Source organism: Nematostella vectensis, chromosome 3 (genome assembly GCF_932526225.1).
Source record: "Nematostella vectensis chromosome 3, jaNemVect1.1, whole genome shotgun sequence".
NCBI classification, from domain to species: domain Eukaryota; kingdom Metazoa; phylum Cnidaria; class Anthozoa; order Actiniaria; family Edwardsiidae; genus Nematostella; species Nematostella vectensis.
Genome location: NC_064036.1, coordinates 19,814,054 through 19,886,142, shown reverse-complemented (window position 1 = coordinate 19,886,142; position 72,089 = coordinate 19,814,054). Strand labels below are relative to the sequence as shown.

Here is a 72,089-nt window from a genome sequence, read left to right as displayed (position 1 = left end):
CAAACCGCCATGTCATCAGATTAGTGTCAAATTCTATTATTGCTTATCAAAGGACAATTCTGACAGCATGCATTACCAATTCCATACCCCGCACATTTTTTCCACGAGAAACCCATTATTAATTGTGTTTGTTAGAAACAAAGCTGGAAAAGTGGCAAAGGGCGGAGGAGAACACATGGGAAAGTTTTTTTGCACCAGGATCCGGAACTTTGCCTTTTTATTCACAGTATTTGTTGTCCCAGGGGTCGTGATTTTGACAATCAATCCCCCACGCCTTTCGCATTCCGACGACTATATTCTTCGGTTCAATTCAACTTGTTGTTAAAGAAAAAAAAAGTGCAATGCAAAAAGTACAAGGAAAGGAAACAAGCACAAGTCAGTAGGTGTAATGAAAGACATGGAAACGATCGCAATTCAGTAGGTGTAACGAAAGATACGCCACCATGACTATGCAATATTCAGCACAGGTCAGGAAATTCACGTAATAACATGGCGATTAACACTAAACTTTATCTTATGACTACATAAACTTTCTATGCGCAAGTCTTTTTAATTCCGGTAATAAAAATACAAAACATTTTGATAAATGTACATTGAAACAAAAATTAACATCGACAACAATAATTAAATTTTTGTAGCGACCAGACAACGACCAGGTGCTGCTAAAGTTGTTCTTAAATGGATATTTTCCTATTATCTTTAATCTTTAATAATAGTGATTGCTTATAGTAATACGATACTAATATTGCAATGGACGAGAAGCGGTGTCTTAATCTTATTTTCATGCGTTTTGCATATCTTTAACCCATTGACTCCTGGCTATTTTTGAGCTGAATTTACAAAAACCAGACTGAAAACAGATACCTCCCCCCCCCCTATTCTGAGTTTTATACAGCCTGTCAATGTCAAACACAGCTGCACCTAGTCAGCGGTATCCTAGCTTTCCAACAGTGCTTTGCGGTCCCCACTTTTGATCCCTCGTCGTTGTGCTAAAGCGAGCACAACTTGATGGTTGCTTGTATTTTTCATCAAAAATCAAGCTATGAGCATTTTAGGAGAGTGTCTCAGGACATCATGAAGTTTATTGGGGCATAATTGAGTGCTTTGCTATGGATATTTGCAAGCAAAGGTGGATTCATGATTATGTTTTTTGTTTGCTTTGCCTGGATGAAAAAATAATTTTCTAATGAATCACCACAGCTCTTAAAAAATGCTGTCTTTTCTGAAACCAAATTGATTCCAAAATTGTTTACACTGCTATTCTGGGTCTGTATGACCTGGAATTGATTTGTTTGGCTTCGGGGTGAAAAGACTCATAAAAAACCATCTGACTTTGGGGAGAGGAGTGTTGACTGGCCCTCCCCTCGTGAATTTTTCCCTGGATCTTCCAGAATGCTTTGCAATCCGTAAAGGCATCTTCGTGGTTTTACAAGCCTTCAAGGAGTGGACATTGTGTTTTAAGGCCATGGAAATGAACCTTGAGGATCAGAATAAATGTATCTATTTGTGTCTTGAGCTGTGTTTGCTGATCTCTCTCCCTTGTGTTGTATTTTGAGCGTTTTATTGATAGGGGTGATTCTGCTTTTCTTTCCTTGTTCGATTTGAAATTTGTCAAAGAACCTGTGCTATTATTTGGCTTAAGAGTAGTTGCCAACACCTTGGTTGGATGCATATCTTCAAGAACATTTATGCTATAGACTGATGCCTTAGTTTCTTTATAGCGGACCTAGCGCGGTCGTAGGAGCTCCATAGGTATAGAAATGGTATACAGTAACTATGCGACTTGGTTTTGTGGTCATTGCGCGGGTACCCTCTGGTGTCACTCGCCAGCCAGTCGGTCAGCCGCGCAACTCCCAGGCCCCACTCGGCCCCGAAATGGCGGCTAAATGAAAGGGAAAAGGGAAAAAGTTCTTGTCGATTTTGCGATGATTATTTCTTTTTGCCTCGAATTTTGTGACTTAAGGATAAAGTCAACTAGAGGAGATCTACTAACATTCATTCACGCCAAGATTTATGTAAGGTTATGTCTGGTTTTAGCTAGTAAATTTAAGTAACAGTTCACATCTGAGTTCACATTAAAAAGCGAACACAACCACAAGAAAGCGACAATGCAAGGTGAGCTTCGGACGACGATTTGTATTGTCTATTGAGGATATGACAGTAATTGGGCTTTTTGTTGTCCTTTTTTTTTGCTTTAAGAATGCGAGTACTTAACTTACTAATCAAATTATTTGAGCATAACACCTTTTGTTTTGACATTCTTCGTTCTATCTTTATTCTTGATTGTGTTAAAATATTTCATAAAGGCTAACCAATATCGTGTTAAATTTGTCATATACTGCTAAAGAAGACAGTTCTTGTTTTTATATCCTGTGCTCTTAGTCCTAAGAAGATACATACCCTTAGAAGATACAGCAACGTTTTCAACTTACAAGATAAATTTTTCTTACCGAGGATAAAAAAAATTCAACCCCTATTGCCAATATGTATTGTTGTTATTGCCTGCATCTTGCATCTCATTTGTTTATTTTTTTCAAATAGTTGTGGAAATTAGTCAGATTATAAATGTCTTGATGAAAAGATTGTTTTGAAAGAAATAATTGTTTTCACTAAGCATTTGTTCCCATTTAGCAACTGGTAGATTCGACTATTTGAGGGCAAGCTGTACTGCCTTCCAGATAATACCATTGTATCGCTCGGCTAGACTATCAGAACACGCGGCAGAAATCGAGCAGATGGAGGCGGTTGTTCTTTTTTCAGCCCTTCTTGAAGGTCAAACTTCAGCATATTTGTCTTCCTTGCCTAGTTATTGCAAGAGCATTCTTGACAGGGGCAGTATTTGCGCTTATGCAACGGGCCGCCACAAAAGCTGCAACTCTTGGACGGCCTATACGCAGCAGCTGTGACGAGAACTTCATGTTTAGGATTTTGAGCTTCGATCTGTTTCGAGACCGCACAGACCGCTTGAAAAGGTATGCAGTATGAATCAGAGCTTTTCTGTACTAGATCTAAAGCATTTGTCTGATCAAAAAGCACGGGTGGCCTAGTGTGTTAGCGCGTCGGCCTCTCACCGCTGTGGCCCAGGTTCGAATCCTGGCTCAAACTGGGGATTTTTCCGGGTTCCTGCCTTGAATCGAATTTGTCACAAGTGAGTTGAAGTTATTCTCCCGTGTTTCCAGTCTTCTCGGATAAGGACACTAAACCGGAGGTCCCGTCTCTTCAAGCTGTACTACACTAAACCTGAACCGAAGGGACGTAAAAGAACCACTGGGGACGCAATAAACCCTCTGGCAGTGACCACCCCCAGTGACAGTGCTTACTAACCGAGGTTACACTTGAGTTGGAGCCGTGCTCTGTTGTGTCAACCTTACCGCTATTTCATATGTGAAATAGTGGTAGAAGCCTTATAAATCATAAAAGAGGTCAAGAAGTCTTGAGGTCAAGCTCTGTTCTCCAGCATTCTCTTTCAAATGAATGGGGAGTTTAAGCCATTAAACGAGTCACGTATAAATTCTTCTCGGTATTTCTCAGCGGATACAGCCTTGACGTTGCAATCCTTGCTAAGTCTTCTTAACTCTTGAAGGAATTCGGTCAGTGTCTCGCCTGCCATACCCTGGTTCCAGAGCCTCGCACGTCTCTATTTAGTGGCCTTCGAGGTTCTCAAGCTTGTTGGCCACTAAATATTGCTCCATCGACTATTGCTCGTTGTCGTTTGCCTTTTTTTTAACCACGGAGAGCTTGCGGCGCAATTCTAAGATTCTCCTCCTGGTTCTTACTGGTTATTACGCCGGAGGATCGATTACACGACGAAACCGTTTGACACAACAACATCGCGATGAAAGTAAGAAAGAAAGAAAGAAAAAAGAAAGAAAGAAAGCCTTTGATAGAAAGTCTTTACAGAAAGACTAAAATAAAGAAAGGACCCATGTCTAATGACGGAGAAATGAACGAAAATAAAGCAGCAAAAGTATAGTCTTCCTTTTCCGTAACTCTATATATTTTGAAGAGTTACTATTTTTATTTAGGTGTCCTAAAAATGAATCTGCTCTGCTATGACGTTTGTTTGGTAAAAACAATTAAAGTTAACTTTGTCAATCTTTTTTTCTGAGAGGAAAATATATATTTTTTTAGTTTATTTCACTTCAACAGCTAGTTTGCACTATCCTAAGACGTCAATACAAATTAAAACTAAACATAAATATTGAATAAATGATAATAAATAATAAAACAAATAAATTTATAAATCAAAGCAAGATACTGTTCCTCTGCTAATACTGTTGTGTCCTTGCCAAACAGCACTAGATAAAAGCACTAATAATGATGATGATGGTGACAAAACCTTTGAGAATAGAGAGTAAGCTGTTGTTTACACAGCTAGAAATGGGATTTTGAAGCTTAAATACTATTCACTTAACAAATTAGCTATCGAAATCGCTTACAGTGATCAAGAATGCCCCAATAATCAGTCTTTTTGTGGTGGGTTTGTATTGGTTTGTGTACTTTGTGTAACCAATAATTATTTGTCGAATGTTTATCCTAAGTCTTGTAGGCAGCACATTAAATACTTTTTGTATTAATTTCTTATATCAGGAAGATTCATTCCAGAGCCTCGTCTGTAACTATAGAGACGCTCGAGACTCTGGAACCAGGGAAATGTAAAGAGCGCTAAAAAGGTAGATATGGCAGACGCGTTTGGCACTAGGCACCGATGAAGAGGCTCTTTAACGCTGTTTAAAGTCTATCACGTCTATCACCAATATATTGCATTCCAATATCAAAGTCATAGATATCCTATGGAAAAAGAAACCAATCTTCTTCATTAAGGGAAGTCGCATCTGAATCGTATTGTGGCAGAACGGCGGTTGCTGAACCTAGCAAATGCTGGGGCGTGAAGTAGGGACAGTTATTTTTAAAATGCGCTTGAATGCGCTTTGTTCTTGTTTTGGCATTTTGTGCGCTGATAAAGCCATGTCGCTCGAACCTTATCTGTGCACTTTAGTTTCCATTCCTTCGAATGACCAAGCTCCCAGATGTTGCGCATTGCATTGCTGCCCTTCTCGAAGACCTGTTGGATATCTTGTTTTAGTGGCCTTTTTGTTGCTCTATTAGCCGGGCAAACTCCTTCTTTATTGCATCTGTGTGTCTTCTCGGCCACACGAAGTTGTTTCCCCCCAGCACTTGACGATGTGGAGAAACGACATCTGTTGCCACACCTTCATCTGGTGTAATGTAACCTATATCTACATCAATTCCTTTAGCTAGCAGCTCGTCATGTCGTACCACTGTGTAGCGGTGGAGCGTGAATGGCGCATCAGCAGGGCGAGGTCATCCTTTTCTTCCTCTGTAGCACCACTCCTGCCGAAATGGCTAACCCACATCTTACTGCTGTGCTATGTATAGGCTTGCTCACTTGGACCCCTGTTGACCTCTGAAAAGATCTCAAAAGGCTTTGCATATTGTTAGAGTTGATCTTCGCATTAGTGTTAGACAGAAAGGACCAGGCTGGTCTGCGGCATTGGGAAGATGTGCTCTCACACATCCAACATATGCGAGCATCTCCACCATCTTGTTATCAAGAAACACTTCAATAGGCCCCGCCTTCTCAGTCTTGTGCTTATAGACACGGACTTTGTATAAGCTATTCCTTGTTACCTTACGCTTTTCAAATTCCGCCACGGTCATATGAGCAATTAGGGCTGACCTTAAAGAAAATTCCACAACAAGGTTAAAGGCAAGGAAGTTCCTCACAAGGTTATTATCCTGGGCGCTGAGGCACATTCAGAATCATAGGGAATCGACAGGGTTGTAGGTGTTATCACTTCCGTCTTCCTCGTCACTAGAATATTTATGTGAAGTACAAATAATGCTCCTTTTCTTCTGTGGCGTCGATGGGATAATGGCTTCATCTGAATAGCATTCTGTGGCAGCCGCAGATAAAATATTTGGCGCTGGAGTCAAGGAAGTAGATGCAGCTGATGACGTCGAGGATGTAGATACAGGTGATGTCGTTAAGGATGTAGATGCAGCTGATGACGTCGAGGATGTAAATGCAGCTGATGTCGTCAAGGATGTAGATGCAGCTGATGACGTCGAGGAGGAGGACGGGAGATCTGGCCCGTGAAATATCGTGCAAGCATCATTCGGTATCGTGAAGGCTCTCGCCTCATATCGAGGTGATGAGCAACTTTGAAATGATAATCAAATCTAGTAAGAATTCTGTTGCAGCCTCTAAATGGGCAAACTTTATACAAGTTTTGCTGATTCGTCTTCTTGTTTTTTATTTTGTAGGTCTTCACTTGAGCAGTATTGAATTTGTGTTTCTGCCTGAAATGACGCGAAAGGTTTTCTTTTACAGTTGTTTTGCAAATATTGCAAAATTGGCCATTGACAAATTTCGTTATCTTTATTTCTGCTGTGGCGTAAGAACACTCCCCTTTCGGTGCGGGCGAGGAGGGAAGGGGTACCTGAAATGAAGAGGAAGCAAAAGATCAATTATACTTTAAATTGTAAATATTGCAAAGAGAGAATGAATACGTTATTCACGATTTTTCATTGAAAATATCTTCTCTCTTTATTATTCATTCGGCACCTTAAAAATAAAACAATATCTGCCTTTGAAGAGATTTCCAATGTCCTAAAGAAGAAAAACGGAAACCAATATACAAGGAGTCACGTGTATTTGGAATATTTTTGATTTCTCAATGATGATTGAGGAGCCTGCCAGGAGAAAGCCAGATGTATAACACATGTGATAGTAAGGAAATTTGTGAAATCAGCTTTAAAGAAGGGCAATCACGCCGCCATTTTATACTCCCGCTTAATTCCAATTCACACAAAGCATACATTTCCATCGGCTAATTCACCGCGGTGATTGGCGGTGATTATCCGCGCTTGGATACTAAAATTTATTAGATACACAACAGATACTAATCAGAAACTAATCAGATACTAAACAGAAACTAATAGCAAAGGGGTTAATTGCTTATAACAAAAAAAATTCAAAATCGCCTGTTTTCTGCCTATAATTAGATAGTACGGCTGGAAATACTTCAAAATAATTTTCACAGCGATTTTTGCGCTATTTAGCGGATTTAGGCTAAATTTCTATTTCAGTCATCACTAGCGTGAAATATGAGTGAATAAAAGGCGATCCTACACATACACATAGTTCAATAACTGAATAAAAATACGGGGGAACGAATTTGGATTTGTTCGTATAAATAGCAGCTAGGTAGGAATATTTCTTTTTTATTGAACAGATGATATCAGAAACTGGTCGAAAATCACCAGTAATAAAATTCACGAGGGGAGGGCCAGTCAACACTCCTCTCCCCAAAGTCAGATGGTCTTTTCACCCCGAAGTCAAACAAATCAATTCCAGGTCATACAGACCCAGAATAGCAGTGTAAACAATTTTGGAATCAATTTGGTTTCAGAAAAGACAGCATTTAGGAGAGCTGTGGTGATTCATTAGAAAATTATTTTCTCATCCGGGCAAAGCCAAACAAGAAAAAATCATCATGAATCCACCTTTGCTTGCAAATATCCTTAAGCAAAGCACTCAATTATGCCCCAAAAGACTTCATGATGTCCTGAGACACTCTCCTAATATGCTCATAGCTGTATTTTTGATGAAAAATACAAGCAACCATCAACTTGTGCTGGCTTCAGCACAACAACGAGGGATTAAAAGTGGGGAGCGCAAAGCACTGTTGGAAAGCTTGGATACCGCTGAGGTGCAGCTGTGTTTGACTTTGACGGGCTGTATAAAACTCAGGATAGGGGGGGAGGTATCTGTTTTCAGTCTGTTTTTTGTTAATTCAGCTCCAAAAAAGCCAGGAGTCAATGGGTTAAAGAAGCCTGGAATTATACGTAAAAAATATTTATTAGTATCAAAAAAATCTCATATTCGAGTAGTCTCCATTCGACGGTAGCACTTGAATAAAGTGAAAACATTAACAAAACCAAGGCTACAGGAGGTTGGACGTTGTTACGCTTATCACACAAAAGGAGCGTCTGTTAGGCCGTATTATATTTTGTCATCATTGGATGGTATTGCATTTAGCGTTTTCACATCTCGTGTTTAACCGCTGAAAGTTACTTTTTACATTTTTTTTACATTTTGCGTTAGTTATTACAATTTGCGGTTTCTTGCGTTATATATATATATATATATATATTTCAACATTTTTTGATATTCTAACAAATAACCAGGAAAGTAACCATTAAGTAATGGCTGGTAGTAGTGTGGTATCTAGATTGATGAGATGTCTGATATTACCGGTCTGGCCTTCATACAATAAGTGGTCAAGACTCCTTAAAATATATTTAAACTCTTAGCATCATGCTAAAAATATTGATTTTTAAAATGTATATATATCATTCATCATTGCTGGGAGGTCATTTTTCTAAAAAAGAACTTGTTTCCAATTTTAGGCTTAATAGGTTCTTATGTAACAGGGTCTAAACTAGTACTTTTTGGCTAACAGGTTCTTAAATTCTAGTTTCTTATAAGCGGTAATCATCTTAAACTTGGTGCTTGTGAAAGTGTTTTTTTTTTTTCAAGTATTATTTGCTTTAATATGCTACATAGTTTTTGTGTATCTGATATATTTGGCTTTGTCTCTTCTACCCAACCCCCCATTATGTTTATGGCCGAGTACCTCTTAGGATTTCTGAATAGAAACTTTGTTTCATTCAATTTAATTTGGAGCCACAGGTTTGTGAGTGTCTTTCCCTTTGAAGTGTTACCCTAAAACATATATTACTTCACCACCATTAGTGTTTTTTTATAAACCTGGGAAGTGCACTTATTTAGCAGTAATACACTCTAATGCCTTCTCTTGTGTTGGCTTGACTACTACACTTTAACTATTGATAGTTCTTGCTCAAGTATATGAAATTTTTGAAATTCACCATATTACTCCTAAACTAGGGAGGAAAGCTTGATGGGAACTAAGTGTATGCATTATGCTTGAAATGTAATTTATATTAAGGGAGCAGTCATTAATTACTGGGGGGGGGGGGGGGGGGCGGAAAATATGTACAGGGGGCTACTTTTTTGTGGGGGGCGTCAAATTTAAATCTGGTTTTAATATAATACTGAGCAAAAGAGTCATTGTTTTGAAATGAAAATTTTATTCAGTTCACAAGGTTTCCTACTATTGTATATCTAGTTCCATATTGTTCAGGTACCAATCTTGTCTTTATATAAATACATTTTGAGAAACCCTCTCATGGTTGACAGACAAATATGCCCGTTCAAATGAGTTGAACAAAACGAATACTTTAAAATGTCTTTGTTAAAATTGTTGACGACGTAGTTGTTTTCTAGGGACACCAGTATCTATTGTTTATCTCTGTGCCACTTTAAAATAGCGAAAGTGAAGATCCATACTTAAATAGGACAAAATTGCCATGCTAGCTGATCTATATGTTAGTAAAGGTTTTATTCAGCTACACTTAGTATGTAAATCAAGTCTCTGTGGTTTAAAAGAGATATAATTATTGAATATAAAAAAATGTGGAGGTGGTGGTGGTGGTGGGGTCACGTTTTTTGGGGCTTGGATTTGAGAGGGGATTTTTTGAGCCCAGGATTTTGCGAAATTGCCGCCCCCCCAGTAATAAATGACCGCTCCCTAACAAATACAAAAAACAAATATCTTCAAATTCATATAAAAAAGAATAACAATGCCTACTTTTTAAGACACAGTATCACTACATTTCCCTATGTATTTTGGTGACCCTCCTTCTTTACCCCATATGTTTGCAAGGAACCCATGAATTTCACAAGCACCCCTAAAGTTGCTGGAAATTTTAAAATACTTGTTTTTAATTTGTTATAGTTTGACTTAAAAAAATGAGAGGTTGTAGTGACTACCCAATTGTTTTTTTTTTTCTCATGCCTACTCTGACCACTTAGCTGTCCAGAAACCATGGTAAGAATCATTACAAAAGGGCCATAAGTGTATAAAAGCATGTCCATTGTCTGGATTGTAATGAGACTTGCCGCTATTATATAGAGTGATTTATATAGCCAGTGCCTTGTTATATCAAGGCAAAAAGCTGGATCAAATCACGTGTTTTCGAATTTAAAGGGCAAACTATCGTTCAAAATAGTTGCAAGAAACCGCCATGGCCGTGTTTATGACCTGGTAAAGCCTTTATTTTCCTTCCTTTTTAGGGGAGTTATTGATTTGTGCAATTTTGGTTCCTCTAAGACAAAGATTTTTTGGGATTTGTGACTCTTAGTGAAAACATTGGGAAACTCGTCTCAAGGAAACTTCTCAGCAAAAAAATGAAATTACGAATTATGAACTCAATACTCAGCTCTAGGGAGGGCACGCTTGACCTGGTTTGACAGTAAAAGAAAGATTTCTGCTAGATTGCTCTTACCTTTGAATCCAGTGATGAAGTATAAAGTCTTTGAGCCAGCACCAAACTGCTTTCAAATACACTACCTTGACTTCTAGTCATGTAAGCTATAAGCAAAACCATGTGGCTGAGCAAATGCTCAAATCTTATTGGCAACTGATGGTCTCACATTCTATTGGTTACTGGAGTCAGGCTGAGTCCAAAGGGCGTCCTCACTTTTAGAGTGGTTTCTTGGCTAGATTTTAGATGCAAAATATAGCAAATTGCATCTTAAGGGCTTATTGTATTATCTTTAGAGTCCGTTGCTAGGGAAATTTGTTTGTTTTATAAAAGCTTCTGTTTTTGTCAAATCTCTTGGAACTTTCAACAAAGTGTTTTAGACATAAATGACACAAGTGATGACGTCATGTGACCCCTCTCATTGTCACGTGACCCAAAACAGACAAACGTGTCGGAGAAGCTACTGTTCAAATCTAACAAATTTTGTTTTTCAGAAATAATTTAACATTACTATTTTCTAAAAGTTCACGCATCGGATTTGCGAAATTTTGATACCGCGAGCAATAGCGAATTTTTATGTTCTTCGAAAACCACATATTTGATATTTACTTTTTCATTTCTTCAAAAATCAAAAATCACATGCGCTAAGTTGTTAGGAATTTTTCAATCAATGGTTTGATTGAAAAAAAAAATCACAATTGTTGTGAAATGTTCAAAATTAACGTGTTTTTTCGCCATCTATTTTTTTTCTCGAAAAACATAGAAATTGCATTTTTTTTTTCTACAAAATGTCGAGACTCGACCGGGGATTGAACCCGAAACGCTTGCTTACGAGTCAAACGCGCTAACCACTGGGCCACGGAATCAAGTTTGCAGGCGCGCGGCGATTTTAGTCTATTTAACCGAATGTAGCGCTTTTCCCTTTCGTAGCAACGAGATAGTACCATAGGCCCTTAAGTCGAATTTAACAGTATTATATCCCCTTTTTGAAAAGAAAGAGTAATCTGGGGTAAATGTGACTAGGACGGAAGAAAAAAAAATCTATTAAGATTGATGAGTACGAATGAACATGACCCTCTTTCGAGAAATCCTGGATCTGGTCCCGCTAAAATAATAATAATAATAATAATAATAATAATAATAATAATAATAATAATAATAATAATAATAATATAATAATATAATAATTTTTATAATAATAAATTAAAAGAGTCCAGCCAGTCCTTTATCGATCTCTAGATCTCGATCGTTAATGCTTCTCACCTGCCTTCTTACTGCCCTCTAAGGCATACAAGGGCTCCTCTAAGAAGTGCGAAGCAGACCTTAGTGCGAATCTGCCAGCCTGCAATGGTATCGACTACACTCCTCACCCATGCCACCCGTGGTGCTGAAGACAAGGGGGGTGAACGTCCCTTGCTCTACTTCCATAACTCTTGACGCATATTTCCGCTTTTTCTCATTTTCATGTTGCCTATACAGCTGGTTCAGAGTCAGTCTCTTATAAGAGTCCGCATGAGGGTTACACACCCTTACATCAAAATATGCAGCCCTCTGCCTTTCCCAGAATCCCTAGCATGTATATCGAGGCGTGCGTCTGGGGCTTGATCCGCACCTCTGTTTAGTTCTTCGCCGGTTGTAATTCAGGCTCTATTTCGACATCATAGCACACCATGTTGAGTAGCTCCGCTTCTAGGTCTCGTAGTTCATTATGGCGTTGTATAATGAAACCGCCACGCGGACATATCATTGCATGGTCAACGGTGAAACGGGAACCGCACACGCACATTGACTGGTTGTCAGGTATGGGCCAGTCATACCGCATTCTAATGGCGTCTCGGAACTCCCGCTTGTTTAGATCGAAGTCCAAATCTTTGAGCGGGATGACAGTCAACCAATTTGACGAGCCTTTTTCACTTGCTCGCTCTGCTAGCGTTGCATTTTTTCAGGAAGGGAGTTCTTTAAGCTTGCGAGCTTCTCAAGCAGGCCCTCGTCCTTAACTCTGCGCATGCGCCGCTGCAACTCATTAATCTCTGCGTCATCTGCAGGCTCGTCAGACTGTGCCACTATCTGGTTTACAAGTGGGCCCGTTATATTCACGGAAGCTTCATATTCCCTTCTCGCGCTCTGTACGGGATTTGTAAATCCCAATCCACCCATCCTTGCCGGCATTTCCAGGAGTTCTCGTTCTATAGGGAAGCAATTATGCTCTGTGATCGAAGGTATTAAAACTTCAGGAATCGCGTCTTCTAGGGGTTTCAGCAACATATCAATGTCCGGTAGTGTTCTTAGAAAGTACGTCCATCGGTGCTTCAAGCCGTGCGCGAAAGCTGCATAGCAAGCCTGCGGTTGAGATTTCGCAAATTCCGCTAGTTTTGCTAATTCACTCACCCAATCCACCACCTTTGCATTTACATATTCTTCGAGGTGAGATCTTGATCCCAGTGCAGCTCCTAGGTGTTTGTGACCTTGGGTAGTAATGTTGATAGCTGTCCCAGCAAAAACTTCTCTCGCCATCTCGTCTTTCCCGGGCTTCACAACAAGCCAGCATTTTTTAGCATTTGGGAAATATCCAAGAGCAGGACCATTTTCTTCTAGCTCTTCCCACCACCTCTTTAAGTCATCTAGCGATCCAGAGCCCGTAGCATCATCCGCATACCACCACTGTTTTGCTGAGCTTGCGCTGCTTGACCGTGAAATCAAAGGCTAGAGACTGATTGCATATAAAGTCATCGCCAGAGGATCTCCTTGTGTTGTTCCCTCAGATGACTCCAACTCCTTCCCTCCGATGACAAATAACCGCGCTGGCGCTCTGTAAGTATTGATTGCGAACGTAGCAATGGCAGGGCATAAGACTCTGATGTTATGCAGGGCTGCCGCTCTGTTAAGGGAGTTGAAGGCATTAGAAGCGTCAATGAGCAATGCGGCATCTGTTTCGTCTGCTTCAAATATCTTACGCATAGCATGTATAGCTGCCTCACTTCCTGACTTGTGACCTGCGCACACCTGAAGATATCCACTTGCACTGATTACATCTTGCTTGGTAACCTTGGTAACGCACTTGCCGATGATTCTCCGAATCGCTTCTCCAACGCCGATAGGCCGAACCTCGCCCCTGCCCTTATCCAGGGGGATCAAACGATTTGCTAGAATACGGCCAATAGAAACAGGATCAACATATTCAGTACAAATTCTCCTTGTGAGTGTGGCGAGGGCTTCACATAGATTTTAACTTGATTTCTTAAAGGATTTACTTGCGAGGATCCTTTTAAATCCATTAGCGTCAACACCAGAGGGTTTTTTTGCGCCATGTCGCGATCTCATTGTACGCATCATCGATTAGTGACGCCCTGATTGTTATAATTTCTCCATCACTATTTCGACCCCAATCAACCATCAGCGGTGTGCTAATTGCCGTATATTCTGGTAAACACCCTGGAACACGGGTAGACACTTCGGCTGGGTCGTCCATTGTAGTACAGCGTTCTCTAGCAGTTCTCTCGTTTGAGAGTTGGCTCATCTCTGGCATGCTATCTTCAGTGGCGGTATCTATAATCACGTGGTGCGACGTGCCGTGCAGGAGTCGGTTGTACATTAGCATTTTGGCTTTCTTGGTCTTCGTTGTTTTGATTATTTTCAGCAAAATTTATCATTCTAGTTGGCGTTTGAGAGCTCCCTGAATTGCTTGTCAGCAAAGACTCATCTAAAGTAGTATTTGGGGGATGTTCTTGTTGTTTTTCGAGCCGCGAAGCCTGATTCCTCAGGTTTTGAGCTTTAATAATAATGATAATAATAATAATAATAATAATAATAATAATAATAATAATAATAATAATAATAATAATAATATAAAATAATAATAATAATAATAATTTCAATATCTACATTATAATAATAACAATATAAAAATGATCCTAAAACTTTGAACTATTTACACGTCTATAAGGCATATTAAAATAAATAAATAGTAATCTAAGAATATTCTTCTTATAAAAATAATTGTCAACGTTCCTATTTCATTGCTCTCTCTGCTGTCCCGACATGTACATCAGAATTCCTTAAATCCCAGGACACTTTGCTAACGGATGTTGACCCTCGCAGACAGATCAACGCCGATCTCAGCAGTGCAAATGATACCCTTGCGCGGATCCAGGTGATTGTTCTAGAGTAGTCCTCTCCTTTCTTGATTGCTATTAGTTCGGCTAGGCGACTGTGGAACATCAGACATTCCTTCCCCATCCCTCCTGTGGTCGTAAATACCAGGGATGTGAATGATCCCTGCTCGATATTAAGAACTCTACTTGTGTATTGCCGCTTCTTCTCGTTCTCATGCATACGGTGATCTGTTGTGGTTCCAGGTCCCTGTAGCTTTCAGCATTTGGGTGGCAAACCCTGACATCGAAAAAGGCTGATTGCTGTGGCTCAAAAAATCCACGTGCGTGTATATCCAGTCTGGCGTCTCTCGCTGTGTTAGTAAAGCGAAAATCCGACGTAAGGTAAGCCTCACACACAAACACATAACATGTGCAACCACACGTTGGTGTATAGGAGCAAGCTGTTTAGATCGATCACAACAGTTTGAAATACACCTCAGACGCGGTAATATCTCCTGTTTCCCCTTTAGCCTTTTCCTATTCCGCCCTAGTCCTCGTGTCTCCTACCCTCGGCACCCATCAGATTTTACCTCCCTAACTGCGTCTGACTAGCCATCGATCTTGCTCTCTGACGATAAATCGTGGCTAGAATTAGTGTGGTGGCACATTTATTCCTAAGAGCTCTTATGAAATTTCTCACATTATTGTTTTATTTCTGTGTGTTTGTGTATCTCCATTTATCAGCTCGCCAGGTACACGCCTTTCACTTCTCTCCATTCTTCGTATTCCTGCCGTTTCTGCTGCCTGTGCCTCCGCGTATTATTTTCGCTCAATATAGGCCATCGCATAAACTCATCGCTTATCAGCCACTATCTTAGAGCGCGCATCGTTAACAATCTCTCTTTACACGACACAACATAGCACCCCGTACTCAAGGAGCCAACTGTGCTATACTTATATAACCACTATCTATATCCTATTTGCCATCCATTTCTTTTTTTTTATACCGTATCTGCACGCCTTCATATTTTATTTCTATCACCGGCCTTGTAATTCTATTTAATTGTCTACAAGCTCACATTACACCCCACAAGATTGAACAATATGTTATCAAAAGAAGTTATCAACATGTAATTATCACCTTCCTCCGATGGTCAAACACACAGTTCTCCCCTAACATCTCACTGCTAGCCTATTTCTACCTCTCTCACATAGCCACTACTCCGACCCTTACAGCCCCCGATGCAATACACCATATAAAATAGCCACACGTACACACTTTAACCCACAAACCAACGTCCATTACCACAAATTGTATTACCCTTCACAGCCACAGTTAAGCCCCGACGCCTCGGTACCAATACCAGATTAAAACCAAAACTCTTGTTAACTGCTCCCCTGATATATCTTGGAGCACTGGTTCAGTAACGACATCTTTACAAACCATGCTCACAAGCTCCGCCTCCAGACCCCTCAGTTCATTATGTCTCAGAATGACAAATCCGCCCCTCGCACAGATCATAGCGTGGTCAACATTAAACACTTCTCCGCACACACAGTTGGATGGAATATCTTCGATTGGCCACTCATAGCGCAGCTTGATTCCATCCTCGAATTGCCTTTTGTTGAGATTAAAGCCTAACTCTTTGAGAGGCAGCATTGTTAGCCACACTGTTAGAACATCTCGATCTGTAACAATTGCCGGAAGACGATTCGGGCTCGCGCGCCCAAGCAGAAAGCGATTAGGGGTCAAAGCTTCTTCATCACGGCAATCCCCACCTAGGTGAGTCAGGGGACGACTGTTCATCAGCGATCCTGCCATGAACGTCAAGAGCGTCTCATCGGTTACCAGCTGCTCTCCAGCGATGACCTTCAGCGCGCGCTTAGCAGACTGCACCAAGCGCTCCCATGCACCTCCGAAGTGAGGGGAGGCTGGCGGGTTTAAATGCCACTGTACTCCATCTTGTGACATTTCATGCAATCCTTCTACCAGAGCATCTCGAAGCTCCTTTTCAGCTCCAACCAAATTGGTTCCGTTGTCAGAGTACATATGAGCCGGTTTTCCTCGTCTAGCCATCATTCTTCGCATGTCCATGATGTAAGCATCAGCTTACTGAAACCCTTCCGTTTCAGTGTTCCATTTCAAGCCTAGCGTGCGTTCCACTGTTAGCTCGTCAAGGTCCAAGTTCAGGGACGGGCTTGCTTTCTCGTCAGTGGGTATCTGCGTCAAAACCTCTCGAGATGAACTTGTCCACTTAGTCAACTTGAAACCTCCACGTGCGAGTAATGCAGTAATTTCCTTCTGCATCCGTACGGCTTTGGCTTCGCTAAGAAGATACTTAGAAAATCATCCATGTAGAAGTTAGTGTGGACCGCTTCGAGGGTGTCCTTGGAAAATGCCGGGTCCTCACGGTGTTCATCCGCAGTCTTGCGTAGTACGTAGTTAGCGGTACAGGGGGAAGATGCCGCCCCGAATATCATCGACACCATCTGGTAGACATCTGGACGCCTTCCATCTTCCAGATCGCGCCAGAGGAACCTGAGCGATGGCTGGTCAGTGGGAATGACACGACACTGCATAAACATAGCCTCAATATCAGCCGCGATGGCTACAGGATGCTCTCGAAATCGAATCAGAACGCCAACTAAACTGTTCAGAAGATCCGGTCCGATGAGTAGATTGTCGTTTAGCGAGACTCCCTTACTCTTTGCAGCAGCGTCCATCACCATTCGTACCTTTCCGGATGGGTCTGGAGGATCCACTCTTGGTTCTGCTACTTTAGCCTCTTCATCCGTCAGTTTACGTGCTTACCCCTTCTGTACGTAGTCTTCAATGACCTGACAGTACTTAGCGGCGACTGATTTATCACGCTTAAGTATTCGCTCGGTCGATTTCAAGCGTTTCTCCGTCATCTCGCGACTGCTTGGAAGGATCACGCTCTCGTCCTTCCACAACAGGCCGACCTCGTACCTGTCGCCACATCGCTTAACTGTCTTCTGGGGGATCTCAACGGCTTTCTTGTCCTCTCGTGATCTTGAGGTTTCATGCTCGAACTTGGTTCCAAATGAGTCGGTTCGCCACCAATTTTGAACGTTGAAGCAATTCGTCTTGGTTCTGGATGTTCACATGCATAACGTGAAGATGCTCGGGTGGGACGAAACCCCTTACGGTACCGGTAAGGGTCCAGCCAAAGGACGTCAACACCGCGACGGGGAGTTCGGGCGCACCTCTTCGCACTTCACGCTGCAATATTGCATCTATCATATTCGCTCCTAATAACATGGTTACGTCTCGCGAATCGACTTCTGGTATGTCCAGTCCGCTGAGGTGAGGCCACGACTGAATGGCTTCCCGGGCTACTCTTTGAGGAGGGAGGTTCAGCCTCTTGAATGGTATAGGCTTCGGTCACGACTGTCGTTTGCTCCCTGTTCTTATCGTGAACCATGAAAGATACTTTCTTACAATGCTGGGTCTGTGTTGAGTTAACGGTGCCGATGTTCAGTTCAGATGCTTCGCCGTCTAGTCCTAGCTTATCCGCCTGACTCTCGAGAATCAGGGAGGTCTGACTTCCGGCGCCAAGCAGCGAATAAGTAACTTCATGTTCTCCATCGGCGCGAGCTACACTGACAGGAACTATCTGCAAGAGCACTTGGTCGTGACAGCAGTTTGCTGACGAGGCTTGAACGAACACGCAATCCGCACCGTGAATCGAGGGGTGGTGTCGCTTGGCACATCCGTCTATGCCACAATTGCCTGTTTTGTCACACTTGCGCGCTATATGCTAGGTCGAGGTAAGACAACGAAAGCACAGGCACGTCCATGCCTTTAGACTTCGAACAACACACAGTAGCGTACGACTGGGAGCAACAAAAACACACATTAGACGCGGCGTGCGGTGTTTTGGCGCCCTTTTCATTTTCCGCGCTCTTCTCTGCTTTCCCTGTGTTTCCGCTAGTCTCGCTCTTTGCACTAGTTGCTAGGGTTGACACGGAAACCGTATTTGACTTAAGGTAATTCCCTTGAATTGCACTGCGCACCCCTTCTGCGCATAGTGGCGCGCGCTGTTTGATCGAATTTTCCGGTATTAAGTGCGCGCGCGCCACAGTTGTACAAGAAAACACAGCAAAAGGCGCGCGTTTTTTAATTAAAATCGCTTTGACAGAAAATGGTCGGTTACCCCCATTTTTTATTTGCTCAAATAGTTAAATATATACGGAAAAATGATATACTGAAAAACAAAAAAAGTTGTGGTGTAGACGTTTTGTTATTTCTCTTAAAAGCCGTAAAAATACTTCAAAATGGCGCTTTTTACCGTATGAATAGTGGCGAAAACAATGTCCTTTAGTGCGATCTCTTAAAATGTGTTTTGTTTTGAACATCAACTACTACGGGTTATTGTTTAGGAGATCGGATTTTGGCAGCTCGACAAACAGAATTTAATTTTCTAAAGACTATAGGCACTCGTTTTGAAAACTAAGAGTTGGGATTTTTCCTTGCGCGATCAGTAAAAACGCGTCAACTCTACGCCCCTCTGTTGTGAAAACGAGGTCGGTACCCCCATTATTTATTACATTTTTTGAAAGCCCTTAACTTCATTATTGTTTATGCCAAGTTTAAAAAAAATTATGGGTTATAGAACTATTTCAACCTTAAGCTCGTTGTTATGTCCTGCGAATTGTCTTCTTTTCCTCGGGCTCCCGGACGTCCCGGGGGATCGCGCTGGTGGACCCAGGGAGGTGTCTGCTAGGTTTCTGGCACTCGAGCACGCAGCCAGACATCTAGATCTGTCATCGTCAGCTTCACTTTAGACTCGGCCTTCTTTTCGCCCCACTTGTACCTCAGCATTTGCGGCAGCTTAGCGACTGCGCGTCGTACACTATACGTTGCCTTCAGGTCATGGCTAAACTGCAAACTCGTAATGGTCTCCACCGCGACGTGAAGTGTATTGCTGAATGATTTCAGCGCGCTCAAATCATTTTCGCCGACTTCAGAGTGGTTAAACACAGTGCTCAGGTATTTTCCTGCCACCAGTTCTTTGTTTCCGAACTTCTCCTCGAGCTCCAATAGTGCAGACTTGTACAGATGTCCGTGGTTCAGCATTACTCCTACAGCGTCTTTCGCGTCGCCCGTCAGGCTCCGCTGCAGAAACGTCATACGCTCAGTGTCTGTGATGGGCTGGTTGTGCACAAGAGACTTGAACATTGATATGAATCCTGGCCATTCCAGGGGGTGTCCAGAGAAAGAAGGGACCTCGAGCTTGGAAAGGGTGCTATTGAATGGTGCGGTCGACGCGCTAGGTTGAGGAGTCGTAGACGTACAGAAAGAACGCACCCAGGACTCATCAGGATGCTCTAGGTTTTGAGAAGCGACAAAGGTTGCATACACCTGTGGTGCAGACCGATGAATAGAACGGCACGGTTGCGCGTCTGCGCTTTCGAAATCCCGCAGGTGGTTCCGGATCGATTCTGGATCGCCTAACTGACTGGCTAGCTCCGCCTCTGCCCGCATTTCCTGTACTTCGCTTTCTAGGCGCTTTAACTTTTCGAGAAGGTGTGCCTGGGAGTACCGGACTTTGAGCTTGTGTTTGATGATGCTACAGAGCTAGTTTCGGAGCTAGCCTCATCAACTCTGCTAGCGAGCTTGCTTTCAATATCCTCGATCGCCCTATTCGCACTTATGGTCGCTAAGTTAATCGCGTCGATAGCTGCGGGCAACTCCCGTTCTTCTAACATGTCCTGACAGTTGGTACTTAAGTCCTCCAGTAACGTGAGTGATCTCTCTATTTTCTCAGCTAACTCCCTTAACTTTCGTTTGCTGCTACTATGTGGAGTTTTAAGCATTGTTTTTGACACATTTATGTATCGTGTCAGAACGGCCTTGCGGCGGGCAACTGCGCTCTTTAATTTCATTTTTTCTATGGGGTCGCTGTGGTTCGCGCCGCTGTTTTCTGGCGGGAGAATCGCTGGCGCGCCTTCGGATGTGGACATGTTTACTTCAATCGACAGTTCAACAAAACCTTGCTCTGCTACCAAAATGTTGCCGCGAAATCAAACAACGACGGTATGACTCGATGCCTCGGTATTTATTTACATGACGCTACAAATAATAATAATAGAAATCAAATTTATAACAAATCATACGATATAAGTTCAAAATGGTATCCATAAGATCCGGTATGTAATTTCTTCACTCGGCGTAGATAGACATATATAGACAATCCGATATAGTTTATGCTTGAACAGTAATCTAAAAACGTATAAACAGCATCATAAAACGCCGATAAATAACAGTACTTACCGAGCCGCCCCAATCACTTCGCTGGTCTTCGTCGAAGTGAGACTCATGGCGGCTCGACAGTCACGTGACCCCCTCCGCACAGGGAGTCCGCGAGTCTGTCCGTAATAATAACAATAATAATAACAGTTGTTTGGATGCATTTTGCTTACGCCTCAATGCGTTTGCAATGTAAAAGTGAAATATATGTATATAAAAAATAAGTATATATGTATACAATAAAAGAACATCAAATTTTACATTGTATAGAAAAGTAACAGAAAGAAAAAAATATATAAATCTCTAAAATGTTTTTATTCCTAAAATGTCTTTATTTCTTTTATTCGAAGAGAAACGTTTTCTGTTCTTAAAAATGGACACGCTAGAAACATTTCTTATAGCGGATGGAAGGTTATTCTATAATTAAGGGGCGGCTATAGAGAAAGATCTGTCCCCAAAAGTTACGGTGCGGGAGCGGGGAACAGTAAGCAGTCCCTGATTGGCTGATCTCTGGGATCGGCTAGGAACGTAAGGTTTAAAAAGATCACATAAATATTAGCTTTGCGTTTTGAAAGTAAGCAGAAGAATTTTGAAAATTACTCTCTTATCAACCAGAAGCCTATGAAGTTCCCAGCTCAGAATATTTACTTTTCTGGAAACACTTATTTGTTTTGACATTCGAGGCATCAAAACATTGAAACAACCAATCACAGATGAAATTGTAAGATGACGTCATAACACTTGCTTGATCTAAGTAAAGAAACATGGCGGCCATAGAGAGACGAGAATGAGAGCATAAAACAGTATCTTTCTGCTTTTTGGTAGGGTCTTGAAAAACTTGTAGAAAAGCTCGGGCGCAAAAATGTGGTAAAACTCGAGTGGCTATGTTTTGTGAGAAAGTCCAATCCGCTATAGTCAATAGATGACGGCCAGGGTGATGGTCATCACGATTGAATTACAGCTTGGAAGCCTAATTATACTGGAATTCGAAGGCACAACTAACTATGGACAAGCAGGCATGAATTCTTGACCCTGGAGTTGACTACTCAGTACTGCAAATGGTTTTCGTTGCGTCCTCCGAAGCTCATAATGCATGCATAAATACATGCCTTACGGTGTGTTGTGTTTAGTCTCAATATGTTATATATGCAGCCCGTCCGAGTTTGTCGGTCGATCATGAACATTCAGTATTTAAATTGCCTTGTGCAGGCGCTGGTAAAAGCTCAATAGGGTCTAGAATTTTTTAATTTATTAAAACTATTACAATAACTTTGTGCTATTGTATTGGATTGAACCATTGGACCACAGAACCAAATTTGGATCAGCCACTGCAGAAAATGACTTGACACATACAGTGTTTAATTTTTGTTTTAATGTCTTAATAGTGGTATAAACTTAAATCATCTCATCTCCTACACACAAAAAGCATGTGGTACACACAATATCAAATACTCCAACAGTGTTCTAATGATTTGAATTCTTTCTGGTAGAAAATTTTCAGTCAGAGTAAATGGGAGAAAAGTGAACACAATTTGTCCAATCATACAATTTTTCAATCAAGCACCATACATAAAAGTGATGTGAAATAATCATAGATCCCCTCTCATTTCAAAAGCCTATTGCAACTTTTGAATGCACACTATGCTGTGTCTTATATTATGTTTTAGTGCGAATTAAAAAACCCAGAAGTATAATACTGTGTTAGCTCTGGAGATTTAATATATAGAAACTTTTTAACCAACCTTCATCCATGTTTTTGGTTTATACTAGAAGTAGAAAACCTCCCCTCGCTAGAAAACATGTTATTACTAGAAAAGCTATTTTCAACAAGGGGTCCATGGACCAGGGTCAGGGCCGTAGCAGAGGCTGGGGTGCAAATCTCCATTAATGTTGAAAGCCATATAATCTCAGATCATTTGTCCACCAAGCAGCGTTCTTCAAGCATTTTCTTTTAAATACGAAGGGGGTCCCCCTATTTTCTTGACAGTGCTACAGAACTGAGGGGTCAGTTTGTAACCATACTGTCAAAAAGTGTAATAGTCAATAACACATAGCTTGAACAAATAAAGCAAATATTTAAAAGAAAGAATAGTATAAGTTTTTTAATCACTAAAAGTGGAATACAAAGGAGAAAATTCAATTATCTCTCTGTCCATCCTTATATATTTACTTATCTTCATCTTCTTTGCCATGGTCAATATCTGAAATAAATTGTAACAAATATATTTAGAAAAGAGGAAGGGGTTTCTTTTCAATTTGATTTATATAGTACAGTAGCTTTTTATTTATGATGGCCTTATTGCAGAGGAGCCAACTGAAACTACAGCCTCACACACTAATTTTATTTTATTTTTACTCAATTAAGCTATTTAATAATATACTTTGGCAGCGCTGTATAAGCTTTCTGGTTTTAAAATCAGCCAGAAAAAGCAAAAAAAAAATAATAGCAATAAATACGGCTAGGCTAGCTATCAAACGAAAGCAGTCCACTTGACAGTGTAGGGAGGGCCCTTCCTATACTTATGTCGGTGATGTGCAGAGCTCAACACGAAAATGTTTAAAGAAACCAAACGTCCCAGCAACTGGCGTCGCGTCCCATATAGAGACACACCGATTTCGAAAGCTACATAACCCCTTATTCTCAGAATAATTTTTTCTAAGCCCAAAAAAAATTATTGTAGAGAGATCAAGTTTCTACATGTATTTGGGTTCGAAATCGGTCAAACATGGCGCTGCAGAGCTCCAATTCCCTTCGAATAAATACTTACCATCTTCCATATTTTTAATCCATCGCTTCGAGGCCTTGCACGAGATATCTTGGAAAGACGATCTAACACACTGGCTGCTCTAAAATTGCAAAAATCGACCGGAAAAAGCTTTTAAAGCGAAAAATATATCTTCCCGGCGGTAAAAGGCCGCCATATTTGTGTTTCCAGAAAAGGAAATATTCTGAGCTGGTTCCCGTAGGATTGGGGTTATATTATCTCTGCGCTTAGTCAGAGTCACAAGTCTTGACGCCGCGTTTTGCACTCTTTTGTAATTTGCTAATTTCAGTCATAGGAAGACCATATAGCAAGCTGTTGCAGTAGTCGATCTTGGAAAAGATGAAAGCATGAACTAGTCGTTCTGTGTTGAATTTGTTTAGGTACTTTCTAACTCTTCCAATATTTGCTAGAGATAACCAAGCTAGTCGACAGACGCTGTTTATGTGACTAGACATGGGTAGATTACTGTCAAAAATAACACCCAAGTTACGAGCTTCCTGGTTGGCAGTAACAAATTTGTTACTAATTGTAATGCCCTCTAGGGGAGGTTTCACGCCACATCATTCACATTTCGGCTCTGTACAACAGCTTCAAGCGACTGAAGCTAGCTAATGTAGTGATCTGGTCCTGTGGAGTGAATGTCTCAGATTATTAAGGCAGCATTCCCGAAACGTCCAGAAAATACAATCCAGTGCTTCAAGTATTTTTTTTATATGTAGAAGCTAGCAACTGATGTTACACGCGATTAACGTAACGGCGTGTTCTAGCAATGACAATTACAAAAAAAAAACTTTATGCGCACATAAGAATACCCTGTCTGAAATCACGTCTAGATTAACTGCGCGCTCCAAGTACGACGGGTTTGGCTACAAAAACTTATATACTCAAAGTGGCAAGGGCGGATTAAAGTCAAACAGGGGGCTACAACTTCGGTGGAAGCCCGAGTTCAGGCCGTGTCCAGAAGAAGTCCCATGGTTTCTTGAGCTTTTTCCACAGTAGAAAACTTATTTGTTATATGTTATACTTATACTTATTTGTTATTTGTTATAACTTATTTGTTATGTTAAAATTCTTTATTACTAATATTTCTGTTACTCTTGTTCTGTTAAATATTAATAAACAAACAACAACAAACAGAAAGAAACACGGGGTTCCATTTAATTGTGTAATGCGGGACAAACACCGGGGTTACAAGATGGTGATGATTTATTATCACCAGAAAAGAGTACTAAGGTACTTTTGGACACGATTCTATGTAGGTATATATGGTATAAATGTTTGTATGTGTTATGTACCGTCCTGTTCACAGACCTCTATGCTCTTAACAAGCCGCCACTAGTCATAAATAATCTTTAAACTGCCCAGTTATAGTTGTCAAAGAATTCTGTTATATATTGATGATGTTGTAAAACGGATATTAAATAGTTACAAAGATCCTAAAAGTTAGGATTTTCAGCTAATAATGTGTTAGCTTTTGAAACCCTAAATGCTTAAATTGAGGTTAGGTATCAGGTTGGGAAAATAGATTTAAAGACCTAGTCTTTACTAACTTTATTGGTAAAAGCGTCAAGTCGATTTATCAACATTAGCATGTAATCCAGGAAAATCTTCTGAAAAACTAAAGGCGATACTGATCTAATTTAAACGGTATCTGGTAGTGTGGTTAATTCTTTATTCTTGTACATAAAATCGTCCATAAAGAACAAGTCTAGTTTAGGTATACACTTCCCCTAGGGTCTTATACAACATCATCAATATTTTCATATGAGAGTGTTCGAGTTCAATTTATTTTGGTACTATAGTTTTATTAGGCCATGGCTACCTTGACAAAATTTGAGACCCCCCCGGTTTTCAGGGGGGAGTTATGGCTTGTTGATAAATCGACCATCATGGAGGTTTTTCGGCCATTGTCAAGGGGGGCCATTATCAAATTTCGAAAAAAATACACATAACACCTATACACACATCACATCATCCAACACTATTCAATCGGTTTCTGCCGTTAAAAAAAAAAGAAAAAAATCAAATGGTCGATTTATCAACATAAAATAGTGATGATGATGATGCTCGGTCCCTAAGGAAATTCTTGCATAAGGTAACAGAAATGCTTATAGTCAGTACAGTTCCTAATAGGGGCTGGTAACGAGTTATACAGTTTTGCTGATGAGAGCTGGAAGGTGTTCACTAGGAGTGGAGTAACTAATCTAGTGGCCGTAGAAGATCGTAAGTTTCGGGTGGGTCTAGCTATTTCAAGTTTCAAGTAAGAAGCCAGTTAAAAGAGTACATAGCTCTTAAAGTGTTTCTAAATAGTGAGTAATCTCTTAATTCATGTAAACGCAGCCATTCAAGATTTAGTAGGTCTGATTTACTGTTAACATAATGTCCCAACACAAAACTGGCGGCCGCAAACTGGGTGCGCTGTAAACGATTTAAGAGGTATTCAGGTAAAGGATTAAAAACAGTGTCACAATAGCAGAGTTTTGATATCACAAGAGATAACTTAGAAAACTAAGTGTTTTCTTAGTTTAAAGTCGGTGAAGTTATTTATCTTTTTCGGCACCCGGAGCGTTGCGTAGCAGCTCTTACTTGTTTCTTTAACGTGTTGGTCCCACTTGAGATGTTCGCTGATGTTTACACCTAAAATTTTGTATACACTGACATAGTCTAGGCTCTTGTCAGAGGTCGACACTACGGGTCGGCCGCTATCTAGACTGTGCACACGTGCCATTCGGCTTGTGGAGAGCAGCATGGCTTTGGTTTTGCTCGCGTTGAGAAGAAGGTGTGATGCTGAGGACCAGGAGCTCATTTTGTTGAGTGATGAGTTCAGCTCTTTTGCAGATCTGTGCAGCTCGGAAGGACGAGAACTGGAGTCAATTGTCGTATCGTCAGCATACTGGAAGCATTTCTTCCATAAACCTGACATTCTTTAATATCGCGTTTAAAAATTGGAAAGTCACCATATTGAACCAACGAGAGTGATGGAAAACGCAATAAATGTCACACATCTAAGAACTCCCGCGCTTCAAATCATGCCATGATATCACAGGAAACAAGCTTTGAAATGACGTTATTCATGTGTTTTAAAGTCAAATTCCGCATACCCGGTAGGATCTTAATAGCAGAGCTCCCGCGCGGCGCGAAGCGCTGCTTGAGCGGAGCCCCATACCCAAGAAAAAGTGGTATATAAAAAAAATATGGTAACAAAATTTAGTAGCCCATCGACTCGATTTTTCGTGACGTGATGTCCGTCCTTCCGTCCCTTAAAAGCATCGTATGACAACTAAACTTGGCAGGTGTCACGTATGTGTCAAGGGAGGTGCAAAACTGTGGTCACGTGATTTGTGACGTCATCGATGACGTCACTAAAAGCAAAAAAAACATTTATATCTCTTGAAAGAAACATTGTTTAGCAACCAAACTTGGCAGGTGTCATGTTTGTGTTAAACACGAAGGCGCGGTATAAAAGGCCGCTTCCCAAGGAAGCATCGGCTTATTTGTCAATCAACCGCCGTGGAGTGAGGATCAAATTCAAGATGGCGGTAAAAGTCAAGTACAAAATGCAGAGGGGAGAGGTTTCAAAGCGCCCCCTGATGTATAAAAATGCCAATTCTACCTTCTAGTCCGATAAAATGTGTAAAAAAGGAAACTCAGTAGAAGTAAAGCTACGAAACCATCGTGATTTACGCAAAAAAAAAAAAAACAAGCAAACGCATGACCAGAAAACAACGATTTCAAACCTCGAAAAAAGGTAAGTTCTTTATGCCTAAAATGTACTTTCCATATCTTTGAAACTCAGAAAACAGGATTTAAATTAGTCATCATAAGCTAATAGGTACTTAAAGTAGCGGGGAAACTCTGTTTTGCTAGAAAATGCATTTTGATTTTGTCCACATAACTGCCGATAGAAGTAATGCAGGCCTTCTATAGAAAATATGTTGTTTGTAGATCAAATCTTGCTTTCCTCTTGTTTGTTTTTATTTTTACATCGCCTCGAGCTCGGACAAGATTGTTTTGTGGTATGTGAAGTTTTAATTCTATTTACAAGATACTATTAGATGGAATGTATAAATGTAGTAAATGGTAGTTTTTTATTATTGGGATCTTTCTATCAATACACATAAATCATCAGAGAAAGCAGTCCATCATTTGTATTCTAGTAATGTAGTTAACATTAACAAACAGTTTAGTAAATCTTTCTGAATTAATTGGTGGCCAAACTTGAATGTTGAATCTATTTTTTATAATTTCTAATTAATTATATGATTTCATCCTAGATATACCCAAGAAGCAAGTCATGGTGACATTTGAACAATCAACAAGATAATGGCTTATGGCCAACTCACTTAAATGACTCCAACTCACTTAGATGGATATCAGGCATTTCTTTAGTAGCCCTTCAGTTGTTTGGTGTACATATATGTGTAAGAATATAAGCTTAGACATTGTACAAAGGGTTTTCTGCTGTTTCTGTGAGCCAGTTATGCACTATAAAAACAAATATCCAAACATGTTTTCTTTTATTGTATACCACTCCCTTGTTTTGTACAAACAAATAGTAAGTGTTGCATTTTATTGGGACATAACTAAGCCCTACTTTTAACCCTGCATCTGATAAATTAGCACGAGGGCACAAAGGTCTAATGACCAAGTGCTTTCCTAGAAATCAGGTTGACTGCACTATACTCCCTATTCAAACAGGTGTACCTAGGACTCTGTTGAGTATATTTTTAAATGACAGACAGGGTGAGGGTAAGTTGACAAATTTCCTTAGCCTTTCTTTATTTTCTGGATTAAGAAGTCTGATACTAACAGCAGGATGGCACCAGAGAAAGGACCCAAGGTAATGACCACCATAGATAAAGTAATATCAGAGTTTATCTTGCACATTCCCTGGATGCCGTTGAAATATCTTATGAAACTGGGGTCAGTTGCCGAAGTCTGATCATAGTAAACATGTATTGATCAACTATTAAATTTTGTAAAAAGATAATAAAGATAAATCTTGACAAATTGACTTTCTGTCAAAGTAGAAGTCAACTGGGGTTCAACATCCCCTGACCTGCCCACTACACCAAATTTTCTTCCTGCTCAGGTAAATGACAAAACACTTTGTGGATTTTTGGTTAATTCTTGAACAGATGTACAACAGCAGATAGGCACACAAAAAAGTAGAAATAATGGTTTCACTAGTATAACTTTTACTGAAGTGTCCTCTTACACTACAGCTGTAAAGTGACTTATAAATAATAAAATATATATGATGTATCTTGACTTTATACCTGATGTTTGCTGCTTATGTTTAGTTCTAATGTCCTACTTTGTTGTGTGCTATTTCAGTACAGAACTTACAAAAACACAGATGATTTTCTGCACTGTCTTTTCTTCCTGTCTTCCTTTCCTCTTTTCCCCATTTAAGGTGCTTCTTTCCAGAGTACAATGCTCTTCATTATTTCACCGAATGTCTAATTGAAATACGAATGCTACGGGCCAAGAAAAGTGCGACGAAATGAGGCAAAATCGATAAACGAAACATGTTTTCTAAACACCCTAAGAATGGCAAAAATTAGCTCTGCTTGCATCCCGTTGCACGCATAATCCCTTAGGATAGACTGCTAAGCCATGAGTATAGTCATTGCGGGCCCAAGCTCACCAAATGCTTTCCCGAAGGGTCGGGAAGGTAAGCATACCAAAGTGGCGTCAAAGGGAAAGGCGGGAGATTTGAAATCGCGCGTATATGTACGAATTCTAAGACAAATATGCATTTCTCGCTGCCAAGAAAAGCTTGAAGTACAAATCAAACATCTTTTCTTTCATTTGGGAAATAATTTATTCGTTTAATATCAAATCATTAGATTTGGGGGCATTCTTTCTTGACTAGGCTTGTAACGGTTATCGCTGCCATATTGGAATTTCTCTCCATTTGGAAAATGGGGGCGGGGCTTAGGCCCTTTTATACCGCGCCTTCGTGTTTAAGGGGGGTGCAAAAATATGGTCACGTGATTTGTGACGTCATTGATGACGTCACTTCAAGCAAAACTATTCCGATGTCATATCTATATTCATATCTTCTAAACGAAACATATGACAACCAAACTTGGTATGTGTCATGTATGTGTCAGGGGGGTGCGCCAATATAGTCAATGACGTCACTAGAAGCAAAAATATGCTTACGTCATCAAATTAAAAATAAAAATTTATATTTCACGAAGTAAACATCGTATTGCAACCAAACTCGGTAGGTGTCATGTAGGTGTCAAGGGGGATGCAACAATATGGTCAAGTGTTGTGTTACGTCATCGATGACGTCCTTTAAAGCAAAAAACGTGATTAAAAGCAAAAGCATTCATATATCTTGAAAGAAACATTGTTTCACAACCAAACTTGGCAGGTGTCATTTTGTGTCAAGGGGGGTGCAAAAATATGGTCATGTGATTTCTGACGTCTTCGATAAGGTTACTAAAAGCAAAACTATTCCGATTTTATTGAGAACAAAAATATTCATATCTCATGAACGAGGCATCAATCTTAGTATGTGTCATAAAGGTGTCAAGGGGTGCACCAATATAGTCACGTGACGTCATCGATGACGTTACTAGAAGCAAAAATTTGCTGACGTCATCGTATAACAACCAAACTCGGTAGGTGTCATGTATATTTCAAGTGGGGATGCAATGAGATGGTCACGTTACGTCATCAATGACGTCACTAAAAGTAAAACTACCCTGACGCCGAGCAAATACTGAATATCGCGACCCACACGCCTACTTCCATTACTCCTTCCAAGTTTATTCTTACATCAAGTATTCTCGTCTTTTTTTGGTTACTCTAAGTATTGTCATCATGGTCATGGTCAATGCTTCTTTGACTTCTTTCACAAAATTACAGAAACGTACTTATTGAATTGCCTTATCTTGCCAACTGGCATTATTCCCACCTATAATCTCTTCCAATTAATGATGTTTTTCTCTACCTCGGGTCCGCCATTTCTTTGACATTATACACTTTATTCTCTGATTTTAAATAGTCATCACAAATCGAGAGGCTCGTTTCGCATAGCGCCTGTCTCCTCGTTTATCGTAATTCCTAGGGATAATCTGAACTAAGATCTAATACCATTACTATGTAACATCTTGGTGAAAATCTAACAATTATTACATCTTCATCGAGGTTTGTTACATCTTTATCTAGGGCCTCGGTTGCTGTGAAGTTTAATACATCTTCATCTGGGGCCTCGGTTGTTGTGATGTTTTAAGAGAGAAGTTTGAGCTACTGTTTGACTTTTTGAGGTGCTGACTTGCACTGGGTTTAGGGACAGCTTGAGTTTCCGTGGATTTTGTTTTGAATTGAATTTTGAATGTGCCTGAAGGTTTTAAGGGTGTTTTCTAGGGGCACTTGTCAAAGCACTTGCCAAATTAAAAAAAAAAACCTTTGGAATAGGCGAGCCGATAAAAAAAAACACCACCGACTTAAAAATATGACATGTAATATAAAAGCGATTAGGCGAAATTTAACGAAATCGAAACCAGTACTGAATCACATTGTTATGACAGACAAAGACAGCAAATGTTGTCAGGTGACGTGTCAATCTGCGTTTTTTTGTCCAAGACGTTGGTGAATCTATGATACCCGTCTAATGACTTTTGCAGAGTCATAAAAGCCAACAGATAATTTGGCGGCAAAAAGCGTGCCGTGACTCGTACTTGTTGTTTCCCCACCAGCAAGGATGTAAATTGGATAATTGGTCTATTACCAAAAGATAAAAGACGCGTAAACACAGATCTTACATCAGAATCCAAGCACTCTTATCTTGAGTCAGTACACGAAGGCGTTTCTTTCCAGGTAAGGTAAATACTTTATTCCTTCTATGGTTTGTTGTTATCATTTTATTCTGTTGATTCAGCTATTTTCACACGGACATTTTATTCACCTCCCTCAAGTTTTGAAAACATCCACGAAAGTTGCTTGCCTTTTCAACAAGCCCTGCCGATTGATTCGATTGATACACAATTTTTATTACGACTGAGCAAAATTTAAACCTTAGCAATCATGCACTATTTTTACGAACGACATTGAAAGTTATTATTAAGATGGCATTTTTATGGTGGTCACCTCATATTTGTATATAAGCCCGTTTCGTGGTTGCCCATACATTATGGTGTTTTTTCTATACATCAAAAATATATCTCGCTTTACACTTTTGTACCAAGCACTTTTCTATGAACACCTCTAATCACGCATTTTTTATATATTTTTTTCGTTTTGCTTAATTGCCCTTAGGTTTTTTAGCCCCATGCATTTATGTCACAACGTTAGACCCGTCTAAATGTTGTTATAGAAACGAGGACTGGATTTGCATTAAATGACTTTTTTAAAGCTACAGATATAAAGATAATGCTGATGATCGATTGCTTTAAGAATAAAAAAAAATATTTTGATATTCTATCACTGAAGTCGTGCGTTGTGTTGATGATTGTAAAGAACGCTCTTATAAATGCTTTAGCATATGACGAATAATGCTGTTTACGATGAAGCCATTACCGCCTTTTTCTAATTAATTTTGTTTAAAAAAAGTTGATTGTTAAAATTGCCGGTCTTTCTATATCCCCGGGCGACAATCTATGAATTGATAAAGCACTCTTTTGTAATAAACTCGGGATGTCACTTATTGGCCGTGCTATACCTGCATATTTTGCGGTGTTCAAATCCGCTTCTTCGAAAAGTAGGATGCCCGTTTGCTGTTTTTTTAGTATTTGAATAAACGGTCAGATCCCTGCCTTTACTAGTTGCAACCTTCCTTGACTTTTATGTTACAAGAATATGTGCCGCTGGCAAAGGTAAAATTCGCGCGCTCACTTAGGTGATCATTCTATTCAAGGAAATTTGCGCACTCACAAGTTGCCTAGCGTCTTGTCTTGCTGATATGCTCCACTGCTTTGCCTACTCCTCGCCTTTACCATACCCATAGCGTATCTCCTACTTCATGAAGTTTTTATATACAGTACACCATGTGTTAATATTAGCATGATGTATACCCACAGTAGAGTATGCTGTGGGGTCAGACTCTTGCTCATATATTCATGCAGGTGCTGGTATGACTCTGGAGGATTACTTTTTGTGCCCATGCATGTGTTAAATGATCAAGGGAATAATGATCGCATTCCTGGGCTCCTTTTTGGCTGATTATCTGATTTTCTTCTTGAGTCAAACTCTTTAAAAGATAAATATATATCTTTTATTCGCAAGTTGTGTGCAAGTGATTGTGCAATTTTAATTAAAAGTCGTTGAGATACGTTAATGTCTGGAATGATTTCACTTAACTAAACTGTCAAGCAGCTCTCTTTTATATTTCGTCAACGATTATAATAGGTCTCTCCCCTTTCCCTTTGAAGTAAAACAAGATGGTAGATACCTGTCTCTTTTGTAAAGAATAAAAAAAATAATGAGTGTCAAAATTGTGTCCGGTCCGTCTAATCAACCAACCTTTATGGCAAAATACAAGATCTGCTAGAACAATGAGCTTCCAGTGACGTCAGGTCACGTGATAATAAGACACCTGGCTCGAGTCTCTACGTGAAGCGTGCAAATAGTGGGATGAGCAATGGCTCGTCTATTAGCAGGAAATTACTTAAAAGATGTCGTCAATCATTTGACGGAGGCACGTCCATGATATTTATAAGCACAAGTTTGATTTTGATGAGTGAGAAAAAGGCGATAAATCACTACTTGTATTTCTCTTCTTCTAAGTGGGGCAAAATGAATAAGAAACCCTTATCATAAAGACGCCACCTATATATCACTCGGCAGTTCATTGACGCATGTGTTTAAAGTGGTGAGCATAATTAACATATTGGAATTTTACCCTCTGATAATTCAGTTGATTGCTTGATATCAATTTCATTTCCTTTAAGTTAAAGTGACATTGATTTTTGTTCGCTAAAAGCATAAAGAAATGACAATGTTTCAGTGCAATATATATCCCATAAATTGGATCGTATTCGCGGTGCTTCTAAACAAAGTATAGAGAGTGAGTTGGTAGCCTGCGTTGCGCTGCTAAGGGGGAGTGGGAAGGGGCCTGATTTTCTCTCTCGCACACGGACCCCTTTCCCCTCCTCCTTGGCGCCGCTACGTATGCTACCTTGGTGAACGATAAAGTTGCAATGATCACAAGGGGATTCCAATCCTCCGTATCCGGTACTGTCGCCGCGTATTCCCCCCACGCGTCGTAACGACGTCATCTAAAAGATCGCATCGTCGCACAGCCAAATTGAATAGTTTTTGACGGCTAATACATTCGACAGTATTCATGAAAGACATCATTTTGTACCAGTAGACCATTTTAAGACATGGCAATGCTGTTTGCACTGTTGACACGGTACCCAAACCATTTATTTATCATGGAATATCGTACGATTTATACATATGGTTTTACATTTGGCAGAAATATATTGAGATCCATGGTTCCTTGCCATCGTGAAACTGCCATTCAAGTTATTCTAAAGTAAAAAAAAACTCCAAAAAAATATTAAGGGAGCTCTCAAAGCTAATTTCGGTAAGTGGGGTGCTCGAGTAATCTTATATCGATTGGGGTTCCGGTCTATACCATCATTTGGTGAAAGTAGAACTCTTATAAACCAAAAGCATATCCGTAGTTTTTCCCCTGTCTTTTTCAGTGTCCCTAGGGGTACATAGGATCTAGAGTCCCTAGGGGTTCATAGGATCTAGAGTCCCTCCCTAGGGGTACATAGGATCTAGAGTCCCTATGGGCTCATAGGATCTAGAGTCCCTAGGGGTTCATAGGATCTAGAGCCCCTAGGGCTACATAGGATCTAGGGTCCCTAGGGGTACATAGGATCTAGAGTCCCTAGGGGTACATAGGATCTAGGGTCCCTAGGGGTTCATAGGATCTAGAGCCCCTAGGGGTACATAGGATCTAGAGTCCCTAGGGGTACATAGGATCTAGAGTCCCTAGGGGTACATAGGATCTAGAGTCCCTAGGGGCTCATAGGATCTAGAGTCCCTAGGGGTACATAGGATCTAGAGTCCCTAGGGGTACATAGGATCTAGAGTCCCTAGGGGTACATAGGATCTAGAGTCCCTAGGGGTACATAGGATCTAGAGTCCCTAGGGGTACATAGGATCTAGAGTCCCTAGGGGCTCATAGGATCTAGAGTCCCTAGGGGTACATAGGATCAAGAGTCCCTAGGGGTACATAGGATCTAGAGTCCCTAGGGGTACATAGGATCTAGAGTCCCTAGGGGTACATAGGATCTAGAGTCCCTAGGGGTACATAGGATCTAGAGTCCCTAGGGGTACATAGGATCTAGAGTCCCTAGGGGTACATAGGATCTAGAGCCCCTAGGGGTACATAGGATCTAGAGTCCCTAGGGGTACATAGGATCTAGAGTCCCTAGGGGCTCATAGGATCTAGAGTCCCTAGGGGTACATAGGATCTAGAGTCCCTAGGGGTACATAGGATCTAGAGTCCCTAGGGGTACATAGGATCTAGAGTCCCTAGGGGTACATAGGATCTAGGGTCCCTAGGGGTGCATAGGATCTAGAGTCCCTAGGGGTACATATTATCTAGAGTCCCTAGGGGTACATAGGATCTAGAGCCCCTAGGGGTACATAGGATCTAGAGTCCCTAGGGGCTCGTAGGATCTAGAGTCCCTAGGGGCTCATAGGATCTAGAGTCCCTAGGGGCTCATAGGATCTAGAGTCCCTATGGGTACAAAGGATCTAGAGTCCCTAGGGGTACATAGGATCTAGAGTCCCTAGGGGCTCATAGGATCTAGAGCCCCTAGGGCTACATAGGATCTAGGGTCCCTAGGGGTACATAGGATCTAGAGTCCCTAGGGGCTCATAGGATCTAGAGTCCCTAGGGGTACATAGGATCTAGAGTCCCTAGGGGTACATAGGATCTAGAGTCCCTAGGGGTACATAGGATCTAGAGCCCCTAGGGGTACATAGGATCTAGAGTCCCTAGGGGCTCGTAGGATCTAGAGTCCCTAGGGGCTCATAGGATCTAGAGTCCCTAGGGGCTCATAGGATCTAGAGTCCCTAGGGGTACAAAGGATCTAGAGTCCCTAGGGGTACATAGGATCTAGAGTCCCTAGGGGCTCATAGGATCTAGAGCCCCTAGGGCTACATAGGATCTAGGGTCCCTAGGGGTACATAGGATCTAGAGTCCCTAGGGGCTCATAGGATCTAGAGTCCCTAGGGGTACATAGGATCTAGAGTCCCTAGGGGTACATAGGATCTAGAGTCCCTAGGGGCTCATAGGATCTAGAGTCCCTAGGGGTACATAGGATCTAGAGTCCCTAGGGGTACATAGGATCTAGAGTCCCTAGGGGTACATAGAATCTAGAGTCCCTAGGGGCTCATAGGATCTAGAGACCCTAGGGGCTCATAGGATCTAGAGTCCCTAGGGGCTCATAGGATCTAGAGTCCCTAGGGGCTCATAGGATCTAGAGTCCCTAGGGGTACATAGGATCTAGAGTCCCTAGGGGTACATAGGATCTAGAGTTCCTAGGGGTACATAGGATGCAATGCGCCAATATTCTCCTAAGGGGAAAAACAACTGCAGCAACACAGCTGACTCGAAATCATGTATTACAACATCTTATACGGTAAGTTAAACAAAAAAGAAGCATTTTTTAAAAATAACTAAGTTAACAAGAGCCACATCCAACATGGAAGGGTCTCTTAGTAAACCAGTTTCTAGATCTCATAGAACAAGAATAAGGGCTTACATTATACGATGTTTTTTTACCAGTTTTGGTCATAGTTCACGGACGAGTCATCCGATGATCTTGCAAGCGTAATTGCTTCCCCTTTCCAACACATGCAGATGACTACGCAAGCGTAGAGGCAAAATGTTTTGATGAAGTGACATATTTAGGAGAGTCCGAGTGCTTAGGAGTTTGCGTTAAGGTTGACTTGAGTAGAGATAGCTGGATATATCAACTTCCGTGTCTACCTGAAGTCTAGACAACAAAAATAGGATTCGCATATCGATGAAAGTAACTCAGAAATATGAGTACCGAAATATTGGTCACTCAAGCATTGTGATTGAGTTTTAGTAATACCAAAGGTATTACTTTTGTACTTGTCAGTGGCTACTTTAATCAACAACATAACAGAACGGGGAAAAGTAAAATTTCAAATACACTTATCCCTCAGCATTGTGCCGAGTCATCATCTCTATTTGATATTAGCTTTTCTGTTTTTTCTTAAGTGTCTTTTCTTGTGTGTTCTATGTATAAAGAACACGTGTCTTAAAAAAAATTTATTCAAACGATTTCAATTTACTCTTGAGCATTTTTAAATGCTAAAAAATGTTAAAACATATCATATGTGTTTTGATGGGAGGTAAGCATTTAACGTATCATATGTGTATTGATGGGAGGTGAAGTATTGGGTCTGAGTGCGTCTTAGCAGTGTTCTTTTCTTGTAAATGGGTTGATCTTTCAGATGTGAGATGTGCCTAACACTCAGGCGCCACTGAGGCCACGATAAGACAGTTCTAAAGGTCCCATTAGCCAAAGTCTAGACTAAGAAACTCTACAGAGTCCTCCTTGTTTGTTATTACTAGGAATCTGGTGACAATTTTCGCTTGATTTCATTTCATGCAAGTATTGATAGTGTCGCAAAGGGGAAGGGGATGTACTTGCCATTCCGAGAGGGGTGGGGTACTTGCCATGAGGAGGGGGGTGGGGTACTTGCCATGAGGAGGGGGTGGGGTACTTGCCATGAGGAGGGGGATGGGGTAATTGTCATGAGGAGGGGGTTGGGGTACTTGCCATGAGGAGGCGGGTGAGGTACTTGCCATGAGGAGGGGGGTGGGGTACTTGCCATCAGGAGGGGTTGGGGTACTTGTCATTAGGAGGGGGATGGGGTACTTGCCATCAGGAGGGGGATGGGGTACTTGCCATCAGGAGGGGGGTGGGGTACTTGCCATGAGGAGGGGGGTGGGGTACTTGCCATGAGGAGGGGGTGGGGTACTTGTCATGAGGAGGGGGATGGGGTACTTGTCATGAGGAGGGGATGGGGTACTTGCCATCAGGAGGGGGGTGGGGTACTTGCCATCAGGAGGGGGGTGGGGTACTTGTCATGAGGAGGGGGATGGGGTACTTGCCATCAGGAGGTGGGTGGGGTACTTGCCATGAGGAGGGGGGTGTGGTACTTGTCATGAGGAGGGGATGGGGTACTTGCCATCAGGAGGGGGGTGGGGTACTTGCCATGAGGAGGGGATGGGGTACTTGCCATGAGGAGGGGGATGGGGTACTTGCCATGAGGAGGGGGTGGGGTACTTGCCATCAGGAGGGGGTTGGGGTACTTGTCATGAGGAGGGGGGTGGGGTACTTGCCATGAGGAGGGGGATGGGGTACTTGTCATGAGGAGGGGGATGGGGTACTTGTCATGAAGAGAGGGGTGTGGTACTTGCCATGACAAGGGGGTGGGGTACTTGCCATGAGGAGGGGGGTGGGGTACTTGCCATGAGGAGGGGGGTTGGGTACTTGTCACGAGGAGGGGGTGGGGTACTTGCCATCAGGAGGGGGTGGGGTACTTGCCATCAGGAGGGGGTTGGGGTACCTGCCATGAGGAGGGGGGTGGGGTACTTGCCATGAGGAAAGCGTTGGGTACTTGCCATCAGGAGGGGGTGGGGTACTTGCCATGAGGAGGGGGTTGGGGTACTTGCCATGAGGAGGGGGATGGGGTACTTGTCATGAGGAGGGGATGGAGTACTTGCCATCAGGAGGGGTATGGGGTACTTGTCATGAGGAGGGGGTTGGGGTACTTGCCATGAGAAGGGGGGTGGGGTACTTGCCATCAGGAGGGGGGTGGGGTACTTGCCATCAGGAGGGGGATGGGTTACTTGTCATGAGGAGGGGGTGGGGTACTTGCCATGAGGAGGGGGTGGGGTACTTGTCATCAGGAGGGGGATGGGGTACTTGCCATCAGGAGGGGGATGGGGTACTTGCCATGAGGAGGGGGGTGGGGTACTTGCCATGAGGAGGGGGTGGGGTACTTGCCATCAGGAGGGGGGTAGGGTACTTGTCATGAGGAGGGGATGGGGTACTTGCCATGAGGAGGGGGATGGGGTACTTGCCATCAGGAGGGGTTTGGGGTACTTGTCATCAGGAGGGGGATGGGGTACTTGTCATCAGGAGGGGGATGGGGTACTTGCCATCAGGAGGGGGGTGGGGTACTTGTCATGAGGAGGGGGTGGGGTACTTGCCATCAGGAGGGGGTGGGGTACTTGCCATCAGGAGGGGGGTGGGGTACTTGTCATCAGGAGGGGGATGGGGTACTTGCCATGAGGAGGGGGGTGGGGTACTTGCCATGAGGAGGGGGTGGGGTACTTGCCATCAGGAGGTGGGTGGGGTACTTGCCATGAGGAGGGGGGTGGGGTACTTGCCATGAGGAGGGGATGGGGTACTTGCCATCAGGAGGGGGGTGGGGTACTTGCCATGAGGAGGGGATGGGGTACTTGCCATGAGGAGGGGGATGGGGTACTTGCCATGAGGAGGGGGTGGGGTACTTGCCATCAGGAGGGGGTTGGGGTACTTGTCATGAGGAGGGGGGTGGGGTACTTGCCATGAGGAGGGGGATGGGGTACTTGTCATGAGGAGGGGGATGGGGTACTTGTCATGAAGAGAGGGGTGTGGTACTTGCCATGACAAGGGGGTGGGGTACTTGCCATGAGGAGGGGGGTGGGGTACTTGCCATGAGGAGGGGGGTTGGGTACTTGTCACGAGGAGGGGGTGGGGTACTTGCCATCAGGAGGGGGTGGGGTACTTGCCATCAGGAGGGGGTTGGGGTACCTGCCATGAGGAGGGGGGTGGGGTACTTGCCATGAGGAAAGCGTTGGGTACTTGCCATCAGGAGGGGGTGGGGTACTTGCCATGAGGAGGGGGTTGGGGTACTTGCCATGAGGAGGGGGATGGGGTACTTGTCATGAGGAGGGGATGGAGTACTTGCCATCAGGAGGGGTATGGGGTACTTGTCATGAGGAGGGGGTTGGGGTACTTGCCATGAGAAGGGGGGTGGGGTACTTGCCATCAGGAGGGGGGTGGGGTACTTGCCATCAGGAGGGGGATGGGTTACTTGTCATGAGGAGGGGGTGGGGTACTTGCCATGAGGAGGGGGTGGGGTACTTGTCATCAGGAGGGGGATGGGGTACTTGCCATCAGGAGGGGGATGGGGTACTTGTCATGAGGAGGGGGTGGGGTACTTGCCATGAGGAGGGGGTGGGGTACTTGCCATCAGGAGGGGGGTGGGGTACTTGTCATCAGGAAGGGGATGGGGTACTTCATGAGGAGGGGGGTGGGGTACTTGCCATGAGGAGGGGGTGGGGTACTTGCCATCAGGAGGGGGGTAGGGTACTTGTCATGAGGAGGGGATGGGGTACTTGCCATGAGGAGGGGGATGGGGTACTTGCCATCAGGAGGGGTTTGGGGTACTTGTCATCAGGAGGGGGATGGGGTACTTGTCATCAGGAGGGGGATGGGGTACTTGCCATCAGGAGGGGGGTGGGGTACTTGTCATGAGGAGGGGGTGGGGTACTTGCCATCAGGAGGGGGTGGGGTACTTGCCATCAGGAGGGGGGTGGGGTACTTGTCATCAGGAGGGGGATGGGGTACTTGCCATGAGGAGGGGGGTGGGGTACTTGCCATGAGGAGGGGGTGGGGTACTTGCCATCAAGAGGGGGGTGGGGTACTTGTCATGAGGAGGGGATGGGGTACTTGCCATGAGGAGGGGGATGGGGTACTTGCCATCAGGAGGGGGTTGGGGTACTTGCCATCAGGAGGGGGATGGGGTACTTGCCATCAGGAGGGGGATGGGGTACTTGCCATGAGGAGGGGGGTGGGGTACTTGCCATGAGGAGGGGGTGGGGTACTTGTCATCAGGAGGGGGATGGGGTACTTGCCATCAGGAGGGGGATGGGGTACTTGCCATCAGGAGAGGGGTGGGGTACTTGTCATCAGGAGGGGGATGGGGTACTTGCCATGAGGAGGGGGGTGGGGTACTTGCCATGAGGAGGGGGGTGTGGTACTTGCCATCAGGAGGGGGGTGGGGTACTTGTCATGAGGAGGGGATGGGGTACTTGCCATGAGGAGGGGGATGGGGTACTTGCCATCAGGAGGGGGTTGGGGTACTTGCCATCAGGAGGGGGATGGGGTACTTGCCATCAGGAGGGGGTTGGGGTACTTGTCATGAGGAGGGGGTGGGGTACTTGCCATGAGGAGGGGGGTGTGGTACTTGTCATCAGGAGGGGGGTGTGGTACTTGCATTACGAGGGGATGAGGGTATTTTTTATTTCTTTGATAATAGTCAGCAAACAAGGCGCGGATTTCCTACGATTCGCCCCGTAACACATGTTTTTGCGTGCACAAAATAATTGCCTTTCTGTTTTTACGATTAAAAAATATTCTCGTTTTGTATTCAAGCTTTTGCGCTTGTTTTATTTTATATCAATTGCGGTTCTTATATATCATCAGTAATATTGAAGAAAATTAGTTACATAAAAAAAACTGTTTTTTCATAATGCAATAATTTTTAGATGCTATGCTATGCATGCTATCGACTCGTGGACTTCTTTGGAAAGGATTCCCCTTAGAAGCTGTCTGTTTTCGGCCATTCTTTGTCATCTCTGATATATTCTGAGTATTTAATGGGTACTGTTTTAACAGAGCTTATTTGGTCATTGCTGAACGATGTGTCTCAATGTCGTAGAGCCTGTGTTTCAAATGTCTTGTCTAATACATTACGACCGTTGGGTTGTTGCTATGGAAAAAACTGATTTACATAACTTGTCAAGGCTTTGTTGCATGTTTTTCGCGATTTTTATTTGCGGAATTTGCTTTTATGCTTGTTTTCTGACTGTTATATAAGAAACAGACCATAGAAGAAAATTTAGACGATTTTTGGCGCAAATAGGGAAACCAAAAAAGAACCAGGTTAATAGTTTATGTTGTCAGTATTATATTAAAAATCGTATTCTCTTGTAGTTTTTTAAGTGCTTTTTGTAATGTAAATACAGTATTAACCACTTCCAGCTCTGCTCAATAAATGAGCGGCTAACTAATTTGGCAAACATCCCCAAATGACCATAGTGATTACATCCGTAGCCTTTTTCACAAATGTTTTCTCACCATTTCTTGCATTTTTTGTGATCAGAATAAATTGAAACAATACTGCAGCCCACCTGGCTTGACGCGACGTGCCGAAACATCGCCGTAAGGTAAAATCTTATGTCGTTACCACAACTCAAATGCATTAATGTAACCGTATGTTTTATTCAATATTATATAGTGGCCAATATTATATTTTTTTGAAGATTATTGAATAAAATCAGCACGAAACATTTCCCTCCACATTAATTTTTACTGGCTTTAGAAGTGGTTTATTGAAAAAAAGCGTGGAGATCTGATTATCTTGTTTTGCTAGTATCGAAAATGCAGTGTCGATCTTCCCTCAGATGTACACTTTTACTCGTAATAAAGTAATGACCCTCTTCAGCTCATCCTGAAGATAGCTCCATTTACACATTGGTTTCACATTATCTCTAATTTAGTCACAACATATTGTTCGCCTAAAACGATTCACTCCAGAACTGCACGAAGCGAAACAACCACACGGCCCTCATGGTATTCACCAAATAACAATAGAAAGCATACATTTATTGCTAGAAAACAGTATTGGAGCTATTTTATTCGCATTTTGCAACTTAGGAACTAAAGGTCTTTGGATCATATTGCAAGGCGTTGTAAGTAAGAATTGAATCTAAGATAACAACGATTGATATTCCGCAAACTTGGATAATTGGAGCTCCCCGCTACGTTAGCTCTGATAACTCAAATTTTCACTAGCTCGGACTAGTTTTTGTTACCCTAAAGAGTTATTTTTGGCGGAAAATGTCAAAATGAACATTTTATACTTAAAGCTTTCTTATTCCTTCGTTTCATAGACGCGATAGAGAAAATTGATATGCGATTATCGTTTCATATATATTTTTTTAATAATAAGAAAAAGTAAAAATGCCCTGAGTAGCGAAGTTAGGTCAACAGAGATATCATTATGGTATATGGATATCGTTATGGTTTAAAATTCGATTTTATTGTTATCCAAGAAACCGGTAAGGATATAGTCATTACAAAACAGTTCAACGAGGGTGGTAAACATCGTGCGAGTAAATTCGCGCATCCAGCAAACCCAAATTTTGTCATTTTTCCTGCGTTTGTAACATTGTTCCTAATTGCTTGGGAAGCATTGTTTTTTTAGACTATCCGGCTTCTTAAGCAGTATTACTTGTTTAATTATAATCAGATTAAAAATTGTTTGGTCTTTTAAAAGGATTAAGACAGATTGCTTGAATGAGACAATAGTTTTCTGTAATTTGTCACAAGGTTCTCTGCCAATTCACAGCCCCCATGTTCTACATTTTGGTAGCTAAAACATTTTTTCTTATTTATATTTATAGTAAAATAAGAGCGATAAAAAATCCAGACTAGAGGAGGCGTCTACCGCTCGCGTTTGACACATTACAGAGAGGCTCGTGTGGCCCTTCGAGCCGGATGCTTGTGTGTATGCACGAAAGCGTAAAAACAATCTGATGATATAAATCCTCTTCTTAACACTTCCCGTCGAAATTCGTCACATGTAACAAAAATAGAGGGGAATATATAAACAAAGCTCAAATGCGTTTGATCAGATATACCATGCGCTGCAACTGCATTGTGTGATATTTGTGGAACGATTCCTTTCTTTTGAAACAAAACGCCTTGTTGATACTCCCATTGCGAACAACTCGACAAAAATAAGGTAATTTGCCTGATTTACAAACAGTTATTGTCGAATAAGTTTTATGACAAAAACTAGGATGAGTTATTTAGGAAAACGATAGAATTAAGCTTGGATATAAAACTAAAAAGTACCGATGCTTAGTACAGTGCCTTTTGACAAAAATATGATTTAAAATATTATGATGATTTCAAGAAACGTTGCTCTTATGGTCTTCCAAATTCACTCAAACCAAAATGTAATTGCTTTCCGCCCTTCAACGACCAAAGCTCAAAGCAACCACTATTGTATACTATATTGATAACAAAATTTAGTATTTAGCCCGAGAAATACAGGTGTCATTTAACAACGATACATCGTGGCCTTTGAAACATGTAGGTTGGGGCACGCTTACTTGTACAACATAAAGACTGAGTGAAATATCACACGCGGAATCTCAGGCTGAAGGCTCCGTGTTAATTATTTATTTATTCATTAATTTATTTATTTATTTATTTATTTATTTATTTATTTATTTATTTATTTATTTATTTATTTATTTATTTATTTATTTATTTATTTATTTATTTATTTATTTATTTATTTATTTATTTATTTATTTATTTATTTATTTATTTATTTATTTATTTATTTATTTATTTATTTATTTAGTAGACAACTCGGTGTAGACCTATCGTTTGTAGACTCTAGCCAATTCTAATGCTAGTCGTGCAATCGAATTTAATCGAGTCATGGTATGAAATTGTGCATGATTATGTTTTCATTGTGTTCAACTTTCTTAATATTTAAAGCACGTTTCGCGACATCAAAATTTCGCAAATTTGAGAAGGCAATATTCTGTATCCATCTAAACCTAACCTAACATACCCACCTACGCGCTTGTCAAGCTAAGCGTTCTAGAACAGTCGTCATCAAGCTCATTGGGTTGTAATTCATGGACGCGCCTGTCAAGCTAAGCGTTCTAGAACAGTCGTTATCAAGCTCGTTGGGTTGTAAGTCATGGACGCGCCTGTCAAGCTAAGCGTTCTAGAACAGTCGTTATCAAGCTCATTGGGTTGTGAGTCATGGACGCGCCTGTCAAGCTAAGCGTTCTAGAACAGTCATTATCAAGCTCATTGGGTTGTAAGTCATGAAAACTGCTTGTAACTTATTTCTCAGGTAGCGATGAACAACAGCAATGCGACCGAGCCGTCCCGCGACGTGGCCGTGTTTGAGTTGTGGTACTGGGTATTACGGGCCATTATCACTCTACTGACGATTGTTGGGAATGCTGTGGTGATCCTGTTAATTCTGTGCTGCCCTCGCTTGCGTATCACACCAAACGTGTTTATATGTACGCTCGCTATCGCCGACATACTCGTGGGTAAATACCTATTAATGATAGTGTTGATATTTACAATATTAATAATTATGAATCATCATTATTCATAGAATCATTACCATCAGAAATACATTCATTTCACTTGGTTCCAGGTATTGTCATCACGCCTTCAGAGTTCGCTTGCGCATTTGTTTACCCCGGAGCCTGCGAAGGGCCGAAGCAACATCTCACGTATGACATTCTCATTCACCTCTCCGTGACGAACTTGTGTGCACTCACCTTCGACCGATACACAGCGATAGTCAACCCCCTTCGGTATCAGTCCCACCTTATACGCAAGGGGCACAGCAGGTAATGCCTTAGCCAACCCCCTTCGGTATCAGTCTCACCTTATACGCAAGGGGCACAGCAGGTTATGCCTTAGCCAACCCCCTTCGGTATCAGTCTCACCTTATACGCAAGGGGCACAGCAGGTTATGCCTTAGCCAACCCCCTTCGGTATCAGTCTCACCTTATACGCAAGGGGCACGGCAGGTAATGCGATAGTCAACCCCCTTCGGTATCAGTCTCACCTTATACGCAAGGGGCACGGCAGGTAATATACATGGATAGTCAACCCCCTTCGGTATCAGTCTCACCTTATACGCAAGGGGCACGGGAGGTAATATACAGCGATAGTCAACCCCCTTCGGTATCAGTCTCAACCTACCGTACCAATCACACCATGTACGCAAGTGACACGGTAGGCGATAGTTAACCCCCTATTGTTTGCACTCTCTTCATCTAAATATCTGTCCTTATTAATTAGACGTTAATTAGTTATTGACTTGGCAATATGCCTCATATACGTATTGTATTTGTCTGATACAATTATTTCTTGTTCTCTAGACGTGTAGCTGTTATACTTTTCATAGCGTGGATCTCAGCTGCCATCTTCCCAGTCCTCGGCTTTCTCTTCCGCCACAGGGTATCCGTCGCAAGTATCTTCCGTATCTTGGATATGGCGTTTCTGCTCGTACTTCCCCCAATCCTACTCCTCTTGTCCTATTTGCGCATGGTGTACATCGCGCGTAGACATGAGCGTAAGATCAAGCTACAGGAATTCCAGCTCAGCTTTAACTACAGCAACGAGAACTTATCCAAAGCCAGAGACAACAAGGTGGAGAGTCGTGAGCGAGCGACTGTTAAAATGATCGGTAAGTGATTGACACAGACTGTTAGAATGATCGGTAGGTAATTGGCAAAGACTGTTAGATTGATTGGTAAGTGATTGATAAAGACTGTTAGAATGATCGGTAGCCTAGGTGATTGACAAAGACTGTTACTATGATCTGTAAGTGATTGACAAAGACTGTTAGATTGATCGGTAGATGATTGGCAAAGACTGTTAGATTGATCGGTAAGTGATTGACAAAGACTGTTAGAATGATCGGTAGCCTAGGTGATTGGCAAAGACTGTTAGATTGATCGGTAGGTGATTGACAAAGACTGTTAGATTAATCGGTATGTGAGTGACAAAGACGGTTAAAATGATCGGTAAGGCAATACATACAACGGACAGTATGTACACATAGGCCAATATAAGGCAATACATAGGACAGATAGTATCCGTGGGGACTGTGTTTGATATGGATTTTCCTAGTGGCAAAATTGAAGTTTTAGTCTGCAAAGAAAACCCATAGTCTAAATCGCCCCAGCCTCTTTTGAACCGAAATAATCCACAGCAATCACTGTCTGTGTATGTTGTAGGTGCGGTTATCGTTGTGTTCTTGGTGTGTTACGGGCTGGCGGTATTTCGCTCCTTGTATGGGTATATCATGCGGAGGAGCATACCCATGGAAGTGCAGTACCTCTCACGTCTGCTGCTACTCGCCAACTCGGCCTTCAACTTCGTAGTCTACGCGTTTCTGAAAAAAGACTTCAAAGATGCACTAAGGCGCATGTGCAGACGAGCGTCACGTGACGTCAGGAAATCGTACCGAGCGCTGAAATACCGCCAGAAGCGCAAGAAGAACAAAAAAAGTGTAACAACGCAAACAGAGGACCCCGTGTAGCTTGATTGATCACATTTAGGAGAAAATAGGCTAATTAACTGGAATACATATCAAATATGAGTTTTGAGGTGATATTTATACAAAAAAGGCAGACAGGTTAATTAACTAACAACAAATATGTTATTCCAGGTGAAACACTTCACGTGAATAAAAGCAAAAACTAGTCGCACCCAGGCCTTGAATAACAGGCCGGCCGATTTAGTGATGTATATCCCCTCCCCCTAAGTAGCCTATTCTTTTTGAAAGGTTAGAATATGCGACTAAACACTTTTCCGACTAGACTGATAACGTAATGTGATTTTTGTATATAATAGGATTCAATAAAATGATTCTTTTTATTTTATTTGTTGAACAATATACTCGTTGGAATCATCATTAAAAGTTCCAGTGAATATATATATATTTTTTCCTAGTGGATCAGCAAATTGAGAAAAGACATTAAGGGTGGTCTCTTATTAGAATCCCTTTTTTTTGTAAAGCAAATATTTAAATAGTAACAGAATGAAGTTTTCATTCCTGTAATTTGGCCGGTTTCGTCTATCCCCAGTTAAATGGTCACTAGACATAATATAATGGTGGTAAAATGGTCTCTAGACACAATGGTGGTAAAATGGTCTCTAGACATAATGGTGGTAAAATGGTCTCTAGACATAATGGTGGTAAAATGGTCTCTATGCATAATGGTGGTAAAATGGTCTTTTCACACAATGGTGGTAAAATGGTCTCTAGACATAATGGTGGTAAAATGGTCTCTAGACATAATGGTGGTAAAAAGGTATCTAGACATAATGGTAAAATGGTCTCTATGCATAATGGTGGTAAAATGGTCTTTTCACACAATAGTGGTAAAATGGTCTCTAAACATAATGGTGGTAAAATGGTCTCTAGACATAATGGTGGTAAAATGGTCTCTAGACATAATGGTGGTAAAATGGTCTCTAGACATAATGGTGGTAAAATGGTCTCTAGACATAATGGTGGTAAAATGGTCTCTAGACACAATGATGGTAAAATGGTCACGAGACATAATGGTGGTAAAATGGTTACTAGACATAATGGTGGTAAAATGGTCTCTAGACACAATGGTGGTAAAATGGTCTCTAGACATAATGGTGGTAAAATGGTCTCTAGACATAATGGTGGTAAAATGGTCTCTATACACAATGGTGGTAAAATGGTCTCTATGCATAATGGTGGTAAAATGGTATTTTCACACAATGGTGGTAAAATGGTCTCTAGACATAATGGTGGTAAATGGTCTCTAGACATAACGGTGGTAAATAGTCTCTAGACATAATGGTGGTAAATGGTCTCTAGACATAATGGTGGTAAAATGGTCTTTTCCCACAATGGTGGTAAATGGTCTCTAGACATAATGGTGGTAAAATGGTCTCTACACATAATGGTGGTAAAATGGTCTCTAGACATAATGGTGGTAAATTGGTCTTTTCACACAATGGTGGTAAAATGGTCTCTAGACATAATGGTGGTAAAATGGTCTCTAGACACAATGGTGGTAAATGGTCTCTAGACATAATGGTGGTAAAATGGTCTCTAGACACAATGGTGGTAAAATGGTCTCTAGACATAATGGTGGTAAAATGGTCTCTAGACATAATGGTGGTAAAATGGTCTCTATACACAATGGTGGTAAAATGGTCTCTATGCATAATGGTGGTAAAATGGTCTTTTCACACAATGGTGGTAAAATGGTCTCTAGACATAATGGTGGTAAATGGTCTCTAGACATAATGGTGGTAAATAGTCTCTAGACATAATGGTGGTAAATGGTCTCTAGACATAATGGTGGTAAAATGGTCTTTTCCCACAATGGTGGTAAATGGTCTCTAGACACAATGGTGGTAAAATGGTCTCTAGACATAATGGTGGTAAAATGGTCTCTAGACATAATGGTGGTAAAATGGTCTCTATACACAATGGTGGTAAAATGATCTCTATGCATAATGGTGGTAAATGGGTCTTTTCACACAATGGTGGTAAAATGGTCTCTAGACATAATGGTGTTAAATGGTCTCTAGACATAATGGTGGTAAATGGTCTCTAGACATAATGGTGGTAAAATGGTCTTTTCACACAATGGTGGTAAAATGGTCTCTAGACATAATGGTGGTAAAATGGTCTTTTCACACAATGGTGGTAAAATGGTCTCTAGACATAATGGTGGTAAAATGGTCTCTAGACATAATGGTGGTAAAATGGTCTCTAGACACAATGGTGGTAAATGGTCTCTAGACATAATGGTGGTAAATAGTCTCTAGACATAATGGTGGTAAAATGGTCTTTAGGCATAATGGTGGTAAAATGGTCTCTAGACATAATGGTGGTAAAATGGTCTCTAGACACAATGGTGGTAAAATGGTCTCTAGACATAATGGTGGTAAAATGGTCTCTAGACATAATGGTGGTAAAATGGTCTCTATGCATAATGGTGGTAAAATGGTCTCTAGACATAATGGTGGTAAAATGGTCTCTAGACATAATGGTGGTAAAATGGTCACTAGACATAATGGTGGTAAAATGGTCTCTAGACATAATGGTGGTAAAATGGTCTCTAGACACAATGGTGGTAAAATGGTCTCTAGACACAATGGTGGTAAAATGGTCTCTAGACATAATGGTGGTAAAATGGTCTCTAGACATAATGGTGGTAAAATTGTCTTTTCACACAATGGTGGTAAAATGGTCTCTATACACAATGGTGGTAAAATGGTCTCTATGCATAATGGTGGTAAAATAGTCTTTTCACACAATGGTGGTAAAATGGTCTCTAGACATAATGGTGGTAAATGGTCTCTAGACATAATAGTGGTAAATAGTCTCTAGACATAATGGTGGTAAATGGTCTCTAGACATAATGGTGGTAAAATGGCCTTTTCACACAATGGTGGTAAATGGTCTCTAGACATAATGGTGGTAAAATGGTCTCTAGACATAATGGTGGTAAAATGGTCTCTAGACATAATGGTGGTAAAATGGTCTCTAGACACAATGGTGGTAAAATGGTCACTAGACATAATGGTGGTAAAATGGTCACTAGACATAATGGCGGTAAAATGGTCTCTAGACACAATGGTGGTAAAATGGTCTCTAGACATAATGGTGGTAAAATGGTCTCTAGACATAATGGTGGTAAAATGGTCTCTATACACAATGGTGGTAAAATGGTCTCTATGCATAATGGTGGTAAAATGGTCTTTTCACACAATGGTGGTAAAATGGTCTCTAGACATAATGGTGGTAAATGGTCTCTAGACATAATGGTGGTAAATAGTCTCTAGACATAATGGTGGTAAATGGTCTCTAGACATAATGGTGGTAAAATGGTCTTTTCACACAATGGTGGTAAATGGTCTCTAGACATTATGGTGGTAAAATGGTCTCTAGACATAATGGTGGTAAAATGGTCTCTAGACAAAATGGTGGTAAAATGGTCTTTTCACACAATGGTGGTAAAATGGTCTCTAGACATAATGGTGGTAAAATGGTCTCTAGACACAATGGTGGTAAATGGTCTCTAGACATAATGGTGGTAAAATGGTCTCTATACACAATGGTGGTAAAATGGTCTCTAGACATAATGGTGGTAAAATGGTCTCTAGACATAATGGTGGTAAAATGGTCTCTATACACAATGGTGGTAAAATGGTCTCTATGCATAATGGTGGTAAAATGGTCTTTTCACACAATGGTGGTAAAATGGTCTCTAGACCTAATGGTGGTAAAATGGTCTCTAGACATAATGGTGGTAAAATGGTCTCTAGACACAATGGTGGTAAATGGTCTCTAGACATAATGGTGGTAAATGGTCTCTAGACATAATGGTGGTAAAATGATCTTTAGACATAATGGTGGTAAAATGGTCTCTAGACATAATGGTGGTAAAATGGTCTCTAGACACAATGGTGGTAAAATGGTCTCTAGACATAATGGTGGTAAAATGGTCTCTAGACATAATGGTGGTAAAATGGTCTCTATGCATAATGGTGGTAAAATGGTCTCTAGACATAATGGTGGTAAAATGGTCTCTAGACATAATGATGGTAAAATGGTCACTAGACATAATGGTGGTAAAATGGTCTCTAGACACAATGGTGGTAAAATGGTCTCTAGACATAATGGTGGTAAAATGGTCTCTAGACACAATGGTGGTAAAATGGTCTCTATGCATAATGGTGGTAAAATGGTCTCTATACACAATGGTGGTAAAATGGTCTCTATGCATAATGGTGGTAAAATGGTATTTTCACACAATGGTGGTAAAATGGTCTCTAGACATAATGGTGGTAAATGGTCTTTAGACACAATGGTTGTAAAATGGTCTCTAGACGTAATGGTGGTAAAATGGTCTCTAGACATAATGGTGGTAAAATGGTCTCTATGCATAATGGTGGTAAAATGGTCTTTTCACACAATGGTGGTAAAATGGTCTCTAGACATAATGGTGGTAAATGGTCTCTAGACATAATGGTGGTAAATAGTCTCTAGAGATAATGGTGGTAAATGGTCTCTAGACATAATGGTGGTAAAATGGTCTTTTCACACAATGGTGGTAAATGGTCTCTAGACATAATGGTGGTAAAATGGTCTCTAGACACAATGGTGGTAAATGGTCTCTAGACATAATGGTGGTAAATGGTCTCTAGACATAATGGTGGTAAAATGGTCTTTAGACATAATGGTGGTAAAATGGTCTCTAGACATAATGGTGGTAAAATGGTCTATATACACAATGGTGGTAAAATGGTCTTTAGACATAATGGTGGTAAAATGGTCTCTAGACATAATGGTGGTAAAATGGTCTCTATACACAATGGTGGTAAAATGGTCTCTAGACATAATGGTGGTAAAATGGTCTCTAGACATAATGGTGGTAAAATGGTCTCTATACACAATGGTGGTAAAATGGTCTCTATGCATAATGGTGGTAAAATGGTATTTTCACACAATGGTGGTAAAATGGTCTCTAGACATAATGGTGGTAAAATGGTCTCTAGACATAATGGTGGTAAATGGTCTTTAGACACAATGGTTGTAAAATGGTCTCTAGACATAATGGTGGTAAAATGGTCTTTTCACACAATGGTGGTAAAATGGTCTCTAGACATAATGGTGGTAAAATGGTCTCTAGACATAATGGTGGTAAAATGGTCTCTAGACATAATGGTGGTAAAATGGTCTCTAGACACAATGGTTGTAAAATGGTCTCTAGTGGTAAATGGTTTCTATGCATAATGGTGGTAAAATGGTCTTTTCACACAATGGTGGTAAAATGGTCTTTTCACACAATGGTGGTAAAATGGTCTTTAGACATAATGGTGGTAAAATGGTCTCTAGACATAATGGTGGTAAAATGGTCTTTTCACACAATGGTGGTAAAATGTTCTCTAAACATAATAGTGGTAAAATGGTCTTTTCACACAATGGTGGTAAAATTGTCTCTAGACATAATGGTGGTAAAATGGTCTTTTCACACAATGGTGGTAAATGGTCTCTAGACATAATGGTGGTAAAATGGTCTCTAGACATAATGGTGGTAAAATGGTCTCTAGACATAATGGTGGTAAAATGGTCTTTTTACACAATGGTGGTAAAATGGTCTCTAGACATAATGGTGGTAAAATGGTCTCTAGACATAATGGTGGTAAAATGGTCTCTAGACACAATGGTGGTAAATGGTCTCTAGACATAATGGTGGTAAATGGTCTCTAGACATGATGGTGGTAAATGGTCTCTAGACATAATGGTGGTAATGGTCTCTAGACATAATGGTGGTAAATGGTCTCTAGACATAATGGTGGTAAAATGGTCTTTAGACATAATTGTGGTAAATGGTCTATAGACATAATGGTGGTAAAATGGTCTCTAGACACAATGGTTGTAAAATGGTCTCTAGACATAATGGTGGTAAAATGGTCTTTAGACATAATGGTGGTAAAATGGTCTCTATGCATAATGGTGGTAAAATGGTCTTTTCACACAATGGTGGTAAAATGGTCTCTAGACACAATGGTTGTAAAATGGTCTCTAGACATAATGGTGGTAAAATGGTCCCTATGCATAATGGTGGTAAAATGGTCTTTTCATACAATGGTGGTAAAATGGTCACTAGACATAATGGTGGTAAAATGGTCTTTTCACACAATTGTGGTAAAATGGTCTCTAGACATAATGGTTGTAAAATGGTCTCTAGACACAATGGTTGTAAAATGGTCTCTAGGTATAATGGTGGTAAAATGGTCTCTATGCATAATGGTGATAAAATGGTCTTTTTACACAATGGTGGTAAAATGGTCTCTAGACATAATGGTGGTAAAATGGTCTTTTCACACAATGGTGGTAAAATGGTCTCTAGACATAGAGGTGGTAAAATGGTCTCTAGACATAATGGTGGTAAAATGGTCTTTTTACACAATGGTGGTAAAATGGTCTCTAGACACAATGGTGGTCAATGGTCTCTAGACACAATGGTGGTAAAATGGTCTCTAGACATAATGGTGGTAAAATGGTCTCTGGACATAATGGTGGTAAAATGGTCTCTAGACATAATGGTGGTAAAATGGTCTCTAGACACAATGGTGGTAAATGGTCTCTAGACATAATGGTGGTAAAATGGTCTCTAGACATAATGGTGGTAAAATGGTCTCTAGACATAATGGTGGTAAAATGGTCTCTAGACACAATGGTGGTAAATAGTCTCTAGACATAATGGTGGTAAATGGTCTCTAGACATAATGGTGGTAAAATGGTCTTTTCACACAATGGTGGTAAATGGTCTCTAGACATAATGGTGGTAAAATGGTCTCTAGACATAATGGTGGTAAAATGGTCTTTTCACACAATGGTGGTAAAATGGTCTCTAGACATAATGGTGGTAAAATGGTCTCTAGACACAATGGTGGTAAATAGTCTCTAGACATAATGGTGGTAAAATGGTCTCTAGACACAATGGTGGTAAAATGGTCTCTAGACATAATGGTGGTAAAATGGTCTCTAGACATAATGGTGGTAAAATTGTCTTTTCACACAATGGTGGTAAAATGGTCTCTAGACATAATGGTGGTAAAATGGTCTCTAGACATAATGGTGGTAAAATGGTCTTTTCACACAATGGTGGTAAATGGTCTCTAGACATAATGGTGGTAAAATGGTCTTTTCACACAATGGTGGTAAATGGTCTCTAGACATAATGGTGGTAAAATGGTCTCTAGGCTAACGGTGGTAAAATGTTCTCTATAAATAATGGTGGTAAAATGGTCTTTTCACACAATGGTGGTAAAATGGTCTCTAGACATAATGGTGGTAAAATGGTCTCTAGACATAATGGTGGTAAAATGGTCTCTAGACACAATGGTGGTAAATGGTCTCTAGACATTATGGTGGTAAATGGTCTCTAGACATAATGGTGGTAAAATGGTCTTTAGACATAATGGTGGTAAAATGGTCTCTAGACATAATGGTGGTAAAATGGTCTCTAGACATAATGGTGGTAAAATGGTCTCTAGACATAATGGTGGTAAAATGGTCTCTAGACATAATGGTGGTAAAATGGTCACTAGACATAATGGTGGTAAAATGGTCACTAGACATAATGGTGGTAAAATGGTCTCTAGACACAATGGTGGTAAAATGGTCACTAGACATAATGGTTGTAAAATGGTCACTAGACATAATGGTGGTAAAATGGTCTCTAGACACAATGGTGGTAAAATGGTCTCTAGACATAATGGTGGTAAAATGGTCTCTAGACATAATGGTGGTAAAATGGTCTCTATACACAATGGTGGTAAAATGGTCTCTATGCATAATGGTGGTAAAATGGTCTTTGCACACAATGGTGGTAAAATGGTCTCTAGACATAATAGTGGTAAAATGGTCTTTTCACACAATGGTGGTAAAATGGTCTCTAGACATAATGGTGGTAAAATGGTCTTTTCACACAATGGTGGTAAATGGTCTCTAGACATAATGGTGGTAAAATGGTCTCTAGACATAATGGTGGTAAAATGGTCTCTAGACATAATGGTGGTAAAATGGTCTTTTCACACAATGGTGGTAAAATGGTCTCTAGACATAATGGTGGTAAAATGGTCTCTAGACACAATGGTGGTAAATGGTCTCTAGACATAATGGTGGTAAAATGGTCTCTAGACACAATGGTGGTAAAATGGTCTCTAGACATAATGGTGGTAAAATGGTCTCTAGACATAATGGTGGTAAAATGGTCTCTATACACAATGGTGGTAAAATGGTCTCTATGCATAATGGTGGTAAAATGGTTTTTTCACACAATGGTGGTAAAATGGTCTCTAGACATAATGGTGTTAAATGGTCTCTAGACATAATGGTGGTAAATGGTCTCTAGACATAATGGTGGTAAAATGGTATTTTTACACAATGGTGGTAAATGGTCTCTAGACATAATGGTGGTAAAATGGTCTTTTCACACAATGGTGGTAAAATGGTCTCTAGACATAATGGTGGTAAAATGTTCTCTAGACATAATGGTGGTAAAATGGTCTCTAGACACAATGGTGGTAAATGGTCTCTAGACATAATGGTGGTAAAATGGTCTTTTCACACAATGGTGGTAAAATGGTCTCTAGACATAATGGTGGTAAAATGGTCTTTTCACACAATGGTGGTAAAATGGTCTCTAGGCATAATGGTGGTAAAATGGTCTCTAGACACAATGGTGGTAAAATGGTCTCTAGACATAATGGTGGTAAAATGGTCTCTAGACATAATGGTGGTAAAATGGTCTCTATACACAATGGTGGTAAAATGGTCTCTATGCATAATGGTGGTAAAATGGTCTTTTCACACAATGGTGGTAAAATGGTCTCTAGACATAATGGTGTTAAATGGTCTCTAGACATAATGGTGGTAAATGGTCTCTAGACATAATGGTGGTAAAATGGTATTTTCACACAATGGTGGTAAATGGTCTCTAGACATAATGGTGGTAAAATGGTCTTTTCACACAATGGTGGTAAAATGGTCTCTAGACATAATGGTGGTAAAATGGTCTCTAGACATAATGGTGGTAAAATGGTCTCTAGACACAATGGTGGTAAATGGTCTCTAGACATAATGGTGGTAAAATGGTCTCTAGACACAATGGTGGTAAATGGTCTCTAGACATAATGGTGGTAAAATGGTCTCTAGACACAATGGTGGTAAAATGGTCTCTAGACATAATGGTGGTAAAATGGTCTCTAGACATAATGGTGGTAAAATGGTCTCTATACACAATGGTGGTAAAATGGTCTCTATGCATAATGGTGGTAAAATGGTCTTTTCACACAATGGTGGTAAAATGGTCTCTAGACATAATGGTGTTAAATGGTCTCTAGACATAATGGTGATAAATGGTCTCTAGACATAATGGTGGTAAAATGGTCTTTTCACACAATGGTGGTAAATGGTCTCTAGACATAATGGTGGTAAAATGGTCTCTAGACTAATGGTGGTAAAATGGTCTCTAGACATAATGGTGGTAAAATGGTCTTTTCACACAATGGTGGTAAAATGGTCTCTAGACATAATGGTGGTAAAATGGTCTCTAGACATAATGGTGGTAAAATGGTCTCTAGACACAATGGTGTTAAATGGTCTCTAGACATAATGGTGGTAAATGGTCTCTAGACATAATGGTGGTAAAATGGTCTCTATACATAATGGTGGTAAAATGGTCTCTAGACACAATGGTGGTAAAATGGTCTCTAGACATAATGGTGGTAAAATGGTCTCTAGACATAATGGTGGTAAAATGGTCTCTATACACAATGGTGGTAAAATGGTCTCTATGCATAATGGTGGTAAAATGGTCTTTTCACACAATGGTGGTAAAATGGTCTCTAGACATAATGGTGGTAAATGGTCTCTAGACATAATGGTGGTAAATGGTCTCTAGACATAATGGTGGTAAAACGGTCTCTATACATAATGGTGCTAAATGGTCTCTAGACACAATGGTGGTAAAATGGTCTTTAGACATAATGGTGGTAAAATGGTCTCTAGACATAATGGTGGTAAAATGGTCTCTAGACAAAATGGTGGTAAAATGGTCTCTAGACATAATGGTGGTAAAATGGTCTCTAGACATAATGGTGGTAAAATGGTCTCTATGCATAATGGTGGTAAAATGGTCTCTAGACATAATGGTGGTAAAATTGTCTCTAGACATAATGGTGGTAAAATGGTCACTAGACATAATTGTGGTAAAATGGTCTCTAGACATAATGGTGGTAAAATGGTCTCTAGACACGATGGTGGTAAAATGGTCTCTAGACATAATGGTGGTAAAATGGTCTCTAGACACAATGGTGGTAAAATAATCTCTATGCATAATGGTGGTAAAATGGTGTTTTCACACAATGGTGGTAAAATGGTCTCTATGCATAATGGTGGTAAAATGGTCTTTTCACACAATAGTGGTAAAATGGTCTCTAGACATAATGGTGGTAAAATGGTCTCTAGACATAAGGGGGGTAAAATGGTTTCTAGACATAATGGTGGTAAAATGGTCTCTAGACGTAATGGTGGTATAATGGTCTCTAGACATAATGGTGGTAAAATGGTCTCTATGCATAATGGTGGTAAAATGGTCTCTAGACATAATGGTGGTAAAATGGTCTCTAGACATAATGGTGGTAAAATGGTCACTACACATAATGGTGGTAAAATGGTCTCTAGACATAATGGTGGTAAAATGGTCACTAGACATAATGGTGGTAAAATGGTTTCTAGACACAATGGTGGTAAAATGGTCTCTTCACACAATGGTGGTAAAATGGTCTCTATGCATAGTGGTGGTAAAATGGTCTCTATACACAATGGCGGTAAAATGGTCTCTATGCATAATGGTGGTAAAATGGTCTTTTCACACAATGGTGGTAAAATGGTCTCTAGACATAATGGTGGTAAATGGTCTCTAGACATAATGGTGGTAAATAGTCTCTAGACATAATGGTTGTAAATGGTCTCTAGACATAATGCTGGTAAAATGGTCTTTTCACACAATGGTGGTAAATGGTCTCTATACATAATGGTGGTAAAATGGTCTCTAGACATAATGGTGGTAAAATGGTCTCTAGAGATAATGGTGGTAAAATGGTCTTTTCACACAATGGTGGTAAAATGGTCTTTTCACACAATGGTGGTAAAATGGTCTCTAGACATAATGGTGGTAAAATGGTCTCTAGACAAAATGGTGGTAAATAGTCTCTAGACATAATGGTGGTAAAATGGTCTCTAGACATAATGGTGGTAAAATGGTCTTTTCACACAATGGTGGTAAATTGTCTCTAGACATAATGGTGGTAAAATGGTCTCTAGACATAATGGTGGTAAAATGGTCTTTAGACATAATGGTGGTAAAATTGTCTTTTCACACAATGGTGGTAAAATGGTCTCTAGACATAATGGTGGTAAAATGTTCTCTAGACACAATGGTGGTAAATGGTCTCTAGACATAATTGTGGTAAAATGGTCTCTAGACACAATGGTGGTAAAATGGTCTCTAGACATAATGGTGGTAAAATGGCCTTTTCACACAATGGTGGTAAATGGTCTCTAGACATAATGGTGGTAAAATGGTCTCTAGACATAATGGTGGTAAAATAATCTTTTCACACAATGGTGGTAAAATGGTCTCTAGACATAATGGTGGTAAAATGGTCTCACACAATGGTGGTAAATGGTCTCTAGACATAGTGGTGGTAAAATGGTCTCTAGACATAATGGTGGTAAAATGGTCTCTAGACATAATGGTGGTAAAATGGTCTCTAGACACAATGGTGGTAAATAGTCTCTAGACATAATGGTGGTAAATGGTCTCTAGACATAATGGTGGTAAAATGGTCCTTTCACACAATGGTGGTAAATGGTCTCTAGACATAATGGTGGTAAAATGGTCTCTAGACATAATGGTGGTAAAATGGTCTTTTCACACAATGGTGGTAAAATGGTCTCTAGACATAATGGTGGTAAAATGGTCTCTAGACACAATGGTGGTAAATGGTCTCTAGACATAATGGTGGTAAAATGGTCTCTAGACACAATGGTGGTAAAATGGTCTCTAGACATAATGGTGGTAAAATGGTCTCTAGACATAATGGTGGTAAAATTGTCTTTTCACACAATGGTGGTAAAATGGTCTCTAGACATAATGGTGGTAAAATGGTCTCTAGACATAATGGTGGTAAAATGGTCTTTTCACACAATGGTGGTAAATGGTCTCTAGACATAATGGTGGTAAAATGGTCTTTTCACACAATGGTGGTAAATGGTCTCTAGACATAATGGTGGTAAAATGGTCTCTAGACTAACGGTGGTAAAATGGTCTCTATACATAATGGTGGTAAAATGGTCTTTTCACACAATGGTGGTAAAATGGTCTCTAGACATAATGGTGGTAAAATGGTCTCTAGACATAATGGTGGTAAAATGGTCTCTAGACACAATGGTGGTAAATGGTCTCTAGACATAATGGTGGTAAATGGTCTCTAGACATAATGGTGGTAAAATGGTCTTTAGACATAATGGTGGTAAAATGGTCTCTAGACATAATGGTGGTAAAATGGTCTCTAGACACAATGGTGGTAAAATGGTCTCTAGACATAATGGTGGTAAAATGGTCTCTAGACATAATGGTGGTAAAATGGTCACTAGACATAATGGTGGTAAAATGGTCTCTAGACACAATGGTGGTAAAATGGTCACTAAAAAATAATGGTGGTAAAATGGTCACTAGACATAATGGTGGTAAAATGGTCTCTAGACACAATGGTGGTAAAATGGTCTCTAGACATAATGGTGGTAAAATGGTCTCTAGACATAATGGTGGTAAAATGGTCTCTATACACAATGGTGGTAAAATGGTCTCTATGCATAATAGTGGTAAAATGGTCTTTTCACACAATGGTGGTAAAATGGTCTCTAGACATAATGGTGGTAAATAATCTCTAGACATAATGGTGGTAAATAGTCTCTAGACATAATGGTGGTAAATGGTCTCTAGACATAATGGTGGTAAAATGGTCTTTTCACACAATAGTGGTAAATGGTCTCTAGACATAATGGTGGTAAAATTGTCTCTAGACATAATGGTGGTAAAATGGTTTTTCACACAATGGTGGTAAAATGGTCTCTAGACATAATGGTGGTAAAATGGTCTCTAGACACAATGGTGGTAATAAGTCTCTAGACATAATGGTGGTAAATGGTCTCTAGACATAATGGTGGTAAAATGGTCTTTTCACACAATGGTGGTAAATGGTCTCTAGACATAATGGTGGTAAAATGGTCTCTAGACATAATGGTGGTAAAATGGTCTCTAGACATAATGGTGGTAAAATGGTCTTTTCACACAATGGTCGTAAAATGGTCTCTAGACATAATGGTGGTAAAATGGTCTCTAGACACAATGGTGGTAAATGGTCTCTAGACATAATGGTGGTAAAATGGTCTCTAGACACAATGGTGGTAAAATGGTCTCCAGACATAATGGTGGTAAAATGGTCTTTTCACACAATGGTGGTAAATGGTCTCTAGACATAATAGTGGTAAAATGGTCTCTAGACATAATGGTGGTAAAATGGTCTCTAGACATTATGGTGGTAAAATGGTCTTTTCACACAATGGTGGTAAAATGGTCTCTAGACATAATGGTGGTAAAATGGTCTCTAGACACAATGGTGGTAAATAGTCTCTAGACATAATGGTGGTAAATGGTCTCTAGACATAATGGTGGTAAAATGGACTTTTCACACAATGGTGGTAAATGGTCTCTAGACATAATGGTGGTAAAATGGTCTCTAGACATAATGGTGGTAAAATGGTCTTTTCACACAATGGTGGTAAATTGGTCTCTAGACATAATGGTGGTAAAATGGTCTCTAGACACAATGGTGGTAAATGGTCTTTAGACATAATGGTGGTAAAATGGTCTCTAGACACAATGGTGGTAAAATGGTCTCTAGACATAATGGTGGTAAAATGGTCTAGACATAATGGTGGTAAAATGGTCTCTATACATAATGGTGGTAAAATGGTCTCTAGACACAATGGTGGTAAAATGGTCTCTAGACATAATGGTGGTAAAATGGTCTCTAGACATAATGGTGGTAAAATGGTCTCTATACACAATGGTGGTAAAATGGTCTCTATGCATAATGGTGGTAAAATGGTCTTTTCACACAATGGTGGTAAAATGGTCTCTAGACATAATGGTGGTAAATGGTCTCTAGACATAATGGTGGTAAACGGTCTCTAGACATAATGGTGGTAAAATGGTCTTTTCACACAATGGTGGTAAATGGTCTCTAGACATATTGGTGGTAAAATGGTCTTTTCACACAATGGTGGTAAAATGGTCCCTAGACATAATGGTGGTAAATGGTCTCTAGACATAATGGTGGTAAAATGGTCTTTTCACACAATGGTGGTAAATGGTCTCTAGACATAATGGTGGTAAAATGGTCTCTAGACATAAAGGTGGTAAAATGGTCTCTAGACATAATGGTGGTAAAATGGTCTTTTCACACAATGGTGGTAAAATGGTCTCTAGACATAATGGTGGTAAAATGGTCTCTAGACATAATGGTGGTAAAATGGTCTCTAGACACAATGGTGGTAAATGGTCTCTAGACATAATGGTGGTAAATGGTCTCTAGACATAATGGTGGTAAATGGTCTTTAGACATAATGGTGGTAATGATCTCTAGACATAATGGTGGTAAATGGTCTCTAGACATAATGGTGGTAAAATGGTCTTTAGACATAATGGTGGTAAATGGTCTCTAGACATAATGGTGATAAAATGGTCTCTAGACACAATGGTTGTAAAATGGTCTCCAGACATAATGGTGGTAAAAATGGTCTTTAGACATAATGGTGGTAAAATGGTCTCTATGCATAATGGTGGTAAAATGGTCTTTTCACACAATGGTGGTAAAATGGTCTCTAGACACAATGGTTGTAAAATGGTCTCTAGACATAATGGTGGTAAAATGGTCCCTATGCATAATGGTGGTAAAATGGTCTTTTCACACAATGGTGGTAAAATGGTCACTAGACATAATGGTGGTAAAATGGTCTTTTCACACAATGGTGGTAAAATGGTCTCTAGACATAATGGTTGAAAAATGGTCTCTAGACACTATGGTTGTAAAATGGTCTCTAGGCATAATGGTGGTAAAATGGTCTCTATGCATAATGGTGGTAAAATGGTCTTTTCACACAATGGTGGTAAAATGGGCACTAGACATAATGGTGGTAAAATGGTCACTAGACATAATGGTGGTAAAATGGTCTTTTCACACAATGGTGGTAAAATGGTCTCTAGACATAATGGTGGTAAAATGGTCTCTAGACATAATGGTGGTGAAATGATCTTTTCACACAATGGTGGTAAAATGGTCTCTAGACACAATGGTGGTCATTGGTCTCTAGACACAATGGTGGTAAAATGGTCTCTAGACATAATGGTGGTAAAATGGTCTCTGGACATAATGGTGGTAAAATGGTCTCTAGACATAATGGTGGTAAAATGGTCTCTAGACGTAATGGTGGTAAAATGTTCTTTTCACACAATGGTGGTAAAATGGTCTCTAGACACAATGTTGGTCAATGGTCTCTATGCATAATGGTGGTAAAATGGTCTCTAGACATAATGGTGGTGAAATGGTCTCTAGACATAATGAGGTAAAATGGTCTCTATACACAATGGTGGTAAAATGGTCTCTATGCATAATGGTGGTAAAATGGTATTTTCACACAATGGTGGTAAAATGGTCTCTAGACATAATGGTGGTAAATGGTCTTTAGACACAATGGTTGTAAAATGGTCTCTAGACGTAATGGTGGTAAAATGGTCTCTAGACATAATGGTTGTAAAATGGTCTCTAGACATAATGGTGGTAAAATGGTCTCTAGACATAATGGTGGTAAAATGGTCTCTAGACATAATGGTGGTAAAATGGTCTCTAGACACAATGGTTGTAAAATGGTCTCTAGTGGTAAATGGTCTCTATGCATAATGGTGGTAAAATGGTCTTTTCACACAATGGTGGTAAAATGGTCTCTAGACATAATGGTGGTAAAATGGTCTTTTCACACAATGGTGGTAAAATGGTCTTTAGACATAATGGTTATAAAATGGTCTCTAGACATAATGGTGGTAAAATGGTCTTTTCACACAATGGTGGTAAAATGGTCTCTAGACATAATGGTGGTAAAATGGTCTTTTCACACAATGGTGGTAAAATGGTCTCTATGCATAATGGTGGTAAAATGGTATTTTCACACAATGGTGGTAAAATGGTCTCTAGACATAATGGAGGTAAAATGGTCTCTAGACATAATGGTGGTAAAATGATCTTTTCACACAATGGTGGTAAAATGGTCTCTAGACACAATGGTGGTCAATGGTCTCTAGACACAATGGTGGTAAAATGGTCTCTAGACATAATGGTGGTAAAATGGTCTCTGGACATAATGGTGGTAAAATGGTCTCTAGACATAATGGTGGTAAAATGGTCTCTAGACGTAATGGTGGTAAAATGTTCTTTTCACACAATGGTGGTAAAATGGTCTCTAGACACAATGTTGGTCAATGGTCTCTATGCATAATGGTGGTAAAATGGTCTCTAGACATAATGGTGGTAAAATGGTCTCTAGACATAATGGTGGTAAAATGGTCTCTATACACAATGGTGGTAAAATGGTCTCTATGCATAATGGTGGTAAAATGGTATTTTCACACAATGGTGGTAAAATGGTCTCTAGACATAATGGTGGTAAAATGGTCTCTAGACATAATGGTGGTAAATGGTCTTTAGACACAATGGTTGTAAAATGGTCTCTAGACATAATGGTGGTAAAATGGTCTTTTCACACAATGGTGGTAAAATGGTCTCTAGACATAATGGTGGTAAAATGGTCTCTAGACATAATGGTGGTAAAATGGTCTCTAGACATAATGGTGGTAAAATGGTCTCTAGACACAATGGTTGTAAAATGGTCTCTAGTGGTAAATGGTCTCTATGCATAATGGTGGTAAAATGGTCTTTTCACACAATGGTGGTAAAATGGTCTTTTCACACAATGGTGGTAAAATGGTCTTTAGACATAATGGTGGTAAAATGGTCTCTAGACATAATGGTGGTAAAATGGTCTTTTCACACAATGGTGGTAAAATGTTCTCTAGACATAATAGTGGTAAAATGGTCTTTTCACACAATGGTGGTAAAATGGTCTCTAGACATAATGGTGGTAAAATGGTCTTTTCACACAATGGTGGTAAATGGTCTCTAGACATAATGGTGGTAAAATGGTCTCTAGACATAATGGTTGTAAAATGGTCTCTAGACATAATGGTGGTAAAATGGTCTTTTCACACAATGGTGGTAAAATGGTCTCTAGACATAATGGTGGTAAAATGGTCTCTAGACACAATGGTGGTAAATGGTCTCTAGACATAATGGTGGTAAATAGTCTCTAGACATAATGGTGGTAAATGGTCTCTAGACATAATGGTGGTAATGGTCTCTAGACATAATGGTGGTAAATGGTCTCTAGACATAATGGTGGTAAAATGGTCTTTAGACATAATTGTGGTAAATGGTCTCTAGACATAATGGTGGTAAAATGGTCTCTAGACACAATGGTTGTAAAATGGTCTCTAGACATAATGGTGGTAAAATGGTCTTTAGACATAATGGTGGTAAAATGGTCTCTAGACATAATGGTGGTAAAATGATCTTTTCACACAATGGTGGTAAAATGGTCTCTAGACACAATGGTGGTCAATGGTCTCTAGACACAATGGTGGTAAAATGGTCTCTAGACATAATGGTGGTAAAATGGTCTCTATGCATAATGGTGGTAAAATGGTCTCTAGACATAATGGTGGTAAAATGGTCTCTAGACATAATGGTGGTAAAATGGTCACTAGACATAATGGTGGTAAAATGGTCTCTAGACATAATGGTGGTAAAATGGTCTCTAGACACAATGGTGGTAAAATGGTCTCTAGACATATTGGTGGTAAAATGGTCTCTAGACACAATGGTGGTAAAATGGTCTCTATGCATAATGGTGGTAAAATGGTCTTTTCACACTATAGTGGTAAAATGGTCTCTAGACATAATGGTGGTAAAATGGTCTCTAGACATAAGGGGGGTAAAATGGTCTCTAGACATAATGGTGGTAAAATGGTCTCTAGACGTAATGGAGGTAAAATGGTCTCTAGACATAATGGTGGTAAAATGGTCTTTATGCATAATGGTGGTAAAATGGTCTCTAGACATAATGGTGGTAAAATGGTCTCTAGACATAATGGTGGTAAAATGGTCACTAGACATAATGGTGGTAAAATGGTCTCAAGACATAATGGTGGTAAAATGGTCACTAAACATAATGGTGGTAAAATGGTCTCTAGACACAATGGTGGTAAAATGGTCTCTAGACACAATGGTGGTAAAATGGTCTCTATGCATAATGGTGGTAAAATGGTCTCTATACACAATGGTGGTAAAATGGTCTCTATGCATAATGGTGGTAAAATGGTCTTTTCACACAATGGTGGTAAAATGGTCTCTAGACATAATGGTGGTAAATGGTCTCTATGCATAATGGTGGTAAAATGGTCTCTAGACATAATGGTGGTAAAATGGTCTCTAGACATAATGGTGGTAAAATGGTCACTAGACATAATGGTGGTAAAATGGTCTCTAGACATAATGGTGGTAAAATGGTCTCTAGACACAATGGTGGTAAAATGGTCTCTAGACATATTGGTGGTAAAATGGTCTCTAGACACAATGGTGGTAAAATGGTCTCTATGCATAATGGTGGTAAAATGGTCTTTTCACACTATAGTGGTAAAATGGTCTCTAGACATAATGGTGGTAAAATGGTCTCTAGACATAAGGGGGGTAAAATGGTCTCTAGACATAATGGTGGTAAAATGGTCTCTAGACGTAATGGAGGTAAAATGGTCTCTAGACATAATGGTGGTAAAATGGTCTCTATGCATAATGGTGGTAAAATGGTCTCTAGACATAATGGTGGTAAAATGGTCTCTAGACATAATGGTGGTAAAATGGTCACTAGACATAATGGTGGTAAAATGGTCTCAAGACATAATGGTGGTAAAATGGTCACTAAACATAATGGTGGTAAAATGGTCTCTAGACACAATGGTGGTGAAATGGTCTCTAGACACAATGGTGGTAAAATGGTCTCTATGCATAATGGTGGTAAAATGGTCTCTATACACAATGGTGGTAAAATGGTCTCTATGCATAATGGTGGTAAAATGGTCTTTTCACACAATGGTGGTAAAATGGTCTCTAGACATAATGGTGGTAAATGGTCTCTAGACATAATGGTGGTAAAATGGTCTTTTCACACAATGGTGGTAAATGGTCTCTAGACATAATGGTGGTAAAATGGTCTCTAGACATAATGGTGGTAAAATGGTCTCTAGACATAATGGTGGTAAAATGGTCTTTTCACACAATGGTGGTAAAATGGTCTCTAGACATAATGGTGGTAAAATGGTCTCCAGACACAATGGTGGTAAATAGTCTCTAGACATAATGGTGGTAAAATGGTCTCTAGACATAATGGTGGTAAAATGGTCTTTTCACACAATGGTGGTAAATGGTCTCTAGACATAATGGTGGTAAAATGGTCTCTAGACATAATGGTGGTAAAATGGTCTCTAGACATAATGGTGGTAAAATGGTCTCTATACACAATGGTGGTAAAATGGTCTCTATGCATAATGGTGGTAAAATGGTCTTTTCACACAATGGTGGTAAAATGGTCTCTAGACATAATGGTGGTAAATGGTCTCTAGACATAATGGTGGTAAATAGTCTCTAGACATAATGGTGGTAAATGGTCTCTAGACATAATGGTGGTAAAATGGTCTTTTCACACAATGGTGGTAAATGGTCTCTAGACATAATGGTGGTAAAATGGTCTCTAGACATAATGGTGGTAAAATGGTCTCTAGACATAATGGTGGTAAATTGGTCTTTTCACACAATGGTGGTAAAATGGTCTCTAGACATAATGGTGGTAAAATGGTCTCTAGACACAATGGTGGTAAATGGTCTCTAGACATAATGGTGGTAAAATGGTCTCTAGAAACAATGGTGGTAAAATGGTCTCTAGACATAATGGTGGTAAAATGGTCTCTATACATAATGGTGGTAAAATTGTCTCTATACACAATGGTGGTAAAATGGTCTCTATGCATAATGGTGGGAAAATGGTCTTTTCACACAATGGTGGTAAAATAGTCTCTAGACATAATGGTGTTAAATGGTCTCTAACCATAATGGTGGTAAATGGTCTCTAGACATAATGGTGGTAAAATGGTCTTTTCACACAATGGTGGTAAATGGTCTCTAGACATAATGGTGGTAAAATGGTCTCTAGACTAATGGTGGTAAAATGGTCTCTAGACATAATGGTGGTAAAATGGTCTTTTCACACAATGGTGGTAAAATGGTCTCTAGACATAATGGTGGTAAAATGGTCTCTAGACATAATGGGGGTAAAATGGTCTCTAGAAACAATGGTGGTAAATGGTCTCTAGACATAATGGTGGTAAATGGTCTCTAGACATAATGGTGGTAAAATGGTCTCTAGACGTAATGGTGGTAAAATGTTCTTTTCACACAATGGTGGTAAAATGGTCTCTAGACACAATGTTGGTCAATGGTCTCTATGCATAATGGTGGTAAAATGGTCTCTAGACATAATGGTGGTAAAATGGTCTCTAGACATAATGGTGGTAAAATGGTCTCTATACACAATGGTGGTAAAATGGTCTCTATGCATAATGGTGGTAAAATGGTATTTTCACACAATGGTGGTAAAATGGTCTCTAGACATAATGGTGGTAAAATGGTCTTTTCACACAATGGTGGTAAATGGTCTCTAGACATAATGGTGGTAAAATGGTCTCTAGACATAATGGTGGTAAAATGGTCTCTAGACATAATGGTGGTAAAATGGTCTTTTCACACAATGGTGGTAAAATGGTCTCTAGACATAATGGTGGTAAAATGGTCTTTTCACACAATGGTGGTAAATGGTCTCTAGACATAATGGTGGTAAAATGGTCTCTAGACATAATGGTGGTAAAATGGTCTCTAGACATAATGGTGGTAAAATGGTCTCTATACACAATGGTGGTAAAATGGTCTCTATGCATAATGGTGGTAAAATGGTCTTTTCACACAATGGTGGTAAAATGGTCTCTAGACATAATGGTGGTAAATGGTCTCTAGACATAATGGTGGTAAATAGTCTCTAGACATAATGGTGGTAAATGGTCTCTAGACATAATGGTGGTAAAATGGTCTTTTCACACAATGGTGGTAAATGGTCTCTAGACATAATGGTGGTAAAATGGTCTCTAGACATAATGGTGGTAAAATGGTCTCTAGACATAATGGTGGTAAATTGGTCTTTTCACACAATGGTGGTAAAATGGTCTCTAGACATAATGGTGGTAAAATGGTCTCTAGACACAATGGTGGTAAAATGGTCTTTTCACACAATGGTGGTAAATGGTCTCTAGACATAATGGTGGTAAAATGGTCTCTAGACATAATGGTGGTAAAATGGTCTCTAGACATAATGGTGGTAAAATGGTCTCTAGACATAATGGTGTTAAAATGGTCTTTTCACACAATGGTGGTAAAATGGTCTCTAGACATAATGGTGGTAAAATGGTCTCTAGACATAATGGGGGTAAAATGGTCTCTAGAAACAATGGTGGTAAATGGTCTCTAGACATAATGGTGGTAAATGGTCTCTAGACATAATGGTGGTAAAATGGTCTCTAGACGTAATGGTGATAAAATGTTCTTTTCACACAATGGTGGTAAAATGGTCTCTAGACACAATGTTGGTCAATGGTCTCTATGCATAATGGTGGTAAAATGGTCTCTAGACATAATGGTGGTAAAATGGTCTCTAGACATAATGGTGGTAAAATGGTCTCTATACACAATGGTGGTAAAATGGTCTCTATGCATAATGGTGGTAAAATGGTATTTTCACACAATGGTGGTAAAATGGTCTCTAGACATAATGGTGGTAAAATGGTCTTTTCACACAATGGTGGTAAATGGTCTCTAGACATAATGGTGGTAAAATGGTCTCTAGACATAATGGTGGTAAAATGGTCTCTAGACATAATGGTGGTAAAATGGTCTTTTCACACAATGGTGGTAAAATGGTCTCTAGACATAATGGTGGTAAAATGGTCTTTTCACACAATGGTGGTAAATGGTCTCTAGACATAATGGTGGTAAAATGGTCTCTAGACATAATGGTGGTAAAATGGTCTCTAGACATAATGGTGGTAAAATGGTCTCTATACACAATGGTGGTAAAATGGTCTCTATGCATAATGGTGGTAAAATGGTCTTTTCACACAATGGTGGTAAAATGGTCTCTAGACATAATGGTGGTAAATGGTCTCTAGACATAATGGTGGTAAATAGTCTCTAGACATAATGGTGGTAAATGGTCTCTAGACATAATGGTGGTAAAATGGTCTTTTCACACAATGGTGGTAAATGGTCTCTAGACATAATGGTGGTAAAATGGTCTCTAGACATAATGGTGGTAAAATGGTCTCTAGACATAATGGTGGTAAATTGGTCTTTTCACACAATGGTGGTAAAATGGTCTCTAGACATAATGGAGGTAAAATGGTCTCTAGACACAATGGTGGTAAATGGTCTCTAGACATAATGGTGGTAAAATGGTCTCTAGAAACAATGGTGGTAAAATGGTCTCTAGACATAATGGTGGTAAAATGGTCTCTAGACATAATGGTGGTAAAATTGCCTCTATACACAATGGTGGTAAAATGGTCTCTATGCATAATGGTGGTAAAATGGTCTTTTCACACAATGGTGGTAAAATAGTCTATAGACATAATGGTGTTAAATGGTCTCTAACCATAATGGTGGTAAATGGTCTCTAGACATAATGATGGTAAAATGGTCTTTTCACACAATGGTGGTAAATGGTCTCTAGGCATAATGGTGGTAAAATGGTCTCTAGACTAATGGTGGTAAAATGGTCTCTAGACATAATGGTGGTAAAATGGTCTTTTCAAACAATGGTGGTAAAATGGTCTCTAGACATAATGGTGGTAAAATGGTCTCTAGACATAATGGGGGTAAAATGGTCTCTAGAAACAATGGTGGTAAATGGTCTCTAGACATAATGGTGGTAAATGGTCTCTAGACATAATGGTGGTAAAATGGTCTTTAGACATAATGGTGGTAAAATGGTCTCTAGACATAATGGTGGTAAAATGGTCTCTAGACACAATGGTGGTAAAATGGTCTCTAGACATAATGGTGGTAAAATGGTCTCTAGACATAATGGTGGTAAAATGGTCTCTATGCATAATGGTGGTAAAATGGTCTCTAGACATAATGGTTGTAAAATGGTCTCTATGCATAATGGTGGTAAAATGGTCTCTAGACATAATGGTGGTAAAATGGTCTCTAGACATAATGGTGGTAAAATGGTCACTAGACATAATGGTGGTAAAATGGTCTCTAGACATAATGGTGGTAAAATGGTCTCTAGACACAATGGTGGTAAAATGGTCTCTAGACATATTGGTGGTAAAATGGTCTCTAGACACAATGGTGGTAAAATGGTCTCTATGCATAATGGTGGTAAAATGGTCTTTTCACACAATAGTGGTAAAATGGTCTCTAGACATAATGGTGGTAAAATGGTCTCTAGACATAAGGGGGGTAAAATGGTCTCTAGACATAATGGTGGTAAAATGGTCTCTAGACGTAATGGAGGTAAAATGGTCTCTAGACATAATGGTGGTAAAATGGTCTCTATGCATAATGGTGGTAAAATGGTCTCTAGACATAATGGTGGTAAAATGGTCTCTAGACATAATGGTGGTAAAATGGTCACTAGACATTATGGTGGTAAAATGGTCTCTAGACATAATGGTGGTAAAATGGTCACTAAACATAATGGTGGTAAAATGGTCTCTAGACACAATGGTGGTAAAATGGTCTCTAGACACAATGGTGGTAAAATGGTCTCTATGCATAATGGTGGTAAAATGGTCTCTATACACAATGGTGGTAAAATGGTCTCTATGCATAATGGTGGTAAAATAATCTTTTCACACAATGGTGGTAAAATGGTCTCTAGACATAATGGTGGTAAATGGTCTCTAGACATAATGGTGGTAAATAGTCTCTAGACATAATGGTGGTAAATGGTCTCTAGACATAATGGTGGTAAAATGGTCTCTTCACACAATGGTGGTAAATGGTCTCTAGACATAATGGTGGTAAAGTGGTCTCTAGACATAATGGTGGTAAAATGGTCTCTAGACATAATGGTGGTAAAATGGTCTTTTCACACAATGGTGGTAAAATGGTCTCTAGACATAATGGTGGTAAAATGGTCTTTTCACACAATGGTGGTAAATGGTCTCTAGACATAATGGTGGTAAAATGGTCTCTAGACATAATGGTGGTAAAATGGTCTTTAGACATAATGGTGGTAAAATGGTCTTTTCACACAATGGTGGTAAAATGGTCTCTAGACATAATGGTGGTAAAATGGTCTCTAGACACAATGGTGGTAAATGGTCTCTAGACATAATGGTGGTAAAATGGTCTCTAGACACAATGGTGGTAAAATGGTCTCTAGACATAATGGTGGTAAAATGGTCTCTAGACATAATGGTGGTAAAATGGTCTCTATACACAATGGTGGTTAAATGGTCTCTATGCATAATGGTGGTAAAATGGTTTTTTCACACAATGGTGGTAAAATGGTCTCTAGACATAATGGTGTTAAATGGTCTCTAGACATAATGGTGGTAAATGGTCTCTAGACATAATGGTGGTAAAATGGTATTTTCACACAATGGTGGTAAATGGTCTCTAGACATAATGGTGGTAAAATGGTCTTTTCACACAATGGTGGTAAAATGGTCTCTAGACATAATGGTGGTAAAATGTTCTCTAGACATAATGGTGGTAAAATGGTCTCTAGACACAATGGTGGTAAATGGTCTCTAGACATAATGGTGGTAAAATGGTCTTTTCACACAATGGTGGTAAAATGGTCTCTAGACATAATGGTGGTAAAATGGTCTTTTCACACAATGGTGGTAAAATGGTCTCTAGGCATAATGGTGGTAAAATGGTCTCTAGACACAATGGTGGTAAAATGGTCTCTAGACATAATGGTGGTAAAATGGTCTCTAGACATAATGGTGGTAAAATGGTCTCTATACACAATGGTGGTAAAATGGTCTCTATGCATAATGGTGGTAAAATGGTTTTTTCA

General features: G+C 40.3%; 1 protein-coding gene and 1 long non-coding RNA gene across 6 annotated transcripts; both read left to right on the top strand.

The window, feature by feature from the left end:
- Positions 1–26,901: 26,901 nt before the first annotated feature.
- Positions 26,902–28,769, top strand: LOC125561263. The gene is made up of 2 exons (XR_007307293.1): positions 26,902–27,252; positions 27,779–28,769. It is a non-coding gene; the product is annotated as an uncharacterized LOC125561263 (long non-coding RNA).
- A 2,326-nt stretch (positions 28,770–31,095) lies between these two features.
- LOC5508980 (histamine H2 receptor) lies at positions 31,096–47,025 on the top strand. 5 transcript variants are annotated; one of them, XM_048725519.1, is made up of 6 exons: positions 31,096–31,343; positions 41,685–42,154; positions 44,466–44,670; positions 44,781–44,979; positions 45,517–45,824; positions 46,378–47,025. In XM_048725519.1, exons 2-6 carry the CDS (start codon positions 42,152–42,154, stop codon positions 46,680–46,682), a joined length of 1,020 nt encoding a protein of 339 aa, XP_048581476.1. In that variant the 5' UTR covers positions 31,096–31,343; positions 41,685–42,151; the 3' UTR covers positions 46,683–47,025. The 5 variants fall into 5 exon arrangements, with proteins under 5 accessions (XP_048581476.1, XP_048581477.1, XP_048581479.1 ...); XM_048725520.1 differs by having other exon boundaries at positions 31,096–31,348; XM_048725522.1 differs by having other exon boundaries at positions 31,097–31,343; positions 41,685–41,748.
- Positions 47,026–72,089: the final 25,064 nt, after the last annotated feature.

Bases quoted from the DNA above. Each gene is read 5' to 3' on its own strand.
- LOC5508980 (XM_048725519.1), top strand. The intron at 44,671-44,780 runs GTAAATACCTAT...ACTTGGTTCCAG, and splicing joins TATCGCCGACATACTCGTGG to GTATTGTCATCACGCCTTCA. The intron at 44,980-45,516 runs GTAATGCCTTAG...CTTGTTCTCTAG, and splicing joins ATACGCAAGGGGCACAGCAG to ACGTGTAGCTGTTATACTTT.